Source organism: Vipera berus (genome assembly GCF_964194415.1).
Source record: "Vipera berus genome assembly, chromosome: Z".
Lineage (NCBI taxonomy): Eukaryota > Metazoa > Chordata > Lepidosauria > Squamata > Viperidae > Vipera > Vipera berus.
This window is the reverse complement of record NC_138205.1, coordinates 24,489,731-24,561,819: the sequence shown is the minus strand read 5'-3', so window position 1 is coordinate 24,561,819 and position 72,089 is coordinate 24,489,731. Positions and strand designations below refer to the sequence as shown.

Genomic DNA, 72,089 nt, shown 5'->3' with positions numbered 1-72,089 from the left:
CTTCTTTTATTGTTGCACATCTTGCTGTTAGATAAATTCCCAAATATTTAACTTTTTTAACTATTTGAAGATTTGTTTTTTTGTTAGTTGATTTTTTTTGTTTTTCTGTTAAATTCTTTGTTAGCATTTTAGTCTTTTCTCTGTTTATTTTCAGCCCTGCCACCTCTCCAAATTTTTCTATTTTCTCCAGAAGTTTAGTGCTTGTTTCCAATGGATTTTCCAATATGAAAACCAAATCATCTGTAAATGCTTGTAGTTTATATTTTTCATCTTTTATCTCCAGTCCTTTAATTTTTACATCTTGTCTAATGTTTCTATTCAGTACTTCCAATGTTAATATAAATAGTAATGGAGATAGTGGGCATCCCTGTCTTCTACCCTTTTTAATATTGAAGTTTTCTGTAAGATCTCCATTTACAATTATTTTGGCTGTTTGTTTACAATAAATTGTTTTAATTACATTTATAAAGTTTTTTTCCAAAGTCGATTTCTGCAAAATGTATGCTACTAAATGTATTTAGAAACTGTAAGCCAGTCATCTATAATAACAAGCTAATTAACAGAATAATAATAATAAATATATTATATAAAAGTAATAAGAATTGTGAACAATAATAAGAGAAAAGCAAGACTAAAATTCCAAACTGTCTGTTAAGAAACTGTTATTGTAATCAACTCATAGAAAATTTATCATGGCTTCAACCCCAAATCATCCCAAATATTAACCCTATTGGTCCCAGATCAAATATCCACATTTGCTTCTTTATACCGTTTCTTATCAATTGGTGATTGCTTTAATGCAATAAATCCAATCTCCAAAGAAAATCTATCTTCCTCCTTCTCCAGAGAGTTTTCTGCTATTAAAGCATAGTGTTAAGTTTTCTACTTCCAGTTTTGTTATTTCATGCACTGATCAAAAGTATTGCCAAGATTAGGAATCCCCTGTAAAAGTTAAATTTACTGGGAATATTTGAATGAGTCTCAAACTTGCCACTCATACAGGATCGTGGTACTGACAAAAAAAATGGTGGACATGGTATTCATGATCCTTTGTGCTTTGAGAAGAAAAACAATGTAAATCTAGCAAATAAATATAACAATAAATTGCCGTATCTTATAATAATAACAACAATAACAATAACAATAACAATAACAATAATAATAATAATAATAATAATAATAATAATAATAATAATAATAATAATAATAATAAAGTTGGAAGGGACTTTGGAGGTCATATAGTCCAACCCCCTGCTCAGGCAGGAAACCCTATACAATTTTGGACATATGGCTGTCCAGTCTCTTCTTAAAAACTTCCAGCATTGGAGCATTCACTGCTGAAATGTTAAGAATAGACATTGCTTTCTGGTGCAATATGTATCCGTATGTGGAATATTTTTCTCAGATGCCTTACTATCTATTTGGGTTCTTGTAGTAGGCAATGACCAGCCCAAACTGATACAACATGGTTTATTGCAAGAATAACTGAACTGAACTGAACCGGCAGACTGACAGGTATTTGTACATGCTGCCACTGGGCGGCACCAAACAGATTAAAAATTGGTTTTCCTGCTCAAATATGAACTTCAATTTCCCTCCAAAACAGTTGGAGGTATATTTAAACAAAAACACATAAACGGTCAATATCAATACATAACAGTTCCTGACAAATCAGCAGGTAGAAATGAAAACAGCAGGGTCAATAGGCAAGAGTGATTACACTGAAAACATCACTAAAACAGTATTATGATGCAAGCAATACTATTGTTTCATATAGACTAAAATCTCCCATTTATACATGAAAATATTAGAAAATAGCCTTTCATGGCACTGCATGTCTCCTTTCATTGAATGAGTGGATATGGTTTCCTAGAAGTCTTGATGACCTCAAGAGGGTTTCAGTTTTCTAATTCTTTTTGGCTCTGGGCTACCTCATTTATTCCTTGTTGGTATTTTGGAGTGAAGCTTTCATTTGTTTTTAGTTTACCAAACAAGTTTAAAACCACCATGTACAAAATCCATTTCTGGGAGAAAAGATAAAGTCTCATTGAAAGAAACTTTTAAAAACTCTGCATTTTAAGTAGGGTATAATTCTTATTCTTATTTCTTCTGTTGGATTGAAAAGGGTTGAAAGACAGGAATCAGTGGCGTAGCGTGGGTTGTCAGCACCTGGGGCAATTTGCGCCCCCTAACCTGGTGACGTCATGGCACCACCGAAAAGACGCACCCCGCAGCGGCGTAGACTTTCCAAGAAGAGTTGCGCGCATGCGGGATGCTTCCGGGTCCCTCTCGAGGGCGGCTGGGTGGGGCTCTGACCTGCAAGAGCCACTGCATTCAAGCTCGCACGTGAGCCCTGCTAAATAAAGCCACGCATGCGCACGAAGCTAGGCCAGCCGGCCGGCGGGTCCGTCTTCGCTCGGCCAAGCCTGCCGGGGCGCCTGTGGGGCGCTTGCGGTTGGCCTGAGCCTGGGCGGAGAGTTGGGCGCTTCTATTTATTTTATTCAGTTTATGTGGCCGCCCATCTCACCTGCCGGACTCGTTTCGCTTTGCAAGAAAGAGCAGCTCGAGAGCAGAGCCAAGCCGATTCTGTGCAGCCCTTGGGGCTCCCTGAGCAGCTCAGTGCGAGCGCGCCCCCCCACGCTACGCCACTGACAGGAATATAACATAGATAACACTAAAACTAAATAGGTTGCGGTGCTAGAGGGAGGTCCCAGATGTGCAAACAAGCCAGTTTAAGCAATAGTTAAACTACTATAAGATAAGGAACTGAGGCCCATGAAGGATGGGGGAAAGTTCCCTTGGGGAAAGTTGCTGTACCTTTATTATATCCATTTTCATGTTTTTCCTTAGCAAATGTTTCTTTTATTTTTATTCAGAAATATGTGAATATAGATGACTTTTCCTTGCCCAATCAAAATTTTCTTTTATACATTTTATCATGCAATCGTAAAATGGAAGGTATTATTTCTGTATCATGTGATCAGCTTTCACAATCTTCTGACAAGGAAAGTCAATGGGAAACCAGATTCACTTAGACTGCAATGAATCATCATCACCACCATCATCACCATCATCATCATCATCATCATCATCATCATCATCATCATCATCATCATCATCCACGAAATCACATCAGGTTGTACCTGCCAAGAAGATAGAGGGCATAGGGCTACTGCAAATCCACCAAGCTGTAGAAGAAGAAAAATGAAGTTTGAATGACTATGTAAATCAAAGTACAGAAAAATTGCTGCAGGCTATAAAAACAGAGAGCATTATAAAAATAACAGAAACAAAGGCAGAATATAAGGAAAAATAGCTGGATGACAGTTTAAATAGATGGAAAACCAAAGCTTTGCATGGACAGCATTTGAAAAATATTGAAGGAAAATGTGGTAACAACCTGACATGGGCATGGCTTAAGATGGGAACCATCAAGAAAGAAACAGAAGGCTTAATACTGGCTGCTCAAGAACAAGCACTACAAACTAATGCCATGAAAGCAAAGATACAAAAATCTACTGACAATCCATATTGCCGACTTTGCAACGACAAAGTTGAAACTGTTAGACATGACTGAGTTGCTAAACTAATCCACTGGGCATTGTGTAAAAAATATAACTTGCCTGTGTCCAAAAAGTTGTGGGAACATAGGGCGGAAAAATTTGTCGAGAATGAGAGGGTGAAGATCTTGTGGGACTTCCGAATACAGACAGATCACCATTTGGAACACAACACGTGAGATATCACAGTCATAAAGAACCAAAGAGTACAATTGAGATCACAGAGTCAAAGAAAAAGAACTGAAAAAAATTATGAAATACTGCGACCTGGCCATCAAAACTGCGCGATTATGGATGAAACCCATTGTCATCGGGGCACTGGGAACTATGTCCCAAAACTCTGCAAAATACTGTACATCAAGAAATTGCAGCTTCCTGCAATAACTCCAGCAAAGCTACAAAAAACTGTGCTACTCAGAACATCTTACATTTTAAGAAGATACCTGGTTGATACCTAAGATGCTGGCAACCTTTAGTGCCAGTCAATTTGAGTTGACTGAGTTTCATGTTTTATGAACAAAAGTTTAATAATAATAATAATAATAATAATAATAATAATAATAATAATAATAATAATAATAATAATAATAATAATAATAATAATAATAATAATAATAAGAAGAAGAAGAAGAAGAAGAAGAAGAAGAAGAAGAAGAAGAAGAAGAAGAAGAAGAAGAAGAAGAAGAAGAAGAAGAAGAAGAAGAAGAAGAAGAAGTTGGAAGGGACCCTGAAGGTCAGCTAGCCCAACCCCCTGCTCAGGCAGGAAACCCTATAACATTTCAGACAAATGGCTGTCCAGTCTTTTCTTAAAAACTTCCAGTGTTGGAGTATTCACGACTTCTGGAGGCAGGTTGTTCCATTGGTTAATTGTTCTAACTGTCAGGAAGTTTCTCCTTAGTTCTAGGTTGCTTCTATCCTTGATTAGTTTCCATCTGTTGCTTCTTGTCCTGCCTTCAGGTGTTTTGGAGAATAGTTTGAGTCCCTCTTCTTTGTGGCAGCCACTGAGATATTGGAGCACTGCTATTGTAATGTATTGACATTACATGTTAATTAACTTGCTTTATGTCTAACTGTTAATGTCTGACCTACTTTCTATGTGCATTATATAAGGGTTGCTGGGCTGAGCTACACTTGTTGTCTCCAGTCTGTTAGTAGGTTTGGGGCGGGAAACTGCTACTTTAAACCGTATAAATAGCTGCGCAGCAGTTAGTAGTTTGCTTCTGTTATGTTCTGACTGAGAATAAACCTGTTGCTGTTTGAACACTTCATCTCACTTAATGGCTTCAAGAACCAAAAACACAACACTGGTGACTAAGGTGGGATGTGCTGCTTCATTGTAAGAGCACACAGCCTGGCAGGAACTACATTCCCCCCCCCTCGGTCTGCCTAGCAAGCCACAATGGAAACCACCACTCCCTGAGGATCTGTCCCTGGTCCTCCACAGAAGCCAGCAACACAAGGCAATGCGAGAAACAGGAAAGGAAGGCTACTGATCATGGCGAAAGTCAGGAAGCTCGAAGAGTTTGACATTACTCAACTGGAGAGATGGGCATCTAATATTTCCTGCCAACTACCTCTGCACCAACCAAGTCAGAAAATACGGGCTGAAGGCTGTGACTCTCCTCTGTGTGTGCGGCCCATCCACTTTCGATATCGCCAAGAACTTGGTCGCTCCTGCACCATTAGAGTCCGTAAGCTACATGGATTTGAAAAAGAAGCTCCGAGACCACTTCGAGCTGAAGTTATCCATGATCGCATGGAGGCATGCCTTCATGCAACATGAACAACAAACAGGCAAGTCAGGAATGGAGTTCATTGCAGCTCTTCAGCAGGCATCTTGACTATGTAATTTTGCCAATTTAGAAGAAAGACTGTTTAGTCTGTAGACTCAGGAAAAGAGAACTCCAACAAAAACGTTTCACTAAGGAGACTCTCTCACTAAAGGAAGCATTGAAAGAGATTATGGTGGACAAAGCTGCCGGAGGGGCTGTTAAGGTGCTGTGGCCCTCCAAAAGCACACCAAACACTGAAGCCATCCACAATGAGGATTCCGAGCAGATGGAAGGCACTGACTACAACTACGAAGTCGATGTTACAGAGGCATCAGGAGAAGGGACCGAGGCCATCTGACAAGGCAGTTCCATTCCCTAGATGCATGGGCTGCGGAGGCTGCCATCAACGTGTGGAATGCCATTTCTGGACAGCAACATGCCAGGCGTGTGGTAAACCAGGCCACATCGCTGCCATCTGCCAAGATTGCTAGCGGGACTGTCACCAGGATGAATCATTCAGAAGAGGTACCCCGAGTAGGGTTAGGTATGAATATGTGTTGACTATAAGTGCACCATTAACCGGGCACTTCTATAGCACACGTATCCAGTGCCGGTTGTCAGCCACATTTTGGTGTCCTTGCAGGGTGGCAGCATGTTCGCTAAATTAGATTTAGCACAGGCCTATCAGCAGCTGCCGGTGGATGAGGCCACAGCAGCCACCCAAACCATTGTTACACATAGGGGGGCCTTCAAGGTTAAGCACCTACAATTTGGGATTTTCCAGGGATTTTCCAGGGAGTGATGGAGCATACGCTCAAGGGTATTCTGGGGGTCTGCCCCTACTTCAATGATGTACTCATCCTAGCTGAATGACTTAGGGCCATCCTTCAGCAGTTCTGTGCAGTGGGACTTAAACTAAAAAAAAGAGAAATGCAAGATTGGGGTAAATTCAGCTGAATTCCTGGGATTCCGCATCAATGCCGATGGCATCCATCCTGTGGAGTCAAAGCTGAAAGTGATTCAGCAGGCACTGAGCCCTAAGTCCAAAGGAGAGCTTTAAGCCTTCTTGGGCCTTCTTAATTTTTATCATGCTTTTCTCCCCAATACTGTAAGTCCACAGTGGCAGAGCCATTACACCAGCTCTTAGACAAAAACACTCCGTGGAAGTGGATAAGGGTCCAAGAAAGGAGTTTTCAGGCAGTAAAGTCCTTGTTGTCCCCAAACTCGGTGATTACACACTTTAATGAAAATCTGCCAGTTTGCATCACATGTGATGCATCTCTGTATGAGGTTGGGGCTGTATTGAGCCATTTGTGGGCTGATGGAACACAGGCGCCCATCACCTATTATTTGAGGACTCTGCGGCTGAGCGTAATTATGCACAGATTGACAAGGAGGCCTTGGACATTGTGGCCGGGGTTAACAAATTCCGTGACTATTTGTATGGCTGCCAATTCATGGTCTTCACTGACCACAAGCCTTTGTTAGGATTATTCACTACAGACAGGCAGATATCTCAGATTCTGTCTCCCAGAATGCTGATGTGGTCTATATTTCTTTCAACCTACAGCTACAGGCTGGTTCACAAACCGGGAAAAGAAATGGGCCACACAGATGGCCTTAGCAGATTGCCCTTGCTGCAAGTGAAGCCAGATCTGGCTCCAGCTGCATGCATTTTAGCAATACAGGATTTGCCTCAGTTCCCTCTCCATTTTGGAGACATAGCTGTGAAGACAGCAGCTGACAAAATCCTTAGTCGAATATTGACTTGGGTTCATACAGGATGGCTGGAAAATAGCTGGGGCCAGAGTTCCAAATTTTTTTATGCGAAGAAATGAGATGTCAGCTCATAAAGGGTGTGCCCTTTATGATTAGGAGTTATCATTCCTAGTTCACTCCAGCCCAGGGTCCTTGAGTCTCTGCACGAAGGCCATCCAGGAATAGTCCAGATGAAGGTGCTGGTGAGGAGCTACCTCTGGTGGCCAGGGCTAGTTAAAGCTATCGAGGCCCAAGTACACAGGTGTTACACATGTCAACAGTCCAGGCCGGAGATGCCACAGGCCCCTGTCCACCAATGGAAGGAAACACACACACCGTGGTCAAGAATCCATGTAGATTTTGCCGGGCCCTTTCAGGGACAACTGTTTTTATAGTGGTTGATAGCCACTCTAAATGGTTGGAGGTGGTTCCAATCTCCAATATGATTACTGCTAGGACCATCCAGGTGCTGCAGAAACTATTTGCAACACATGGGCTTCTGGACATCTTAGTCTCCAACAATGGGGGCCAGTTCACCATGTTAGAATTCCAGGTTTTCCTCACAGCCAACCTCATAAGGCACCCCATGTCAGCTCCCTTTTACCCATCATCGAACAGTCATGCTGAACACATGGTCCATACAACCAAGGAATCCCTGACACGAATTGTCTCAGGGGATTGGCATCACAGGCTGACCGATTTTTTACTTTGCCAGCACACGACTCCCTTCACAGCTGCCGGCAAAAGCCCAGTTGAGCTGCGTTGGGGCAGAAAGTTGATCACTAAACTGGACAGACTGCACCCCAACAGTCACAGTTGACACTTCACATCCCAAGGTATCACAAAACTTACAAGTGAGTGACTGGGTGTGGGCCTGGAATTACGGACCAGGGTTTTTGTGCATGGCCACAAAGATTGTTAAGGTGTCAGGACCAGTCTCCTACAAGGTAGTCCTGGAAGACGGGCACATCATTCACTGGCATATTGATCAGCTTTGTCAGTGGTTAGCAGATCAGCCGCTGGCTCAGGGGTTACACGAGGGAGAGACTCAGAGTCCGCAGGACAGCAGGCCACAACAAGAGCAATTTGTGTGCTCTGAAAGAACTCTTGTTAATAATGATGAGGAGTTGGCCATAGAAGACCACCTTTCGAACATGGAAACTGTACCCCCTGGCCAGGAAGTACAACAGAAACTAAGGGAAAGCCCTGCACAATTGGACTTTGGTTTGGGCCGAATGGGACTGGCCAGCCAAAGGGACTCAAGTAACAGTGACTCCACTGAGCCTCAAAGCCTCGGTCGACCCAGCCTGGCAGGCAAGCAGGTAGACCAGGAAATCCCTGTAAACCCGAGGCATTCTGAATGGTCGCAAATGCTGCCCAAGTACTTGTAAGATTTTGTAAGCAAATGAGAGTTGTGCTATCTAGGGGGAAGGGGTGTAATGTATTGGCATTACATGTTAATTAACTTGCTTTATGTCTAACTGTTTATTAACATTTGACCTACTTTCTATGTGCATTATATAATGGTTGCTGGGATGACTAGACTTGTTGTCTCCAAACGGTTAGTAGGTTTGCGGCGGGAAACTGCTACTTTAAATATATTGGTCACCGCTTAGAGGCCAACCGTATAAATAGCTGTGCAGCACTTAGTAGTTTGCTTCTGTTATGTTCTGACTGAGAATAAATCTGTTCCTGTTTCAACACTTTGTCTCGCTTAATGCCTTCAAGAACTGAAAACATAACAGGTTTCATGTTCCCTCCTCATCCTTCTCTTCATTAAACTAGACATACCCAACTCCAGCAGCTGTTCCTTATATGTTTTAGTCTCCAGTCCCCTAATCATCTTTGTTGCTCTTCTCTGTACTCTTTCTAGAGTCTCAACATCTTTTTTACATCGTGGTGACCAACACTGGATGCAATATTCCACGTGTGGCCTTACCAAGGCATTGGAAAGTGGTATTAATACTTCATGTGATATTTATTTATTTATTTATTTAATTAAATTTTTATACCGCCCTATTCCCGAAGGACTCAGGGCGGTTTACAGGGCAGCATAAAATATAATATAAAAATAGTATAAATTAAAATAGATTAAATTACATAAGCCCAACAATTAAAACAATATTAAAAGCTAAAACCCCTTCAGTCCAGGCCTGATAGATCAAAAAACCAGGTTTTCAGATCCCGGCGATATGAACGCAGATCGGGGGCGGTCCGAAGTTCCACCGGTAAATCATTCCAAAGGGCAGGCGCGCCCACAGAGAATGCCCTCCCCCTGGGGATCACCTGCCGGCACTCCTTAACCGCCGGCACCCTGAGAAGGCCCTCCCTGTGGGAGTGCACAGGACGATGGGAAGTTGATGCTGGCAGCAGGTGTTCCCTTAGATAATCCGGACCCAAGCCATTTAGAGCTTTATAGGTCATTACCAGCACCTTGAATCTCACCCGGAGGGCAACCGGAAGCCAATGCAGCTCACGGAGAAGAGGTGTTACACGGGAGTATTGGGAAACTCCCATAACAACTCGCGCGGCTGCATTCTGCACCAGTTGAAGCCTCCGCGTGGTCCTCAAGGGCAGCCCCATGTAGAGAGCATTGCAGTAGTCTAGCCGGGAGGTCACGAGCGCATGGGTGACTGTGCGTAGGGCATCTCGGTCCAGATAGGGCCACAACTGGCGCACCAGACGAAGCTGGGCAAAAGCCCCCCTGGTCACGGCTCCTATATGGTCTTCAAAATTGAGCCGTGAATCCAAGAGGACGCCCAAGTTGCGAGCCCTATCGATGGGGGGGTAACACCTCACCCCCCATCATTAGTGATGGAACAACCTGGTTAACCCGAGATGCCGGTATGTACAGCCACTCAGTCTTGGCAGGATTGAGACGAAGCCTGTTTCTCCCCATCCAAACCCGGACCGCCTCCAGGCAATGGGACATCACATCGAGTGCATCACTGGGTTGGTTCGGGGTGGAAAGAAAAAGTTGGGTATCATCAGTGTACTGATGATACCCCACCCCGAAACCATGAATGAGCTCGCCCAGCGGTTTCATATAGATGTTGAACAGGAGGGGAGAGAGGACCGACCCCTGAGGGACTCCGCAAACGAGAGATCTCAGGGCGGACCTCTGCCCTCCCATCAACACCGACTGCAAGCAGCCCAGGAGGTAGGAGGAGAACCACTGCAAAACAGTGCCTCCCACTCCCAACCCCCTGAGACGCCGCAGTAGGATACCATGGTCGATGGTATCGAAAGCCGCTGAGAGATCTAAAAGGACTAGGACAGAGGAACATCCCCTGTCCCGAGCCTGCCAGAGATCATTCACCAGCACGACCAATGCTGTCTCCGTGCTGTACCTGGGCCTGAAACCCGATTGGTACGGGTCAAGATAATCTGTTTCCTCCAGGAACAGAGGAAGCTGATGCGCCACCACACTCTCAACAACCTTCACCAGAAAGCGGAGGTTGGAGACCGGATGGTAGTTATTTAAAACAGCCGGGTCCAGGGCAGGCTTCTTGAGGAGGGGTCTCACCACCGCCTCCTTCAAGGTGGCAGGGAAGATACCCTCCTTCAAGGAAGCAGTTATTACTGCCTGGAACCAGCCTCGTGTCTCCTCCTGAGCCGCATAGACCAGCCAGGAGGGGCACGGGTCCAGTAAACAAGTGGTGGAGCTCAGCCTTCTCATGATCCTGTCCACGTCATCGGGGGAAACAGGATCGAACTCAGTCCAGATAACATGCTCAGGACCGCTTGATTCCTCCATGCCTGACTCTGCCCAGTCAGAGTCCAAACCAGTCCAGATCTGAGCGATTTTGTCCGCCAGATGATGACTAAACTCCTCAGCCCGTCCCTGTAAGGGATCCTCCCTCATCTCCCGATTAAGGAGAGAGCGAGTCACCCTAAACAGGGCGGCTGGGCGATTATCTGCGGACGCGATGAGGGCAGCGAATATATTGATTCTATCCCTCTGTTAATGCAGCCTAGCACTGTGTTGGCTTTTTTGTCAGCTGCAGCACACTGCTGGCTCATATTTAAGTGACTGTCCACTAGGTCTCTGAGATCCCTCTCACTGTTGCTATTGTTGAGCAAGGTACCCCCTGTACTATATCTGTACATTTGGTTTTTCTTGCCTAAATGTAGAACCTTACTTTTTTCACCATCAAATTTCATTTTGTTAGATAGCACCCAGTGTTCAAGTCTATCCAGATCCTCCTATATCTTAAGCCTATCTTCCTGAGTGTTGGCTATTCCTGTCAGCTTGGTATCATCTTCAAATTTGTTGAGTTCCCCATCTATCCCCTCATCCAAATCATTGATGAAGATGTTGAAGAGCACTGGGCCCAGAACACAGCCCTGGGGCACCCCACTATACACTTCCCTCTATGTAGATGCGGTTCCATTGATGACCACATAATGAGTACAGCTGGTCAGCCATCTACGAATCCATCTGGTCGTGATGCTGTCTAACCCACATTTTTCTATCTTATCAAGTAGTAGGTTGTGATCTACTTTATCAAATGCCTTACTGAAGTTCAAGTAAATTATATCCACAGCATTCCTCTGATCCACTAATTTGTCACATGGTCAAAGAATGCAATAAGATTTGTCTGGCTTGATCTGTTTTTGACAAACAAATATTGGCTTGTAGTAATGACTTTGTTTGCTCGCTGATTTATTGTTTGATTATCTTTTCCAGACTCTTCCCAGGTATTGAGGTCAGGCTGATAGGTCTGTAATTTCCTGGATCCATGTTTTTTTTTTCCTTTTTTGAAGATGGGAACTACATCATCTCTTCTCTAGCCCTCTGGTGCTAGAGTGCTCCAGGATCTTTGAAAAATATAGTTCAGTGGTTCTGAGATCACATCTGCCAGTTCCTTGAGAACCATCTGGTCCTGGGGATTTGAACTCATTTAGGCTGGACAGGTGCTCACTTATCATTTTCTTGCCTGTCTTAACTTGTGTTTCTATTTTGTTTTTTATGGCACTATTTTTGATAGGTTGTTCTGTTTTTTCCCTTTGTGTAAAGACAGATGCAAAAAATGAGTTAAATAGTTCTGCTTTCTCCCTGTTGCTTGTCACCTTCTTGCCACTTTCCCCCACTAATGGACCAATCATTTTCTTCACTTTTTTTTTTGTTTTTTACATGTTGAAAGAAGTTTTTTTTGTTATTTTTGACTTTGTTCGCAAGCCTTAGTTCATTTTGAGCCTTAGCTTTCCTCAATTCATCTTTGCAGGGTCAGACTATTTGCTGATATTCTGACTTAGTTATGTGCCCCTCTTTCCACTTCCTATACTTGTCCTTTTTATCTTTCAATTTATCAGAGAGTTCTTTATGCAGCCACGCTGGTTTGTTTTGAGGGCTGTTATTTTTCCTCTTTGTTGGTATTGTGCTAGACTGGGCTTTTATTATTTATTATAAATGTGGCAAGAAAAGTCATAAAATGGGGCAAAATTCAACAAATTTCTCACTTAGGCACATAAATCTTGGGGTTCTACATTGAGGATAACCTATATTGGGTAATACAAAAAATAGCCACACTTGGGGTCTCTGTTGTTCTTAATAAGTAGCACCTATGAGCTTACATGAGATTTGGGTATTGTCTTGTTTGGTGTTTATGCTTTTTATCTTATGTTTTAAGATCAGTTTGCTTGGATTAATATTAGAGCTTAATATCTCTTTATTCACTGTGCACTTATTGTCCTTGGATACAGAAAAATCTATTGCCTGTGCATCTTATCACTGCCCTAATATCTCGCAAAAGAGGAGGAAGAAACCAGGACCTGTAAAGGAGACTTAGAATGAGTTGTAAGAACCAATGTAAGAAAGGTGTCACATGCCCATGGAAAAAAATTCTACAGCCTTGAGAAATGCTTGAAACAAAGCTTAGGTTGCATACAGCCAAATTTATCAGAATAAATTCATGGGGTTAGTTAATCATACAAAGTTATTGAAGATATGAGAAGATTTTCTGTTGCAATAGCCAGATATATTGCAAAATCTATAGCTGTTGAGCTTTTGAGAATCCAGTGAGCAGAAAATAAATCACTGGGTTCATATTTCCATGTTTAATTTATAATAAAAATAAATGTTACATCAGTAAATAGCAGAAATGGGAGATCAAATTAAATGCAATTTGGGAAGATATAAGTTAATATTTAATGATCTATTTCTTTTCTCTCTCTTGCTTTCTGTTTTATATTTATATATATTTATATTTTATATTTCAGTTACTTTTTGCAGATTTTTTAACACCTACACATGCACCAACACAGACCCAATGACGAAACTGACCAACAAAATCAATAGAACCTTTAAAAAGCTACAGAAACTAAACTGAGTCACCAAGGAGGAATATAAGAGAATGAAAGCAACTGATTCAAACATAGCATATGTTGTGTACTGGGTTCTTTGTTGCAAGCAGGAGACGAGGTGAGAGAGTTCAGGCAGGAACATGCTTTATTGAATCCAGGAACCGAACTGGTAACCAAGGATTCTATGCAGCTATTTATACTGCTGGCCACAAGGCAGCAGCCAATAGGTTTTAAGGAGCCTATTGCCACCCTAGAGCCAACCAATGGTGGTCCTGGAGACTTCTTGTCTGAGAGCCAGTGACCGTTACCCAACTTCCTGATTAAACAATCTCAAACAGCATTCAAAGACATATAGTACAGTTCAAATAAAACAGGCCCAATACATTACAGCATAGTTCAATGGTCTCCCAAAAGTGCACAAAGAAAACACCCCGCACAGACCAATCATCTCACTCCCTGGCACATCCACTTATAACCTCATGAAAGAAATGTGGAAATGCCTGAAACACCTCATCAGCAATTCCAATATTCCATAAACACCACCTCTCAATTCTTGGACAAACTCAAACCCCTTTACATCGACGAGGATGAAACTATGATATCATGTGATCTTACTGCACTGTTTGCATCAATAGACCTGAAATTAGTAGTTTACCTGATCAGAGTTCTAGTCAGAACACATCCACCAAAAGGACCACTTACAGTACAACAGACAACACATGTGAACTTCTCCAACTTCACCTATTTCACCTTCTTCAAATTTGACAGTGAGGTATATGAACAGCTAAAAGGGTCACCTATGGGATCCCCCATATCTGTCCTGGTCACATAAATCATAATGGAAAAAAAATCAAAGAAATCATCCTCCCACAAATAAACTCTAAACTATGGGTATGTTATGTGGATGACACCTTTGTAATATTCAAGCACAACCAAATCAGCCAAACCTACCAAATAATCAACAACATTTTTACAGATATCTGATTCATGATGGAAACTAAGAACAACAATGAACTGCCTTTCCTGGACTTCCTTGTAACCAGAACCTCCAATGGCCAACCTCTAACATCCATATGCAGAAAGACAACACACAGAGACCAAATCCTCAACTTCCACAGCAACCACCCCAAATGCCATAAACAAAGTTTTGTCAAAACACTTTTCAGAAGAGCAGAATCCCATTGCAATACTACAGAACTGAGATCAGCAGAACTGAGACATTTATACAGAGTCTTTGAGAGAAACAGATACCCACAAAACTTCATCTGAAGATCTTGATACACAAACAATAAAAACACCCAAAACAACACAAGAACTACAACAGGAATAGCAACAACCAAACAAACCATAATTACTTACATACAGAACATTTCAGAGATGACAGCAAGGAACAGAACAACAGGAATTGTCAGCCTGTGAAATGCCAGAGCTGCCAAACATCTATATTTAGCAAGTATGTTGACAGTAATCAGGGATGCAGACCAAAAAATATGGACTGCTAGATTCTTCTGGTTTGAGAGGCTGGATTTGCTACATTCCCCCCCCCCACCATATCCTTTTCTAACACATTCTTTTATTCACAAAAGTAAAAGAAAAGACAGGGAAAAACTATGGGGAAGAGAATATACAAATACTGTATTAAAAGGATTTATCAAAACCGCCACAGTTGAGAAAGGACACATTTGATATTCTTATTTCTCATGCTATAGATGATTGGATTGAATAGGGGTGGAAGGAGGGAATACAAAACAGTCAAACCAAAATCTAAGTAAGATGGAGTATTAGAGGCAGGTCTGAGATAGGCAATGCATGCAGTTAATATTAGCATAGATACTACTGTGAGGTGGGGAATACAGGTGGATAAGGCTTTTTGCTTTCCTTTTTCAAAAGGGATTCTTAACACTGCCTTGAAGATCACTGTGTAAGATACAATTATAAAAGTAAAACAACCTACTCCAGTAATGATACCAAATATAACAATTCCAACCTCAAGTAGATTTAACCCAGAGCAGGACAATTTTAGCAGTTGTGGAATTTCACAAAAAAATTGATTAACAACATTAGAACAAAACAGGATGGAAAAAGTGCCAGTGGTATGCAACATTCCATAGAGGAGACCTGTAACCCACACTAGAATTATGATATCAGTGCAGGCTTTCCAATTCATCACCATCTCGTAGTGTAGTGGATGGCAAATGGCAACATACCGATCATATGCCATGACTGTCAGGAGGAAAAAGTCACAAGCTCCAAAGGAGATAAAAAGGAAGACTTGAGCAACACAACCAATGTAAGAGATGTGTCTGGTATCCAAGAGAGAATTTATCATTGATTTGGGGACAATGACTGAAACAATGCCCAGGTCTTGCAGAGCTAAATTCATAAGAAAGAAGTACATGGGGCTATGCAGTCGATGGTCAAAAGCAACTGCAGAGATGATGAGAAGATTTGTTGTGACAGTTGCCATATATAACACAAAGAAGAAGAAGAAATGCAAAAACTGCAGATTCCGGCTTTTTGAGAATTCCAGGAGCAGAAAATAAGGCACTGTGGTTTGATTCTCCATGTTTTCTTTATGACAAAGGTGGAATAACTGCAAGGAAAGAAAGGAGGGAAAATCAGCTAGATAAAATGTTGTAGTTGGCATTTCTATATGTGATGAAAATAGAAAATATCAAGAAATGTCAAGGATGGACAGAATGAACAGAGAGTCACAGTATGGAAAACAGATTTGTAGGATAAGGATATTAGAGCACACTCTTTCCCCTTTTTACCCATCTGTACCAAAGAACCAACTGCCAACTTAACACTTTTTGTATAGTGATCAAAAGCATTGGCTAGGAGTAGAACAAAGTTGGTTCAGGTCGATTTTCATAAATGAAAGATTACTTGGAATAATTGGACCCATCATGATGGGTCTGCACTCCTACAATTTTGTGGTAGTGTTGGAAAATTGGAGAATTCCAATGTCTGGTGCTTTGTGCTTCTAGAAAAAAAACCAATATAAATCTAGACAATAAATGTACTATATCTATTACCTGGAAATCTTGAGAATAGACATCTCTTTGTATAATTTATCTCTGAATGTGTGTATTTATGTAAGTGATGGCAATGGTGTTTTTTTTCTCAATTTCCCTAATAGATATTAGGCTAAAGTGACAGCATAAAAAACCTTTAAACTAATACATAAATACAAGATTGTTAAACATGTATTTAATGGCATATGGTTAAATAGAAAAAGATACAATAGAATTTAAAATACAACATAACTGCTATTTTGATATTCACTTGGTGATAAAGACACAATTATACCACTGTTAAATACATTTAATCAAAGGACCTCGAATATTAGCAGAATAATTAATAAATCCCCTTATCCAACAATCAGAAGGAAATGAAAACTCATTTTGAAAATGCAGTCTCCCCCTTAATAAAAACCAATAATGTCTGTAGTAGAGCTTGGACAGAAAATGAGACACTACCTATTGTACCTTTGAACTCTGACATCTCACCATTTTTCTTCAACGATCTCAAATGCCATGTAAGGACATTTTCAACAATAATATTCAACTTGTTTAAAAATAGAGAAATAAAAAGAATTTTAGGAATCTAACCATGCATTTTTTATTCATATACAGATCTTTGCCTGTTCTAATTAAGTTCATGCATGAAGATATGGTCCAAATTTCTCCATATTATAACTGTTCTCTATTTTTTATAATTATATTGTTAAATACAAATTGATAGAACTTAAGTTACAATATAACTGCTATTTTGATATTAACTTGGTAATAAAGACACAATTATACCACTGTGAAAAACATTTAATCAAAGGGGATCAACTATCGCCAGAATAAATTAATAAATCCCCCAATCCAACAATCAGAAGGAAATGAAAACTCAGTTTGAAAAAGCAGTCATCCATCCAATAAAAGCCAATATTGTCTGTAGTAAAGTTTGGACAGAAAATGAAACACAACATATTATAGCTATCAACTATGACATCTCAGTATTTTTTTTCCAACAATGTGCAATGCAAAGTAAGCACCTTTTCAACTTCAATACTTAAATGTGTAAAAACAAAGAAATAAAAAACCACTAAGAAATCTTACCACCCATTGCTTTTATTCATATCGATAAAGATTATGAAATTACTAGCTGATGCAAATTTACATAATAGTTATCAGTTTATTGATGAAAGTTTGGTGCAAATTTCTGCTAATTATTTTTTATAAATGTCTTGTGGAAAAGGTACCAACATATTTAATTAATTCATTGTTTACTATCTATATAGAACTTATTCAAATTGTCTTCTGTTTCATAATGTCTTTAAATTTACTGTCTGAGGTGCAATTCCTTAAAAATTATATTAAAACCATTTGTTTTCATTCCCAAAACAGCCTAACTTCTCACTCCATTATACCAGAAAGCTAACTTATGAAATTATTCACTTAAACTCTCTTCTGCAAAAAATTATGTTATAAAGCCAATCCTGCGACACAATACATATTGAAATAAATACCAGTTTGCTCCATAAAAGAGGAAAATAACTTTTCTGTTAAAAAATTTTCTATGTTTTAAAGAGTGTTAAATATCTTACCACTGTCAGTGCTGTTCCACTAATTATCTTGAAGTGAAACATCTATCTGCAGCCATAGAGATTTCTATTCTGAATGTTTATTACTCTTTGTTTTGTTTCTCTCAAGAGACTTGTACACCAAATGAAATGGACTTATTTGTGATTATTAACTCAGCGTGTGGTCCTCAATGGAACCGCATCTACATGGAAGGAAGTGTGTAGTGGGATGCCCCAGGGCTCTGTTCTGGGCCCAGTGCTCTTCAATATCTTCATTAATGATTTGGATGAGAGGATAGATGGGGAACTCATCAAATTTGCAGATGACACCAAGCTGGCAGGAATAGCCAATACTCCAGAAGATAGGCTTAAGATACAGAAGGATCTGGACAGACTCGAACACTGGGCACTATCTAACAAAATGAAATTCAATGGTGAAAAAAGTAAGGTTCTACATTTAGGCAGGAAAAATCAAATGCATAGGTATAGTATAGGTGGTACCTTGCTCAATAGTAGTAACTGTGAGAGGGATCTCGGAGTCTTAGTAGACAATCACTTCAATATGAGCCAGCAGTGTGCTGCAGCTGCCAAAAAAGCCAACACAGTGCTAGGCTGCATTAACAGAGGGATAGAATCAAGATCAAGTGAAGTACTAATACCACTTTACAATGCTTTGGTAAGGCCACACCTGGAATACTGCATCCAGTTTTGGTCACCACGATGTAAAAAAGATGTCGAGACTCTAGAAAGGGTACAGAGAAGAGCAACAAAGATGATTAGGAGGCTGGAGGCTAAAATATATAGGGAACGGTTGCTGGAATTGGGTATGTGTAGTTTAATGAAGAGAAGGGTGAGGGGTGACATGATAGCAGTGTTCCAATATCTCAGGGGCTACCACAAAGAAGAGGGAGTCAAGCTATTCTCCAAAGCACCTGAAAGCAGGACAAGAAGCAACGGATGGAAACTAGTCAAGGAGAGAAGCAACCTAGAACTAAGGAGAAACTTCCTGAGAGTTAGAACAATTAACCAGTGGAACAACCTGCCTCCAGAGGTGGTGAATGCTCCAACACTGGAGGTTTTTAAGAAGAGACTGGACAGACATTTGCCTGAAATTATATAAGGTTTCCTGCCTGAGCAGGGGGTTGGACTAGATGACCTCCAAGGTCCCTTCCAACATTATTATTATTATTATTATTATTATTATTATTATTATTATTATTATTATTATTATTATTATTATTATTATTATTATTATTATTATTAATAATAATAATAATATAGTTAGCAAACATAAATAAAACTGACTTGTGTGCTTATTAACAAAATTGGCTGTTAAGAACACAATAGCTACCTCCAGGACCAGTTATCATATTCCCTAGAATAATATTTCAGATTGTTAACAGAATGGGGGGGGGGCGTAGTGTGAATTGTGAGAGGTAAAACATGAATCAAGTGAGAAGACCTCCCTGAAGCATATTCCATTGGGGGAAGACCCCCCCACACAGTGAATGAAATATTTTTGGGAATATTAAAACAAGCAGAAAATTATATTTCCCTTAAAAGAGAAGAGGAGAAACATCTTCTTAAAGGCAAAAAGCACCCTCAGTCTTCCTGCCTCAAGCAGAAAACTGAGGCTAGTCTTTGGGAATGGAGATTTTGCAAACCATTCATAAAGATTGGGCCATACTATTCATAAACAAAGAACAGCTAGAAACCCTAAATAAGCAGCAGAATAGGCAAGGCCAAACTGACAAGTTTAACTCAGGAAACCTAGTGTTTTCATTTCCCTCCTTACCTGTAGAGCCAGCCATGGGGGGGGGGGGGAAATGACATTGCCATATGTGTATACTATAGGCCACCAAACCAAACAGAGGAAATAGATGAACTTTTTGCTGGTCAGCTAACTAAGGTATGTAGGAAGCACATCACAATAGTAATGGGGGACTTTAACTACCCTGACATCAACTGGGAGACAAACTCTGCACCAGATAGAAGATCAAACAGATTCCTGACAAAGCTAGCAGACAACTTTGTCTCCCAAAAAGTAGAAAAGGGAACTAGGGGATTAGCCATTTTGGATCTAATTCTCACTTGGTAAATTTTGAAAAGTGAGATAATAAAAGTCCAGTCTAGCACAATACCAACAAAGAGGAAAAATAACAGCCCTCAAAACAAACCAGCATGGCTGCATAAAGAAATCACTTATAAATTGAAAGATAAAAAGGACAAGTATAGAAAGTGGAAAGAGGGGCACATAACTAAGTTGGAATATCGGCAAATAGCCCGAGCCTGCAAAGATGAAGTGAGGAAAGCTAAGGCTCAAAATGAAATAAGGCTTACGACCAAAGTCAAAAATAACAAAAAAGCTTCTTTCAATATGTAAAAAACAAGAAAAAAGTGAAGGAAATGATTGGTCCATTAGTGGGGGAAAGTGGCAAGAAGGTGACAAGCAACGGGGACAAAGAATAACTATTTAACTCATTTTTGCATCTGTTTTTACACAAAGGGAAAAAATAGAGCAACTTATCAAAAATAGTGCCATAAAAAACAGAATAGAAACACAAGTTAAGACAGGCAAGAAAATGGTAAGTGAGCACCTGTCCAGCCTAAATGAGTTCAAATCACCAGGGCCAGATGGATTATACCCCAAGGTTCTCAAGGAACTGGCAGATGTGATCTCAGAACCACTGAACCGTTAGCTGCTCCAGCTTACCAAGTGGTGTTACCATAGAGCCCAATCCCTAACACCCCTCCCCATCTCTTTCTATGGGGGGTGAGCTCTTACCCCCCGTGGATAGGGCTCGCAACTTGGGAGTCCTCCTAGATTCACGGCTTACCCTGGAAGATCATATAGTGGCCGTGACTAGGGGGGCTTTCGCCCAGGTTCGCCTGGTGCGCCAGTTGCGGCCCTATTTGGACCGGGATGCCCTGTGCACGGTCACTCATGCGCTCGTGGCCTCTCACCTTGACTACTGTAATGCTCTCTACATGGGGCTTCCCTTGAAGACCACTCGGAGGCTCCAACTGGTACAGAATGCGGCCGCGAGAGTTGTCTTGGGAGTTTCCCGGTACTCCCATGTTACACCTTTGCTCCGCGAGCTGCATTGGTTACCAGTTGTCTTCCGGGTGAGGTTCAAGGTCTTAGTTATGATCTTTAAGTCCTTACATGGCATGGGTCCGGGTTACCTCGGGGACCACCTGCTGCCGGCGTCAACTCCCCTCCGCCCTGTGCGTTCCCACAGAGAGGGCCTCCTCAGGGTGCCTCCAGTCAGGGAATGCCGACTGGCGGCCCCCAGGAGGAGAGCCTTCTCTGTGGGTGCCCCGGCTTTGTGGAACCAACTGCCGGTGGAGCTCTGGATGGCATCAGACCTCAGAACTTTCCATCGTGGCCTGAAGACCCATTTATTTGAATTAGCTGGTCTGGCCTGACGGGGGATTTGGGTTTTAAATTGTTGTTTTAGAATTGTATTACTGTTTTTAACTGGGCATTGATTTAATCTTTTTTAACTTTTGTATTGTATTGTATTGTTATTTATATATGCCCTGTGAACCGCCCTGAGTCCCTAGGGAGAAGGGCGGTATACAAATCAAATAAAACTAAACTAAACTAAAACTAAACTCTTAGATCAGACAACATCATATCAATAATTGGCAAACAGTACAAGTTACATTAGAGTATCAGTTAGCCAGAATGAATAGACTTCCATTATAGTACACAAAACATTTAACATCATAGCTCCAATATTGTTTCAGTACAGTGACAAGTTTCAGTACAGACAACTTATAGTTCCTTTATTTTACAACATAATCAGCTAGATAAGAAGGAGGTTGCGTGCCCTTGTGGAACGCCTTGGGGTTCCAGTCACTTTCTGGTCTACCACCTTACCCATCGGGCCAGGTAGACCAATGTCCCTTGATGCACTTGAGTCAAAGGAATTAGATGCTCTCTGGCTGGCCTCTCCAGGTTGGCCCACCCTAGAGTCATACTGATCAGCAGAGTTGGCACATCAGTTGTTAAAGTCTGGTTAGCTTGCTCCTTCAGGGGATCCATGTTGCACTGCTGGCCTCCCCTCCTCTATGCCCAGTTCCTCATTGCTTAAGAAGGAAGAGTCTTGAGAGTCCATGTATGGGCTGGCTTGGCTGTAAGTTTGGGGGACTTTGGGAGGGATTTACAACACAGTCCTCGCTTAGTGGCCATTCTGGAAACCGTTTCCTGAGTTGATCAATGTGGCGTCTGATGACTCGCCCTCCCTCCAGCCCCACTTCACAAGAAAGGGGACCAGATGATTTCGTAATTTTACCAGGGACCCACAGATTTCCATGTCCATAGTTACTTGCCCAAACCCAATCGCCCACTTGTAGCCCCCTCGGGGGTTGTGGTCAAGAGACTTCTGCTGCCACTCTATCTGGATGCATCCGGTCCAGTTTAGTGATCAGACACCTCCCCCAACAAAGTTCTGCAAGACTTTTGCCTGTAGCAGTGCAGGGCGTAGAATGCTGACAGAGTAAAAAATCTGCCAGTCTGTGATGCCAGTCACCTGTTACAATGCGTTTAAGTGATTCCTTCATGGCCCTCACCATACGTTCAGCTTGACCATTAGAAGATGGGTAAAAGGGGGAAGACGTTGCATGTCTGATAAGATTTGCTCTTAGGAAGGTCTAAAATTCACCAGCAGTGAATTGATCCCCATTGTCTGAAACTAAGACATCTGGCTACCCATGTGTTGCAAAGAGTTTTCTCAGCACCTGGATGGTCCTAGCAGTAGTCATGTTTGCAACTGGAATTACTTCCAGCCATTTGGAGTGACTGTCCACCACTATGAGGAAGAGCTGTCCCTGAAAGGGCCCAGCATAGTCTATGTGAATTCTAGACCAGGGAGTATGTATTTACTCCCACCTGTGAACTGGGGCATGTGGCATCTCAGGCCTAGATTGCTGGCATGTATAACAACCATGTACTTGTGCTTCAATGTCCTTGTCAAGGCCAGGCCACCATAGGTAGTTTCTTGCTAAGGCTTTCATTCTGACAATGCCTGGATGGCCCTCATGTAATGACTGTAAGACCCTATCTCTTAGTGATGAGGGGATTATGACTCTGTTTCCCCAAAGGATGCACCCCTTGTGGGCTGATAGCTCGTGTCTTCTGACAAAGTAACTCTGAAACTCAGAGCCTGGGCTTTAATCCAACCACCCCGTGTGTACCCATGAGAGCACTCTACTCAGTGTTCTTTCTGTAGCTGTTTCTGCAACTATGTCCCCAGCATGGAGGGGAAATTCTGGCAGGTCCTGAATGGACAGAATTCTGGCTGTAGGGACCAGGCCTGGTTCTGTTAGTGGCAGTGGGAGTCTGCTGAGGCCATCAGCATGGCCCATTTCTTTACCAGGTTTGTGAATCAATTTAAATGTGTATGCAGATAAGAAAATAGACCATCTCAACAGTGGTTTATGGTTTGTAAATACCGTGAAGTCTCTGCCATATAAATAGTCATGGAATATTTTTATTCCAGCTATAATGGCTAGGGCCTCTTTGACAATTTGAGCATAGTTACGCTCAGCAGAGGACAGTGTCCTTGAATAAAATGCAATGGGGACTTGTGTTCCATTATTTTCTAAATGACTCAAGACTGCCCCCACCCCATAAGGAGATGCATCACATGCCAAACAGACTGGTTTAGACTCCTTAAAATGAGTTATAGTGGATTTGGCTGACAACAGTGCTTTTAAGTCCTGGAAACTTTTTCTCGTGAGTGCCCATCCATTCCTATGGAGCTGTTTTATCTAAGAGCCTGTGAAGAGGCTCTGACAATGCAGCTTTGTTAGGCAGGAAAGCATGGTAGAAATTGAGGAGGCCCAAAAATGCCTGTAGCTCTCCTTTGGATTTAGGGCTAGGAGCCAATTAAATGGCCTTCACTTTGGAATCAGCAGAGTGAATACCGTTAGCATCAATTCAAAATCCCAGAAATTCTTTTGAAGGGACCGTAATACTACATTTACTCTTCTTTAATTTCAGGCCTGCTTCTTGAAGCCTCTGTAAAACAGCCCTGAGCCTGCTGACTAACACTTCTGTGGATTCCCCAGCAATCAGTACATCATCAAAATAAGGGCAAACACCCTGAATGCCTTTAAGTGTGCATTCCATGATCCCCTGGAAAATGCCTGGGGCAACGCTAACTCCAAATTGTAAATGATTTACCTTGAAAGCCCCCCTGTGAGTCACGATCATCTGAGCTGCAGCTGTGGCCTCATCAACCAGCAGTTGCTGATAGGCCTGTGCTAAATCTAATTTAGCAAAAATGGTTCCTCCTTGCAAAGAGGCTAAAATGTGGTTCACCACTGGGACAGGGTAATCATGTTGCTTAAGGGCTTTATTCACTGTGCATTTATAGTCTGCACATATCCTAATTTCTCCGTTGGCCTTACGTGGCATGACTATAGGAGTTTCCCACTCCCCACCATCAACTGGTTGTAAAATGCCCTGTTCTACAAGCTTGTCTAATTCTAAATCAATGTTATGCTTTAGGGCAAAAGGGACCCTTCTAGCCTTAACCCTAATGGGGACTACATTGGGATCTAGCTTGAATGAGATAGGCAGGCCTGTGTATGTTCCTAGGGCTGAATCAAAAACGTCTGCAAAGTCCTCGCAGACTGACAAAAGGTTTGCAGCATGTGTCCGGTTGATACCAGTTATTTGAATGCCTAAAGCATCAAACCAATCAAGTCCTATGAGACTCATTCTCAGGCCCCCTACTACTTTGACATCCAGGTACCCATAAAACCCCTTAAATTTTATGGCCAAGGTGGCTTCTCCCTTAACTTTGACTTGAGCATATTGAAAGTCAGTTAAAATTATGTTGGAGGGCCTTAGCTTGGCCCATTGCCTACTGTGACTGCACTTGAAATTGAAGGTGTCCTAGGAGATAATGGAGACAGCAGAGCCAGAGTCCAACTCCATTTTACAAGGGACTCCTTGCAGCTCCACCTGCTGTTTGAGTTTAGGTTTGAGGGGGCATCGGGCCCCGGTGCAGCATACACTTCTACAGCTTCTACAAAACCCTACACTAAATGGGCCCTGGGCCCCAGTACCTCTCCTGGTCGGATCTTCCGACTGGTGTTTGGGTGGCCGGTCCCTCTGGCGAGCTCTGCAAACTGTTGTGATGTGGCCTGTTTTGCCACAGGACCTGCACGTGGCTGACTGGAATCTGCAGTCAGTGCATTGATGGTTGCTGCCGCAGCCCTTATATCTAGGTAAGATAACTGCCTTATAAGTGTTTTCTTGCTGTTTGCTGCTGTGGTGCTATGCGTCGGGTTGTTTGTGAAGCTTGTTGACTTCAGGATCTTCTTCCTCCGATGATTCCTCTGAGCATTTGGCATCCTCATGGTGGACTGTTTCTTTGTGCTTCGTTGTTTTGGTGGGCTGTACTGTTTGGACTGCACCCCTGGCGGCTTTGTCTGCCATTACTTCATCTTGGGCTTCGATGAATGTTAAATTCAGTCTGGCAAAAAGTCTTTGCTGGAGCATTCGATTCCATAGGCCACAGACGAGCCGATCTCGCAGTCACTCCTCCATGTCAGAAAATTTACCGAGGCGTGCGGCCTGCCTTAAGGCCGTGATGTATTCAGATGCTGTTTCGCCAGGCTGCTGCAATCGCTTTTCAAACTTGAAACACCAAGCAATTACTGACATCTTTGGCTGGAAATGCTCTCCCAGTTTCTTCTTGAGGTCAGCGTAGGAAACTCACTCTATTGGCATCGGTGCGAAGAGATTTTCAGCCAGGTCGAATGTGGCCAGGCCGCACACGCAGAGCAGCGTGGTGGCCTTTAGCCCATCTCCTGTGACTTGGTTTGCCCGGAGGTAGCTCTCTACCTGGGACAAGTAGGAAGACCATCCCTCTGGATTCTTGACATCGAATTTGCGAAGTCTTCCGACCTTTGGCATGCTGTCTTCGGCTGGTTCCTGCGGTTTCCGATCCTGCTTCTCCAAGGGACTGAATCCGCTGAGTACGAGGTCACTAGCATGGCTTGGTAGCCGACTGAAGTGGGAGAAAAATGCCTTTTCCCTCCAGGCATGAGCTGCCTCTCCCCTAGTGAACTTCAGCTCTTCTGGAGAAGCAGGATCCCATCCTCGTCGCCAGTGTTGTGTAGTGAGTTCTTCGCACAGGAAAGAAGACGAGGCGAGTGAGTTTAACAAAGCTCATGGTTTATTGCTTGCAGGATCTGAACTGAGAATTGGGCTGCAGCTTGCAGCAATTTATAGCCTGGCCCCTAGGTGGCAGCCAATAGGTTTAAAGCAACCATTTGCCGCCTAGGGGCAGCCAATAGCAGCACTGGAGACCTGAAGTCTGGTTTGCTGGAGAGCTGTTAGCTGCTCCAGCTTACCACGTGGTGTTACCATTGAGCCCAATACATAACAGACAGCATCACCACCAGATGGATTCGTAGCTGGCTGACCGGCTATACTCAGTGTGTGGGCCTCAATGAAACTGCATCTACATGGAGGGAAGTGAGTAGTGGGGTGCCCCAAGAATCTCTTCTGGACCCAGTGCTCTTCAACATCTTCATCAATGATTTGGATGAGGGGATAGATGGGGAAGTCATCAAATTTGCAAACGACACCAAGCTGGCAGGAATAGCCAACACTCCAGAAGGCAGGCTTAAGAAACAGGAGGATCTGGACAGATTTGAACATTGGGCACTATCTTACAAAATGAAATTTGATGGTGAAAAAAGTAAGGTTCTACATTTAGGCAAGAAAAACCAAAGGTTCAGGTATATATAGGGGGTACCTTGCTCAATAGTAGTAACTGTGAGAGGGATCTCGGTGTCCTAGTGGACAATCACTTAAGTATGAGCCAGCAGTGTGTGGCAGCTGCCAAAAAAGCCAATACAGTGCTAGGCTGCATTAACAGAGGGATACAATCAAGATCACTTGAAGTATATTGGGCATGATATTTAATTGTTTTTTAACTTTTATATTTTGTTTTTTAATATTTATTGCCCTGTACACCGCCCTGAGTCCTTCGGGAGAAGAGCGGTATAAAAATTTAATAAATAAATAAATAAATAAATAAATAAATAAATAAATAAATAAATAAATAAATAAAGTATTAGTACCACTTTACAATGCCTTGGTAAGGCCACACTTGGAATACTGCAACCAGTTTTGGTCACCACAATGTAAAAAAGATGTTGAGACTCTAGAAAGACTACAGAGAATAGCAACAAAGATAATTAGGAGACTGGAGGCTAAAACATATAAGAAATGATTGCTGGAATTGGGTATGTCTAGTTTAATGAAGAGAAGGATGAGGGGGGACATGAATGGCATGGGTCCGGATTACTTACGGGAGCACCTGCTGCTGGCATCAACTTCCCTTTGTCCAATGCGCTCCCACAGAGAGGGCCTCCTTAGGGTGCCGTTGGTCAAAGAGTGTCGACTGGCAACCCCCAGGGGGAGGGCATTCTCTGTGGGCGCACCAGACCTTTGGAACCATTTACCGGTTGAGCTCCGGATGGCTCCCGACCTTCGCTCCTTCCGCCGTGACCTAAAAACATACTTATTTGAACAAGCCAGCCTGGTCTGATGGGATTGGGGTATTTTAATATTAATTATTTTAATATTAATTGTATTAATTTTTATTTTAATTGGGCTTTATTATTTAATTCTTTCTTAACTTTTGTATACTGTATTTTTATTGTATTTGCCCTGTACACCACCCTGAGTCCTTCGGGAGAAGGGCGGTATAGAAATTAAATTATGATGATGATGATGATGATGATGATGATGATGATGATGATGATGATAGCAGTGTTCCAATATCTCAGGGGCTGCCACCAAGAAGAGGAAGTCAAGCTATTCTCCAAAGCACCTGAAAGCAGGACAAGAAGCAATGGATGGAAACTAATGAAGGAGAGAAGCAACCTGGAACTAAGGAGAAACTTCCTGACAGTTAGAACAATTAACCAGTCAAACCACATGCCTCCAGAAGTGGTGAATGCTCCAACAGTGGAAGTTTTTAAGAGGAGATTGGACAGCCAATTGTCCGAAATGTTACAGGATTTCCTGCCTGAGCAGGACTAGATGAGCTCAAAGGTCCCTTCCAACTTTATTATTATTATGACCCCATAAGAATCTGGCAACAGCCATTAAAATATTAAAGGACACATTCTTACATAGGAATGTATAATCACAAAGCCCAAAAGAATGTATAAAAACCCATGTACTCTCCACTGCATTTTGACAGCCACCCCAGAAACATGCTACTGTCGCTTTAGTTTCTGGCTTTCAAATAAACAAGAGACCTTCTTTCCTAGCCACCTCCATTTTATGTTCAGCATCTTTCTTTTGGCTTGGAACTGGACTTGATTTTTTTCTTCCTACACAATCATTAGTGATTTTCTTTCATCCCCAGCTTTTAAAATATCCCAACCGTTGTTCTGCATGCCACAGGGAGTCCAAAAAGGGTGTATATGGCTCCATGATAAGATTGGAAATACACACTTAATATAAGAAACGAGAGGGGAAAAACTCTTGAGCTAAAATAAATGGAAACCTTTTTCTTGTGGTGCTTAAGGTTCCATACTAGAAACCAGGTGATAATGATGTCTACTCCCATTGTAGGAATGAAACCAGATCAGTGTGACACTCAGTCTCTCAGCCCTCGGAAGGAGGTAATGGCAAACCCCCTTCTAAAAAACTTTGTCAAGAAAAATGCAGTGATTCTTCCAGGCAGTTTGAAGGTGCAATGATCTGAAAGCATACTAGGGGAAGCCATTTTATACAGAAAGCTTAGGGGAAAATAGGTCACATAATTTAAACATCGCAATTACACTTCTTTTTCTTTTTCTTTTGAACAATTGCACTAAATCCTGGTACTCTCTTCACCAAAAATCAAAGTGGTCATAAGAGGTGATGTAACAAGCCAGAAGCTGCCAGACACCCAAATTTAGCATCTTTAAAGTGCATTAACAATAATTAGGGATGCAGAATGTTTGCTGATTAACTTCTTGAGTTCTACAATTCTTCTGGATTGAAAGATTGAATATGCCTGCATTCCAACTACTGTATGTCTCTCTTTTTAACTTATTTAACTTATAAGTAAAGGAATAGCCTGGAAAATGCAAAATTGTGATGATCATAATATAGGTAAAGATTCCCCCACACTTGCGTACTAGTCGTTTCCAACTCTAGGGGTCGGTGCTCATCTCCGTTTCAAAGTCGAGGAGCCAGCGCTTGTCTGAGGACGTCAACGTGGTCACATGGCCGGCATGACTAGATACCAAAGGCGCATGGAACACTGTTACCTTCCCACCGTAGTGGTCCCTATTTTTCTACTAGCATTTTTACATGCTTTCAAACTGCTAGGTTGGCAGAAGCTGGGATGAGTAACAGGCGCTCACTCTGTTACGCGGCACTCAGGATTTGACCCGCCAAACTGCCGACCTTCTGATCGACAAGCTCAGTGTCCTAACCCACTGAGCCACCACGTCCCTGATCATAATATAAACAACATTAAAAGAATGTCCACAGTTTAGAAAGGACATATTTTATATTCCTATTTTCATACTATGAATGATTACATTCAAAAGGGGTGGAAGGAGAGAATACAGAACAGTCACCCCAAAATCTAAGTAAATCCCTTTTCCAACAATCAGAGGGAAAGAGATAGCAAAATTTGAAGAAACAGACTCCCACCAAGTAGAAACCTTTAGTCTCTCATTGATATTTTGGGCATAAAATGAGATGCAGCTTACTATAACTATGAAATTTGACATTTCTGTATATCTTTCATCAATATGGACACAGATTTTAAAAAATAATACTTCAGTGTATAACAATAAAAGATATTTAGAAATATTAACATCATTTGAAATGATTTTGCTGATGCTAATTTTCCTACTATTGATCAATTTTCATTTAGTGAAACAGCATAAAGCATAAAACGGCCTAATCCTGCAGCAGCTCCAATTTCAGCCAATTGAGTCTAGAATAGTAACTTTTTAGTAACTGTTTAGTGAAAGCAGAAAGCAAAAGTTAGAGAGAAAGAGGGAAGGAATTGATCACAGGGTACAATTTACATTTTGGTGTCTATATGTATATTAAAGAAAGTACCAATTTCCAACCATTTTTTTTCAATCCACAAAGTCTCAGTGTGTTACTATACTATATAGTTGCAGAAATGTTTGCCTACTACTCAGTAAATCCTCCTAAGGCATATCAACAGCCAAATGTGATCATTCATGTGAGATTTCCAGGGTACTTCCAAGTTTTCCAAAGTTAAAATAGATTATTCAATTATTTGGAAAATGTGTACAATCAAATACCCCAACTAATATTCTCCAAATAAAAGAATAATTTATCTTTCTCATTTTTGGCAAACATTTTGCCCCCATTCATCAATGCATTACAAATGTAGTACAGAAGTAACAGTGCAAAAGACTTTTCTACTGAAACTTTATATAAATATGGAAAAATAATGGGGACTTGGGGTATTATATGAGTTATTACATCCTTATTTTCACAACTTTCTAAATTATATTGTTTCTTGATTTTTTGGGGAGAAGGGCAGTTTGTTTGCTGTTGTGAATGTAGTTAATAGCTTTTATAATAGTGATTTAGTTTATTTTGAGCTTCCAGCAAATTGTAGTTTCTTCCACAATAAAACCATTAATCATAATGTAGTGTGACATAGCAAACCATCTGTGATAATAAAAAGCCCAAGCAATTTCTCCTGTTAGATCTTTTAACACTTGAGTAATCTAGTGAAGGCATGAGGAAAAAGCTCATAAACATATTTGCAAAAATCTAATATTTGCTTTATCTTTATCCTTGATAGAATGCTAACTTCTTTCATCAAACCAAAGGCTGATATGGATGTCTCCATATGGAACTGGAATTGGAAAGATTCTTAAAGAAGAATAGGCTCATTCTTTTTGTCACACAAGATGTGAAGAGGAGGCTCATTGATTGGAATGAAACACACACACACAAAAAAAAACCCCCTAAAGCTTCAGTTTATGCAGCAAAGCAAAGCAAAAACACAAGTTTAACAGTTAAGTATAATGTAGACAAGGAATAAGAAAAGAAAACTGGAAAACTCACAGCAGTATTATTGTATGAGAAAATTTCTATGTCCCTTTAGCTCAAAGTCCCTCATCCTCCTCAAAGCAAGCTACTGGTGCCACCTAAGTGATTCAATAATTAAATGGTAAACCCAAGTACACTTATAATGAGCCTCAAAATACATGGTGAATTTTACATTTTGTGTACATTTACAAAAGTATTGTGAAGGTGGTGGGAGAGATATCACAAAATAATGATATGGGTTTTGGTATATGTTATCAACATTAAACTTATTATTTCTCAAAGACATTAAAATAAGATATTCTTGGTGTAGATCTGTCTTCCCTTCTCAAGATATTGGATATGGGAACATGCCTTATCTCTTCCATTTTGTATTAAGTTGTAAAACGTTTGAAAGCTTATTTGAAGTTCTAGTTCAATTATGCATCATCTTAATATGTTTAATTTTTCTTTTAACTTTTGTACTTTTTTGTATTTTTATATGTTTGCCCTGTTCACTGCCCTGAGTCCTTCAGGAGAAGGGCGGTATATAAATAAAATTATTATTATTATTATTATTAATTTAATTTCTTGCTTTTTTATCTCATTTGGTTATTAAAAGGTTACATGAGTTAGTATCAGTTCACACAGTTTGCACACCCCTGCCAGATGTTTGGTCCTACCAAAGCATTTCTAAAGAAAAGAAATATTCAGAGCTAAAGAATCTAAAAACCAATATGATATAGAAGTTAAGGCATCAGGCTAGAAAGCAGAAGACTGGAACTTCTATTCCACCTTAGGAATGTTGCCAGCTGTATGACTTTGGGTCAGTCTCTTTCTCTCAGCCCTTGAATGGAGGCAATGGCAAACCCTTCTGAAAAAATATATATATTGCCAGGTAAAAATATAGGGACAAAGTTACCAGGACGTGACCCTCACTGAAAGGAGCAAAATATCAAAGTTTGTGAGGAAATAACCATTTCACGAGGGAAGTGTTATATAAGCCTATATACTTTGCAAAGTTTGAAGCTTTAGCTGGCCATATTATGGACCAATCAATCTATCAGAACAGAACTGGAAGGGAACTTGGAGCTCTTCTAGTCCAACCCCCTGTTCAAGCAGAAATCCAGCCTCTTCTTAAAGTCTTAGAAGTTCCAGTATTAGAGGGGCAGCATTAGGGGAAATATATTTCATACAGAAAGCACAGGGAAAAATAAAACACATTTAAACCTCCTCTGCATTTCAGGTGTTTCCCCCAATCACATTACACCCTGATACTCACTTCACTAAAGATAAGGAATTGTTAGCATGTAGGATGCTAGCACTGCCAAACATCTGTTTGGTATCTGTAAAATGTGTGGACAGTATTAGAGATGCGGGACATTGGCTAAGCAATATATGGAGTGATAGGTGTAATAGGTTGGATTTGCCTCCATCCCAACTATCCCTTTCTACCATATTCCTGTATTCATAGAAGTAAAGGAGAAGACAGGAAAATAAAATAAAAATATTGGCTAAATAGAATAAAAGAATTTCTCACAATCCCCACAGCTGAAAAATTACAAATTTGATATTCTTGTTTCTCATGCTATAGATGATTGGATTGAACAGAGGTGGAAGGAGGGCATACAGAACAGTCAACCCAAAATCTATATAAGATGGAGTGTTAGATGCAGGTCTCAGATAGGCAAAGCATCCACTTAATAATAACATAGATACTACTGTAAGATGGGGAATACACGTGGATAAGGCTTTTTGCCTACCTTGTTCAGAAGGGATTCTTAACACTGTCCTAAAGATCACTGCATAAGATACAACTATAAAAGTAAAACAACCTAGTCCAACAATGATACCGGACACAAGAATACCAACCTCAAATAGATTTAATCCAGAACAGGATAGTTTTAGCAATTGTGGAATTTCACAGAAGAATTGGTTGACCATATTAGAACAAAAAAGGATGGAAAAAGTGCCAATGGCATGCAACATTCCATAGAGGAGACCTGTAACCCACACTATAATTATTATTTCAGAACAATATTTCCAATTCATCACCATCTCGTAGTGCAATGGATGACAAATGGCAACATATCGATCATATGCCATGACTGTCAGGAGGGATAAATCAGACGCTTCAAAAGAAACAAAGAGGAAGACTTGAGCGACACAACCTACATAAGAGATGCATCTGTTGTCCAGGAGAGAATTTATCATGGATTTGGGGACAATGACTGAAGCAATGCTCACATCCTGCAAACCCAAATTCATGAGAAAGAAGTACATGGGGCTGTGCAGTCTACGATCAAAAGCAACTGCAGATATGATGAGAAAATTTGTTGTTATGGTAGCAAGATATAACACAAATAATAAGAAGAAATGCAAAAGCTGCAGATGCCGATTTTTTGAAAATTCTAGCAGCAGAAAATAAGGCACTGTGGTTTGATTCTCCATGTTCATTTATGATAAAGCTGGCATAACTGCAAGGAAAGAAAGGAGGGAAATTCAGTTAGATAAAATTTTGGAGGTGGCATTTTGATATATGGAGAGAATAGAAAACATCAAGAAATGTAAATCATGGACAGAATGAACAGAGGATCAGAGCATGGAAAACAAAATTGTAGGATGGGGATATTAGAGCACACTCTTCCATTTTTACCCATTTCTAGTAAAGGACCAATGACCAATGAGAGTTTGGCCACAGAATGATAAACAGCCTATTACACCTCAGTATTTTTTTTAAAATTGTGAACCCATGTTTTCATCAATAATACTAAAATGTTTTAAAAGAAACAAATAAAAATAAAATAAATAAAATAAAATCAATTTCATTTCAAAATTCATTTATATGCATGAAAGTGTCATCTATTTTTTTCAAATTATACAGTAAAAGATACCATTAATATCAACATAAAAATCTCTTCAGATTTGATTCTGATTCCTAAGAACTTTAGAATTTCTGTATGAGGTCCATATTTTTAACAAATAATGTTAAAAAAATTGTCTCTCCTAAAAGCATCTAGCTTCTCTACTATATTGGAACACTACCTTATGCAATCATTTGATTCAATTCTTTTCCTAGTGGAAGAATTATAAAGCTAACCCTGAGTTATAACACATGAAATATATTGAAATAAATACCAATTTGCATCTTTTGTTAAACTTTCAAGTATAAATGTATAGATTGTATATTCTATGTTTTAATGAGTGTTACATGTCTTACCATTAAGTCAATGCCGTCCCACTAATTTTCATGTAGTAGAACACCTATCTGCAGTGATAGAGATTTCTATTCTGAATGTTTATTAATAGCTGTTTTGTTTTCCTCAAGAGATTTGTACATTAAAATGAAACTGTCTTATATAATAAGCAATATTATAACTGTTCCTGGAACATTTGGAGGTATGTATTGTGTTCCTAAGAGATAATTACATTAATAAGTCCAGAAAAATCAGTTTTATTTTTGTTTGCTAACATTAGCAAAGAAAAATAAAAGTGATTTCTCTGTGCTTATTAAGGTAATTGTCCATTGAGAACACAATAATAGATGCCTCCAAATGCTCCAGGACCAGTTATAATATTACATAATAGTATCTGAGCTTGTTAACAGAATTGGAGCCGCAGTCATTCAGCAATGCAAATTGTGAGAGGCAAAACATGAACCAGATGAGAAGAGGTCTTTGAACCATGTTTCATAACTTCTGATTCTCTTTCACCTCCAGCAGCTTTTAAAACAATGTGGCCTCTATTCTCCATGCCACCAATAGGGGAAAAGATTGAACTGGGGTTAGGTAAGCCCACATCATTAATGCAGGGATGAAAAATTTAAGCCTTTCTGCAAACCAAAAAAGGGAAAAGGCAGAAAAGAGGTTTCAGGAAACCCACAGAAACCCAGTGGAACACCAGTAAAACCAAAGAAACCAGTGACATCTGTCTGAGTGTCTAAAAAAGCAAGACAATTATTGCACTGTTGTATTCCAAACCACATTTCTCTGAAGGGTGCATTGGACTGCCTGATCAGACTGCAGATACATACCTAAAACAAGTTTCATAGATTGAGATGCAATATAAGTCCACAGATTCTTATAAAATAACTATAATAGAATATAGATAATATAGTAAATACATAAAATTTGGTAAAAAGAACTCACAGAACAAGATACAAAGCAAATAAGTTTTAAAAAGAGAATTATACAAATACTTGAATTAGAAAGTAAGTGTTTGTCCAGAAGTCTGTGTAAAGGCTCTGCAATGGTTGCCTTGTGTGGTAAAAATGTGTGATAAAAGTTTAAAAGACCAAGAAATGCCTGCAGTTCCGCTTTGTTTTTGGGAATTGGAGCTTCCTTAATTGCCCTGACCTTAGAAGCGGATGGATGGATGCCTTGGGCATCTATCCTGAACCCCAGGAACTCCGTTTCTGTTACCCCAATTTTGCACTTGTCTCTTTTCAACCTTAAACCAACATCCCTAAACCGACCAAGTACCGCTTTTAGTCGTGATGCCAGGACGTCCTCTGAGCTGGCTGCTATGAGGACGTCGTCGAAATATGGGCAAACCCTGGGAATCCCCTTGAGCGTCTTTTCCATGACTTCCTGGAAAATCCCCGGAGCTACGCTGACTCCGAAGTGCAGCCGGTTTACCCGGAACGCCCCCTTATGGGTGATGATCATTTGAGCCCTTGCTGCCTCTGGGTCTACCGGCAATTGCTGGTAAGCCTGGGCAAGATCTAATTTAGCGAACACTGCCCCGCCTTGCAGGGACGCCAGGATGCTGCTTACGGCAGGGACTGGGTAAGAATGCGCGCTTAAAGCCCGGTTGATTGTCCCTTTATAGTCTGCACAGATCCTAATGTCGCCGTTTGCCTTTAACGGTGTGACTATGGGGGTTTCCCATTCCACCCCGTCTACCGGCATCAACACCCCCTGTTCCACCAATTTATCCAGTTCCTGCTCAATTTTATGCTTGAGCGCGAATGGAACTCTCCTCGCCTTCATCCTAACCAGCTGGACTAGGGGATTTAGTTTTAAGGAAATTGGGGTCCCAGTGTACTTGCCCAGCCATTCGTCGAAAACATCCGTGAATTCCCTGCAGATGCCCTCCAACGAGAGGTGGCTCTGCGTCTGGTGGATCCCCATGATCCCAATGCCCAGCGCCCTGAACCAACCTAGCCCCACAAGGCTGGTCCACTGGCCCTCAACAACCAGCACGCTTAAGTTCCCCTTGAACCCTTTGTAATGGACCATCACCGACGCCTCCCCCCTGACGTTAATTGGAGAGTTCTGGAAGTCCGAGAGGGTCAGTCTGGATGGCCTCAAGGGAACCCGCTGGCCGCTCTGCTTGCAGATTTCGTTGAATGTCCGTGCAGAAATTATGGATACGGCCGACCCAGAGTCAAGCTCCATTACGCAGGGGACCCCTTGAAGCTTAACCCTCAGTTTGATTTTCGGTGTTAGGGGCGGATGCCTTCCTGTTACACAAACAGCCGACTGTCCCGCTGTGTGGCTAACTGTTAGCCTCAGCATCCACTCCCCAGTACCTGTGGCCAGCTGGAAGTCCGCCTCCACCTCTTGTAGACTGTCCCTCTGCCGGCTCCGACACACCACCGCAATGTGGCCGGTCTTCCCGCACGCTCTGCACTTGGCCGATTTGAAGCGGCAGGTAGACCGGGGATGCTGTCCTCCGCAGCTGGCGCAACGGGTAGATCGGGGGGAATTTCCTGATCCACAGCTGGTGCACTGGGTAGACCGGGGTTGTCCGAGAACACCGGGCTGGGTAGACCTGGGGCCGCAGCCGCAATGCTAGGTAGATCGGGGGCGATTGGCGCCGCAGCCAGGAAGCTGGGTAGACCGGGGTCCGCTCGTTCCGCACCCGCACTCCTGGTACCATTGATCGGCCGCTGCTGGTCGTTGCTCCCTCATGCGGTCCCTGGAGAAGGCATTCGATCGCTGCTGGCAGTGAATGGCATCCACCTCGAACTCTGCCCCTTCCGCGTCGCTGTGACCGGACAACTGATGGATGGCCCCGCTCTCCCTCGCTTCGGATTCCTCTGCAATGTCCCACGCTAAGAACTCCTCCTGGACGTCCCGTAAGGTCAGCTTCTGCTTGGCAAACATTTTCTGCCGCAGTTTGCGATCCCTTAGCCCGCAGACGATCTGGTCTCGCAAACGGACCTCTAGGTTTTCGAAGTTGCAGAGTCGAGCTGCTTGTCATAGGGCAGCCATATACTGCTTGGCGGTCTCACCTGGTCGCTGGTCCCGCTTCTCGAACCGGTACCGCCATGCTATTTCTGAGTTCTCGGGCTTAAAATGCTCTGTCAATTTGGTTATTAGTTCGCTGTATCCGACGGCGTAAATGTCGTCGGGCGCACAAAGACCGACCGCCAGCTGGTACGTTTCCATGCCACAGCTGCAGAGTAGCGCCGCCGCTCTCTGTCGGTCATCCTTGACCCCGTTTGCCTGTAGGTAGCACTCGAGCTGACCTACGAACGCCTCCCACTCCTCAGGGCGGTTGCTGTGGAAGATGGGGTATTGACCCAGTTGTGCCATTACCGTGGTCTCGATCGTCCTGCGTCGGTTTCCGAGCTGCCGATTGGAATTCGTCCACAGCTAGCGTTGTCCGGTGCAGGATCCCACCTTCATCGCCAGTGTAAAGTCGTGTGCTTCACAGAGAGACGGACACAGAGCTGGGTAACGATGCGTTTATTCAGGAACAGAACGAATCTGGGCAAAAGGGGATACCTGGCGTCTATTTGTACCTGCCCAGGTGAATCACATCCAATCAATTCAAACCTGGGCTTCTCTCCAGTGCAGGTGGCCAATGGGTTTAAATCCTGGCTTCCCACCAGGGCTGACCATGCCTGGGGCTGTCAACAGCTTGAGCCATTCAGGCTTTTCCCGCATAAACGGTTATAGCCCGGAGCTGTCCAGCCTCCTGCTGTGCTGCTCTTCAGTCTCCTGCTGTGCTGTTCATTGTGTATGCTGAGTGGCATACACTGCAGATATTGAGGTCCAAGTACATAGATGCCATGTTTGCCAGCAATCCAGACCTGAGATGCCTCAAGCCCCAGTACATTGCTGGGAAACCACACAAACTCCATGGTCTAGAATCCACATAGACTATGAGTGACCGTTTCAGGGATAACTGTTCCTCATTGACATGGACAGTCACTTCAAGTGGTTAGAGGTCGCATCTGTCCCTACTATGACTACTGCCAGGACCATCCAGGAACTGCGCAGAATCTTTGCCAAACATAGACTACCAGATGTAATAGTATCTGACAACGGAGCACAATTTACTGCTGTGGAATTTCAGTCCTTTTTGAGGGCTGATTTTTGTTGCAAGTCTTTATTTATTCTGAACCTTTGCTTTCCTGATTTCATCTGACTATCTGCTGATATTCTGCCTTAGTTATTTTTTTATACTTGTCCTTTTTGTCTTTCAGTTTATCAGAGAGATTTTTGTACAACCATTCTGGTTTTATATTGTGATATTAAGATTGCATTTTTGCAGAGTTTCCCATGCTTCCCAAGTTGTTTTCCCCTTTAGGATGTTCATCCATGTAATCTTTCCTAGGCTATCTCTGAGTTTGTGAAAATCAGGTCTTTTAAAGTTTAAGACACTGGTTGGATTATGTTCTATTGCTTGTGTTTACATTATATTGAATTCCAGTATGACAGGCTCAGTTTCACTCAAGATTCCAGCAACTTCAACTTCCTCTATCACTTCTTCTCTATTAGTAAGAATTAGGTCCAGTATAGTTTTTCTTCTAGTTTCCTCCTCTACCTTTTGGATAATAAAGTTGTCAGTTTGGTTGGTTAGGAATCTACTTGATCTCCCACTTGCTGCAGAGTTTGTCTTCCAGTTGATATCTGGGTAACTAAAGTCTCCCATTACTACCGTACTATGCTTCCTATATACATTTCTTATCTGGTTGGCAAAAAGTTCATCTATTTCTTCTGATTGATTAACTAACTGGGTATAACTAACTGGGTTAGTTAAGCCGAGATCATTAATATAAAGTGGAAAAGTCAAAATTTTCACTAAGTAAAAAGGGAATAGGAAGAAAAGTGTTAGAATTTTTTTAATATATGTATAGAACTACAGAGCAAACAAAGAGTATAATCACCAAGTGCTTTACTGTTAAATTCTTTAACTCTAAGAGAACATCTACTTAGAACAAAAGAGCACAGAGAAACTCTATTTAGAACAAAAGAGCATACACAAAAGGGGTTTCAGAAATGACAGATAGAATTATCCAACCCCTAGGAATAGCAAACACACAGTCACACTCCACCAGGAATTATCAAGAACCAAAGGCAGGATACAGAAGGATGAAAGAAACAATATAATCTACTAAGTCAATTGTAACAATTCAACCAATTCTACATGGGACAAACATCACATCAATTAAAAACCAGGATCCAGTAACACCAGCTGTCTGTCAAACACCATGATCTTGAATCCTTAATTTCTACCCACAGTGAGACAAAACAGCACCAGTTCAATTGGAGCAACAAAATATCATTGGCCACACTACCACCTGCCACACTCGTGAGTTCATCAAAGCCTGGCACTCTACAAGCAATTCCATCAACAGATACATTGACCTACAACCAGCCTCCACATAATAAAGTCAGTTGGGTGACTATGGAACACACTCTCTCTGTCTCCCTCCTTCCCTCCCTCCCTCTTTCTGTCTCTTCTCCTAGGAAAGAGAAAATGACAAATCACTTCTGAAAAAAATAAACAACAAATATGCAGGACTTTTCCAGTTAAGACTGTCTTAACAGTGTAAAGTATCAAAATCTGTGATTTTGATGACCAATTAAGGAAAAAGGATTATAGAGACCTTCATAATGTTGCAAAGAATAAAGATTTAACATGTCATATTATGGGCCACCATTAAAGGGGAAACCAGGGGAAACCATTCTATACCCTGATCATCACTTCAGTTTCTGGCAAGCCACAGCTGTCCAACATTCACATTTAGCATCTGTGAACTGTATTAGCTCTAATGAGGGATGCAAAATTCTACTATTCTTCTGGTTTGTGAGGTTGGATTTATCTCTATTTCAGCTATGTCTCCCTTTCTAACTTATTCCCTTCTACAGAGAAGTGAAAGAAAAGAGAATGTAAAATGTGGTGAATAGAATATATATAAAAAATCATTAAAATATTTTTTTCATAATCTCCAAAGTTTAGAAAGAACAAATCTGATATTCTTATTTCTCATGCTATACATGATTGGATTGAACAGAGGTGGAATAATGGAATACATAAGAGTCAATCCAAAATTTAAGTAAGATGGGGTGTCAGACGTAGGTCTCAGATTGGCAAAACATCCAGTTAAAAAAAACATAAACACCACTGTAAGGTGGGGGATACATGTAGATAAGGCTTTTTGCCTTCCTTGTTCAGAAGGGATTCTTAGCACTGCCTTGAAAATCATGGCATAAGATACAATAATAAAAGTACAACAGCCTAGTGCTGCTGCAGCACTAATGACAAGAACTCCAATTTCAAGTAGATTGAAGCCAGTGCAGGTTAATTTTAGCAAGTGTGGAATTTCACAGAAGAATTGGTTGACAATATTGGAACAGAAAGGAATGGAAAAAGTGCCAGTGGTATGCAACGTTCCATAGAGAAGACCTGCAAACCAAACCAGAATCATCATTTCAGTGCAGGCTTTCCCATTCATCATCATCTCATAGTGCAGTGGATGGCAAATGGCAACATACCGATCATATGCCATGACTGTCAGGAGGGATAAATTAGAACCCAGAAAGGACACAAAGAGAAAAACCTGAATGATACAGCCAAAGTAAGAGATGTGCCTGTTGTTCATGAGGGAATTTATCATGGATTTGGGGACAATGACAGAAACAGACCCTACATCTTGCAGAGCTAAATTCATCAGAAAGAAGTACATGGGTCTGTGCAGTTGCTGATCAAAAGTTATAGCAGCAATAATGAGAAGATTTGCTGTTGTAATTGCCAGGTATATCACAAAGAAGAAGAAGGAATGTAGCAACTGCATTTGCCGAGTAGTTGAGAATTCCAGGAGCAAAAAGTAAGGCATTGTAGTTTGGTTATCCATCTTTCGTTTATCACAAAAGCTGCATATCATAACTGCAAGGAAGCAGAGGAAGAAGCAGTTAGATAAAATTTTGGGAAGTGAGAGTTTGAAATATTTTGAGAACAAAAAACAAAATGAAAAGTAAAGCACGGATGAATAAATGTAGAATTAGATCATGGTGAGGGGAAAAACTGTGCTAAAGATTAAAGGAAAAAAAACAGAAAACGCTTAAACCTCACATTTTTCCTTCTTTCGTCTTTCCAGTTCTATCAATTCTTATGCTGATCAACAGAATTACCTAGGATTCATAAAACCCTGCTGAAGTCCATTTTCAACCATGAAATATTTGGAACAGTCACAATCTCTCACCACTTGTAAAGAATTGTGATAGTGTTGGAAAATTGGAGGATGTGCTTTGTATGGTGCCCTATGTTTCTAGATGAAAGACAATGTAAATCTAGCAAAACAATACAAAAATAAATTGCTGTATCCTTTACTCAAAAATCCTGAGAGCAAAACTTATATATTTGCAAATGTGTCTGTGTGTATTTGTTTACTTACGTAAATGCATAAATGAAACAACAAGAAAACATTTAGAAATGTTACCCTCTATTTCCTTCATCCATTCCAGAGAGTTTTGTTCATGCTAATTAGTGATTTCTTCAACCATTCAATTAATTTTATTTCAAAATTCATTTACATGCATAGAGGTTTGATCTAATTTTTTGCAAATTATAACTGAAAAATTACCATTAATATCTACATTGAAATTTCTCCAAATTAGATACTGACTGATATTTACATTTAAATACACTAAGGTCATATTTTGTAAAAATTGTCTTTAAAAAACCATGTCTCTTCCAAAAGAATCTAGCTTCCTATTCCATTATATCAGAACACTACCTTATGCAATCGTTTTATTTAATTCTCTTCACAGAAGCCTGAGTTATAACAAATCAGATATATTTCAATAAACACCAATTTACTCTAGAAAAGAGGAAAATGCCTTTTCTGTTGTTTTCAATTGTAAATGACTTACTATTTATCTCCATAGATTGAGTTTTCTATTATATGCTTTCAAGAGAATTAAATAAATTAAATATTAAATAAACACTTTTCCCATAATTTTCATGTACTGAAATAACTATCTGCACTTACTTCACTGTTCCTACTCTGAATGTATATTAATATTTGTTTTGTTTCTCTCAAGAGTCTTGTAAAATAACATCAAAACAAAATCCATTTCTGAGTGTTTATTAGCATAATTGACTATTAGCAAAACTATAGCCTAATAACAAGACATTACATAATAATGTCTCAGAATGTTGATAAGAGAATTGGGACTGCAATCATATCAGCAATGCAAACTGTGAGAGGTGAAACTTGTATCAAATGAGAAGATCTCCCTGAAACAAGTTGCATCACTTGGGATACTACCTCTGACTTTTAAATAATCCCACTCTCTATTCTTCATGCCAGGGCTGGAGGAAGACTTTGAACTGGGCTAGGTAAGAACACAACATTAGTGCAAGGGTGGAAAATTAAGCCTTTCTGCAAATTAAAAAGGGGAAAGGCAAAAAAGAAGTATCACTAAACCCATAGAAACCTAATGGAATGCCGATAGAATAAAGTGCACAATAAAACCATACAAACCATATTTGTAGTGGGAGTGCAAATGAACAAAATGATAGTTCATTATTGTATACCAAGAAACACCCCCTTTGTAGGGTGCATTTGGATGCCTGAGAAAACTGCAAATACAAACCTAACCAATGCTCATAGATTGAGATATAATGTAAGCGCATAGAGGCCTATAAAATATTTAGAATAAGCAGTGCTTTTTTTGTAAAAGAAAAAGGTGGTGGAACTCACATGTCATACAACCCGCCTTGCAAGGTTTCATCCAAAAAAGGTGCCGGAACTCCGTTCTGAGCGTTCTATGAGAAAAAAAAGCCCTGAGAATAAGTAATAAAGTAAATCCATAGAAATCAATAAGAAAATACCCAGAAGAAATATAGCAAATAAGATTAGGAAAAGAGTCATATGGATACATGTTTTAAAGAAGAAGTGTGCATGTCTTCAATTTTATTGGGAAATAATCTGTTTCCTGTAATAAATTGTTCCCTGCAGCTAGGTAATAGTAAATTACCTGCAGGAAATTTCTGCAGCTGTACCACTTCCCCATGTGGCAAAACATAAAGGAATAGATTTCAATTGTTTTCATATATCAGCATCTTTCACTCAAGTGAAGAATATTTGCAATGATTACAAATTTAAGCCTAAAACCTTTTTAAAATATATCCAAAAAATACAATAATGATAAAATTCCTAGTGGCAGACTGTAGGATGACCAACCCTTATTCTGGCAGTTTCACAGCTTTGACTGCAATGAAGAGGGGGAAAATTGGAAATTGAAGAAAAATCTGAACATCCCATTCAGGAAGGCAGAGCATCTATAAGGAGGTATAGGAGACATACACACTACTAAACAGATGAGAAAAAAGGCAGCAGTTTCCATATGTAGAGGCAAGGGTAGTCATATTGTCAAAGCATTATAGCAGAATTGTAATCAAGTGCCAGCTGTGCTATACATGCCCTAAAGTCTCACATTTAATGAAGAAAAATCTGAACATCCCATTTGGGAAGGCAGAGCATCTATAAGGAGGTATAGGAGACCTAGGTAAAGGAAAAGGTTCCCCCGCACACACGTGCTAGTCATTTCTGACTCTAGGGGCCGGTGCTCATCTCCGTTTCAAAGCCGGAGAGCCAGCGCTTGTCTGAGGACATCTCCATGGTCATGTGGCCGGCATGACTAGACGCCAAAGGCGCACGGAACACTGTTATCTTCCCACTGTAGTGGTCCCTATTTTTCTACTTGCATTTTTACGTGCTTTCGAACTGCTAGGTGAGCAGAAGCTGGGATGAGTAACAGGCGCTCACTCTGCTACGTGGCACTCGGGATTTGACCCACCAAACTGCCGACCTTCTGATCGACAAGCTCAGTGTCCTAACCCACTAAGCCACCGCGTCCCTTTTATAGGAGACATACACACTACTAAACAGATGAGAAAAAAGGCAGCAGTGTCCATATGTAGAGGCAAGGGTAGCCATATTGTCAAAGCATTATAGCAGAATTGTAATTCAAGTGCCAGCTGTGCTATACATGCCCTAAAGTCTCACATTTATATGTGAAAGCAATATGGAAAACAGCCTTTCATGGCATTTGAAGTCTCCTTTAATAGGTTGGCTAAATTTTGTCTCCTAAACTCTTGATGATCTCAAGATGGTTTCAGCTCCTTAGTTCTTATTGGTTCTGGTCAACCTGATTTCTTTGTTAATATTTGCCTTTCTTTTGGCAAAAACAAACAACTTCCATACAAATCTCTCAGTAGACAATTCCAGACTTTTTGTTTAAGGTATTAATTCAGTAATTGAATTGATTCTGGTTTTATGAATGTGAAAAGTTGAGTCATTATTTTAGGTAAAGGTAAAGGTAAAGGTTCCCCCGCACATGCGTGCTAGTCGTTTCCGACTCTAGGGGCCGGTGCTCATCTCCGTTTCAAAGCCGAAGAGCCAGCGCTTGTCCGAGGACGTCTCCGTGGTCATGTGGCCGGCATGACTAGACACCAAAGGCGCACGGAACGCTGTTACCTTCCCACCGTAGTGGTCCCTATTTGTCTACTTGCATTTTTACGTGCTTTCGAACTGCTAGGTGGGCAGAAGCTGGGACGAGTAACAGGCGCTCACTCTGTTACGCGGCACTCGGGATTTGACCCGCCAAACTGCCGACCTTCCGATCGACAAGTTCAGCATCCTAACCCACTGAGCCACCGCGGATTATTTATTATCGTGGATTATTTATTATCATTATTTTGGGATACTCCAAATGATGTTAAATCTCTAGCATCTTCAAGAAGCATGGCTTATAAAAGAGTGTACTGAGGAGCTAAACCTGCATCTTAGCTACGATGCCCTTTGCAGCCATTTACTCTTCTTCAGATGAATTGAGCAAAGAGAGAAGAACAAAATCCTTTTTTGAGAGAAAAAAGAAAAAGCCTCACTGGAAAAAATGGTTTAAAACGCCACATTCTAGATAGGGTATAGTTAATCTTTTTATTTCTCATATTATAGAGGATTGGATTGAAGAGTGATGGAATACTGGAATTTTGGATATATAATGCTAAATCTGAATAAGTTGAGATACCAGAGAGAGGACTTAGATATGCAAGCAAACCAGTTTACAGAAATATGTACTGTAAGGAAGGGAACACAAAGGGAGAAGGCCTTCGGCCTTCCTTCCATAGAAAGGATTCTTCTTAGTGTTTTGAGATTTATCACTTAAGATATGATATAAAGCAGTCTAATCCTGCAATACCAGCTGAAACAACTCCAATTTCAACCAGCTGAGTCTAAAGCAGGATATTTTTAGTAACTGGAATTTCACACAAACAAACAAACTTGGTTAAAATCATTGGAACAGAAAGGGATTCAGAAAGTGCTGCTGGTAAGCAACATTCCATGGCAAAGACTGGTGATCCAAACTGGTATCATGATTTCAGTACTGGATTTCCAACTGATTAATATCTCAAATTATAGAGGCTTCCGGGTGGCAAGGCTTCGCCGCAGGCAGCCATTCTGGCTGTCAGCCCCGTCGTCTCCGTGGAGCCGCCGAAAACAGCACCGATCAGCTCTTTTGACGGCTCGGAAGCCTGCTCCTTGGGAGAAGAGGAGGGGGTGAGCCCTCAGGTAGGGGTAGAGCTCTCTGGGGCCGCTAGAGCTAAAATTCTGGCGGCTGAAGGATTGAGCCCCCCCAAAGCCTGAGCTTGCTCCCGACTGCGGGGCGCCTCTGCTCCGGGTTTTTGGAGCAGAGCAGGGCATCAGCAACCATCCCTGCCAGCAAGAGAGAACTTTAGAGAACTTGGATGCAGGCAGAGCGATACAGGAGAATCAGGTGAAAGTGAATTTATGATCTTTAACTCGGTGGATTTTGTGGAGTTTGATGAAAGTGAAAGTGCGTAGCAGGCAATAGTGGGTAAAAATGGCTGCCAAATCTTCAAAAGTCCCTAGAAGTACGGGGGCTTCTCCAGTGCAGCAATCTTCATTACAAGCTTTAATGCCCCCCCCTCTGCACCTGCACCTGCACCTGTACCAACTTTTACAGTTAAAGACTTGCAGGATGTTTTGCAAGAGGCTATGAAAAAGCAATCTCAACAATTAGTTGAACGTATGGATGAGAAGCTTACAGAACTTATGGATGAGAAGTTAACAGAAATAAGGGCAGACATCTTACTTGCATTTCAAGGCATGGCTGTATGCATAGAACGCTTGGACGAGAGAGTGGAAGATCTCAGCCAAAATAATATCAGATTAGATGCAAAAATGACAGAGACTGAAAATGTGGTGGATAAAATTGACGATGATTTGACCTTGGTACAGTACCACGAGATGGAGTTCGCTGTGAGGCTTAAAAGAGGATCCTAAAGAAAATTTGAAAAAAATAGTTTCCGAGGCTTTGGAAGGTGTTTTGGGGCGACCAGCAGACACAATTATGGAGGACATAGACAAAATTTTCCGTGGTAACTCGTGGATTGCAAGACAAAGGAAATTACCCAGAGATGTGGTGGTTTATTTTACAAAGAGAGTAATAAGAAATGAAGTTATTCAAGCCTTTTACAATAATAAATTTGCAATTGCTGAACAAGAAGTTTTGATTTTAAAAGAGATCCCTCCAAGAATCCTAAGGAGAAGGAAGGAATTTGCCTTTTTGGCACAAGAATTAAGACGACGTGATATTAAGTTTAGATGGGAGATACCAGTGGGTATGGTGGTGATGCATGAAGGCACGAGACATCGTCTTATTACAGTGCTGCAGGCACGTGATTTTTATAGTAATGTTTTAAAAGCAGTCCCCATACCACTTTTGGAATCTACAAACAAGAATGGTCAGGGAGAGTCTCAATCACGTAGTGAGAATTTACAAGGTGCTGAAGGAACAATGCAGATGAAAGAGAAAGCTACAGGAGTGGATCAAATTTCAGTATCATCGGAGGAGGTTAGAGATCAGAGAATGACACGTGCTGCTTCGAGACGAATGAGACGAGAGCAAGAACAAGAACAGCAGAAAGTCATGATGGCACCTCCAAAACTTACTTATAGTGAAGCTGTGGGAGGAGCGTGACCTAAGAGAGTGCAGGTGATTTTGGAAGAAGCGCTCCAAAAGCTTCAGGTCGCGAAAGATGGCGACAAAGTTTCTAACCTGGAATGTTAATGGCTTAAATTCACCACAGAAGAGAAAGAAAGTTTTTCAATATTTAAAACAATTTAAGAATGATGTTATTTGTTTACAAGAAACACATATTAGAGTTATGGACCAAAAGTATTTGTTAAACTCAAGACTGGGTACACAATTTATTGCTTCCGCAATGGATAAGAAAAATGGAGTGGTTGTTTATGTTAAGAATACCTTGACAGCGGCGTTAATTGAAGCAGATAAACAAGGAAGATATGTTATAATTGAACTGTTAATAGAAGGCAAGAAAACGCTTTTGGTTGGATTATATGCCCCTAATCAACAACAAGCAGACTTTTATAGTTTATTACACAGCAAGATTACTCAGTGGGATTATAAATCTTGTATTTTTATGGGGGACTGGAATGGCGTTTTGGATGTACAAATGGACAAAGGTTTTTTTTAAAAAAGTACTCCAAGTCATGCTAAACTGCCTAAATCTTTTTTTGAAATGAAGGATGATTTGGAACTGTGAGATATTTGGAGAGAAAAAAATTTGCAAGAAAAGGATTATACTTTTTTTCTGATAGACATCAATCTTTTTCTAGGATTGACTTTATATTAATTACTAATGATTTCTTTTCTAGGATTAAGAAGATTAAGATTTGTCCAAGAACTATGTCTGATCATAGTCCAGTCTGGTTAGAGATAGAAAAAGATAATAGGGATAGGCGCTCCTCGCGCTTAAATGAGAATTTGTTTAGAAATCAGGAAAATGTGGAAGAGTGTAAAAAACAGATGAAGGATTTTTTTAAAATTAATATGCATAAAGGTACTTCTATTGAAATGGTTTGGGATGCTAGTAAAGCTTATATGAGAGGTGTATTAATATATTTGAACAACAAATATAGACGCAATTTGGAATTTAGGAGGAAAGAATTAGAGAATGAAATTAGGGAAAAAGAAAAGGCTTTAATTTTGAATCCATCGAATGTGAAGACTAAAGAGGTAATTAATTTATTAAGGGGACAGTTTGACAAGTTGATGGCTGATCAAGTGGCAACTAACTTACGGTATGTTAGACATAATATTTTTTGCAATGCTAATAAACCAGGTAGATGGTTAGCTTATTTGTTAAGGAAGAAGCAAAGGGTTTCTAATATAGATAGAATAGAACATAAGGGCAAGGTAGTGTACCAGCAGAGCCTTATCAAAAAGACTTTTGTTGATTTTTATTCTAAGTTGTACGCTAGAGATAAGATTAGCGAGGCAGATATTGATGATTATTTGATGGAAGCTAATATTCCTGTTCTCACACAAGAACAAAAGGAAGAGATGAACCAATTGATAACTGAGGAAGAAATTTTTTCAGCAATTAAACAATTGAAAGTGGGTAAAGCGCCAGGTACGGATGGATTGACTGCTGTGTATTATAAAAATTTACAGTTAGAGATGGCAAAGCCATTAAGGGAATTGTTTCAGACAATTCAAATGGGAGGAGGGGTGCCTCCATCTTGGAAAACTGCTTTTATTTCTTTGATTCCGAAGGAAGACCAGGATGTCACCCAAGCAAAAAATTATAGGCCAATATCACTTTTGAACACGGACTACAAGATATTTGCTAAGGTTTTAGCTAACAGATTAATGAGGGTATTGCAACAAGTAATTCATGGTGATCAAACTGGGTTTATAAGTGGTAGACAAATGAAGAACAATGTGAGGCATATAGTTAATTTGTTGGAATTTTTGGAAAGAAACAATCAGATCCCTGCAGCGTTGATCTTCTTGGATGCTGAAAAAGCCTTTGACCAATTGGATTGGCAATTCTTGTTGAAAGTATTAGATAAAATGAAATTTGGGGATACATTTTTACAACCAATTAGAGCATTATATCAAAAGCAAACAGCCCGCATAATAGTTAATAATAGTTTGACGGAAGTATGTAACATTGAAAAGGGCACAAAGCAGGGGTGCCCATTGTCACCCTTATTATTTGTTTTAACATTGGAGATATTATTGATTAAAATACGGGGTTTGGACAAAATTAAGGGAATTCAAATTAGAGATCAGGATTATAGATTGAGGGCGTTTGCAGACAATCTGGTTGTTACAGTGACTCAGCCTGAAGACTCAGTTGTAGAACTGATGGAGATAATAATGCAATATGAGAAAGTTTCTGGATTTAAGGTTAACATACAAAAAACTAAAATGTTGTCTAAGAATATGACAGTATCACGAAAGGCTGATTTAGAAGAGCTAACGGGATTTGAAATAGTTAAAAGGGTTAAATATTTGGGGATATATTTGTCACCCTCAAATGTAAAGCTATATAAAAATAATTATGAAAAGTTATGGGGAAAAGTTCAAAAAGAATTGGATAGCTGGAAAAAAACTACAATTATCTTTACTGGGAAGAATTGCAGCTGTGAAAATGAATGTTTTGCCAAAATTTTTATTTTTATTTCAAATGATACCTATACTTAAAAAGGATTCAAACTTGGAGGAATGGCAGAAAGGTATTAATAAATTTGTTTGGGCAGGGAAAAGGCCACGAGTTAAATTTAAGATTATACAGGATACACGTGAAAGAGGTGGTCTTAAAATGCCTAATTTTAAACTATATTATGAAGCTGCTGCTTTGTCAGCGATAAGTGATTGGTTTAATTTAACACAAGTGAGATTATTAAATCTTGAAGGCCATGATTTGTTATTTGGTTGGCATGCATATTTATTGTATGATAAGAAGGTGGATAATGTGTTTAAGGTACATATTTCAAGGCATGCTCTGTTGCGAGTTTGGAAAAAGTATAGACACAAGTTGAATTATAAGATACCTATATGGGCAATACCGAAACACGCAATAGAAAATATAAGTGTTGGGTTTAAACATGATGTGACTACATATAAGGAAATTTTAAGTTTGGAAAGGAATGTATGGCAATTAAAGCCATATAATATTTTAAGAGAAGAAAAAATTGTACAAACTTGGTTTCAGTATGGGTAATTACAGGCCAGTGGAAGGAGGACTAGAAAATTGGTTTTTCAACGATTGATGAAAATTTGGTAAAGCAAATTAGAGATCAAGGTCAAGCACATATTAAAAGGATATATCTTGCATTGATAGAAATTGATTCAGAGACAGAACTTGTTAAAGACTGTATGATAAAGTGGGCTCAGAATTTTCAAGAAGTCATTACAATGGATACTTGGGAAAAGATTTGGGTGAGAAATGTAAAGTTTACCCAGGCTCAGAACTTAAGAGAGAACTTTTATAAAATGTTTTATAGGTGGCATTTAGATCCTAAAAAATTAGCAAGTATGTATCCGAACTGCCAGCCCAAATGTTGGAGGTGTGGCGGCGAAGATGCAACGTATTTTCATATATGGTGGACCTGTAAAAAGGTTAAAGCTTTTTGGATTAAAATTTGGTGGAACATGCAAAAGATATTTAAAAAAAGGATAAAGTTTTGTCCGCAATTGTTTTTACTGGGCATTATTACTGATACTACTGTTGTGGACACTAAGCTGATGTTGAACTTAATTACGGCAGCGAGACTTTTAGTAGCGCAATATTGGAAGAAGGAAGAACTGCCGACTATAGAAGAATGGACTTTAAAAGTTTCCAACCTGGCGGAAATGGCAAAGATCTCAGCGTATTTGAAAGACCAGTCACAACAGAGATATATTGTGGAGTGGAGAAGATGGATTGATTATATCCAGAATAAATATGGGACTAAAAAGTTTCATTTAGCATTTGAATAAGTATTGATGTGATATTTAAATTGCTTGTAGTTAGTTTATAAGAGTTAAAGTGTGATAGATTTAGTATTTTATTGTTGTTTGCATAAGGTAGACTATGATTGTTTGTATATTTATACCCTGTATTGAGCTCTGGGAAGTCAGGGAGGGGGGAGGGGGAGGGGAGGGAGGTGTTGGGGAGGGTTGAGGAGAGGGGAGGGGGTTGGGAGGGGTTTTTTCTTTTTAAAAAATGTATTGTAAAACTTTTCAATAAAAAAAATAAATATCTCAAATTATACTGGGTTTCATATGACAACATGCCAATCATATGCCATGACTGTCAGGAAGTGTAGTGGTAATGCAGAAGACCATGGTATTTTAAGGAGTCTAGTGACATGTTTTGATTTCTCTGTCATATTTTAAAAAGTATAAAACTTTCTAACCCATTCTGAGCTAGCTTTTTGGTAGCTTTTTACTCTTGCATGCTGAATAAATAACTCTGTGTGTGTGTGTGTGTATCTGTGTGTGTCTCTCTCTCTTTGTGTGTAGGGGGTAAATCTTGCAATAATTGTGTAGCTTTTTTCATCTCTGAATTTCTCAGACTTTCAATTCTCATCCCAGATTCATGTGCCACCTGTGTGTGTGTGTGTCTGTGTCTGTGTCTGTGTCTGTGTCTGTGTCTCTCTCTTTGTGTGTAGGGGTAAATCTTGCAATAATTGTGTAGCTTTTTTCATCTCCAAATTTCTCAGACTTTCAATTCTCATCCCAGATTCATGTGCCACCTGTCTTGGCACATGATGTCTTGTAGTCTCATGACCCTAGAAAGAGAAATATGAAGTCAGGTTTTAATAAAAACCCTAATACTGCTCTTCAAGCTGGGTTCTTCTGCAGAGAACCTACTATAGGGTAATATAGAAATTGCCCACACTTGCTTTATTTCTGCTGCTGTTATTAAGGAACTCCTGATAGCTTATAAGAAGCAGTTCCCCAATGTTTCTGGCTTTGCAAACCAGCAGGGGCAGGAGTGGGGATGCTTCTGCATGAGTGACTGGCAAACGTGCATGCACATGTGCAGTTCCATTTGCATGAGCGGTATGCACGTGCTCCTGCCACTTACTTAAATGGAGTGCACATGGTTTCACCCCTTGCTCATGAGTGAGGATGCACACCAACCATTTCTTAAAACTTCTCATGGCCCGCTAGTGGGCCATGGCCCCCAGGTTAGGGAACCCTGTTATATGCTTTTTCATGAAGGTAAATATGTGTGTCCCAGGATGATGTTGCATAATCTAATCCAAGTCAATCATCAAGACCAAAGGTTTATTCTTCCAAGCTTTCAAGCTTATGCTGAAGCTCATCATAAGTAAATTCTCTCTCTAGAATACATGCATTGGGCTGTTGTAGTATCTATATGGTTCCTGGAAGTGGGTAGCCTTAAGTTGTTAACTGGGGTCGATGGCTGGCTAAGGAGACAAGGGCAAGGTGACATAAGGGAAAAAACAACTAACAACTTAATAGTCTGCCATGAAAACCAGGAATCCTATAAAGCTACACAAAACTAGGAATCCTATAAATATAATGCATGGAACAGCCCAGCGCACCTGTTCTGGAGAGAGAAAAGTTCATTGAAGACAGGCTCCATCATGAGCCCAAATGTTTGAAAGAATAAACCTTTGGTGCCAGTGACCAACTCAGATTGGATTCTTTGTGCTTTTTATTTTATACTTTTAAATCAGTTTACATGCATTATTAATAAAAGTTAACATCTCTTTATTCATCTCCTTATTCCCTATAGATCTGTATCCAAAAGAAACAATTGTCTGGTAATCGGACCACAATTTCAAAATTGGAAAAAGTTTGCCTTCATACATCAAAATGAATGCATAAAAATCTAGTATAGAAGTAACACTGCCAAGTACCTTTCTGCTGAAACTTCTTTTTAAAGATAAATATGAAAAAATAATGGTGATTTGGAAGTTATTACTTACATACACAACTTGCTAAATCATATTGTTTCATGATTTTGGTATTAGTATGATATTGTTGATCTAGTTAATATCTTTTATAATTGTGATTTATGGCTTAGTTTGCTTTGACATTGCAGCAAATTGTGGATTATTCAATAATAAAACCACTACTCACCATTTAGTGTGATATATGACACTGTCTGTGCTAATAAAATATCCCAGTCTGGTTAGGTCTTTCAAGAATTAAACAGTCCAGTAAATGCATGAGGAAAAGTGTTCATTAACAGATTTGCAGAAATCAAATACCTGCTTTATCTTTATGCTTCATAGACTGTTGACATCTTTCATCAAATTAAGGGCTCAGATGGACATCTCCAGATAGAACTGGAATTAGAAATACTCTTAAAGAAATAGGGGCTCATTCCTTTTTGCCACATAAGATATGAATAAGAGGTTCATGGTTTAGAAACAACCATCTACAAAAAAAATCTCTAAAGGTTGAAAGAGTTTATTGAGCAAAACAGAGAAAAATAATCACTTTAACAGTAAAGTATAATATAGACAAGAAATATCCACAGAGGAAGCAATAAAACAAGACTGCAGAATTCAATAGGTAAAGGTAAAGGTTTCCCTGCACATGTGTGCTAGTCATTTCCAACTCTAGGAGCCAGTGCTCATCTCCGTTTCAAAGCCGAAGAGCCAGCACTTGTCTGAGGACGTCTCCGTGGCCATGTGGCCGGCATGACTAGACGCCAAAGGCGCACGGAACGCTGTTACCTTCCCACCGGAGTGGTCCCTATTTTTCTACTTGCATTTTTATGTGCTTTCGGACTGCTAGGTTGGCAGAAGCTGGGATGAGTAACAGGTGCTCACTCTGTTACATGGCACTCGGGATTCGACCCACCAAACTGCCAACCGTCTGATCGACAAGCTCAGCATCCTAACCCACTGAGCCACTGCGTCCCTACAAAATTCAATAGAGGATTATAAATATAGGACAAAATTTCCTATCCCGATAGCTGAAAGCCCCATACTCTCATCCAAGAAGTTACTGATGTTGCTTGGAGCTTCAAAAAGTATATGGCTCTTTTCCAAGTGCAATTATGCTGAGCCCCAAATTACATTGTGAATCTTTCATTTGTATACATTTTTAAAAGTATTATGTGGGTGGTTGAAGAGATATTATAAAACAGTAAGATGATTTTTTTCCCTTCTCCAGATATTAGATTAGGGAACACGTGTTATCTCTTTCAATTTGTATCAAGTTCTAAGAGTTTTGAAAGCTTTTATTAAAATTGTGCGTTATCCTAATTTAATTTCTTGCTTCTTCCATTCTTGTAGTTATCAAAAGGTTATGTGAGACAGTATCAGTTCACATATCTTTTCTACCGTGCCAGGTATCCTATCTTGCCAAAGCACTTGTAAGGGAAAGAAATAATAGTCTGAGTTAAAGGATGTGAAAATTGATTTGATTGAGGTTAAGACAGGCTAGAAAACAGGAGTCAGGAATTTCTACTGAGCCTAAGAAATGTAACCAAGTGGGTGACTTTAGGCCTCTCTCTCACACTCAGCAAGGTAGGAAGCAGTGGTAACACATTCTGAAAATGTTGTCAAAACAGAGCTGTCAAACATCCAGATTTACTATCTATAAAGTGCATTTACAATAAATAGGGATGCAGGAAGATTGGTGAGCAACATCTGGAGCTCTAGTATTCTCCTGTTTTGAGGTTGGATTGGCCTCCATCTCAACTATCCCTTTCTACCATATTCCTTTATTCAAAAAAGGCCAGGAAAATGCATGACTGTGATGGGCAGAATAAAAGCATTAAAATATTTTTTTCCAGAACCTCCACAACTGAGAAAGAACATATTTTATATTCTGATTTCTCATGCTATAGATGATTGGATTGAACAGGGGTGGGAGAAGAGAATAGAGAATAGTTGACCCAAAATCTAAGTCAGATGAACTGTTAGAGGGAGGTCTTAGATAGGCAAAGCATGCACTTAATACAAACACTGACACTACTATAAGGTGGGGAATACAAGTGGATAAAGCTTTTTGTCTTCCTTGTTCAGAAGGGATTCTCAACACTGTCTTGAAGATAACTGCATAAGATATGAAAATAAAAGTAAAACAGCCCAGTGCACCAATGATGTTGACCACAACAATTCCAACCTCAACTAGATTGAATCCAGAACAGGATAGTTTTATCAAATGTGGAATTTCACAAAAAATTGGTTGACAACATTAGAACAAAAAAGTATTGAAAAAGTGCCAATTGTATGTAGGATTCCACAGAGAAGACCTGAAACCCACACTAGAATGATTATTTCAGTGCAGGCTTTCCAATTCATCACCATCTCATAGTGCAGTGGGTGGCAAATGGCAACATACCGATCATATGCCATGACCGTCAGGAGGGATACATCAGAGGCTTCAAAGGATAGAAAGAAAAAGACTTGAGCAACACAACCAAAGTAAGAGATGCGTCTAGTGTCCATGAGAGAATTCATCATGGATTTGGGGACAGTGACTGAAACAATACCCAAATCCTGCAGAGCCAAATTCATTAGAAAGAAGTACATGGGGCTATGAAGTCGATGGTCAAAAGCTACTGCACAGATGATGAGAAGATTTGCTGTTACAGTTGCCATATATAACACAAAGAAGAAAAAGAAATGCAAAAGCTGCAGATGACGATTTTTTGATAATTCCAGGAGCAGAAAATAAGGCACTGCAGTTTGATTATCCATGCTGGCATAACTGCAAGAAAACAGAGGAGGGAGATAAAAGTAAATAAATTTTTGGAAGTAATATTTTGATGTGTAATAAGAATAGAAAACATAAAGAAAGATAAAGGATGGAAAGAATGAATAGAGGATCACAACATGGTAAACATAGATGAGGTATGGGGATATTAGAGCATGCTTGTCAATTTCTATCTGTCTGTACACCAACCACCAGCTTCACATTTTTTGTTTGTTTGTTTCCTCCTTTCAGGTCTGTTACTTCATTTAGCATTCCTCTGAGTAGAACGTTCCATGCCATTTTCACCAATGCAAGATTGCTGGAAATAATTTGACCCACCATAATGTCTAACCCCACAAACAAGATAGTGTTGGGAAATTAGAGAATGTTTAATGGTGCTTCGTCCTTGTAGAAGAAAAGCAAAGTAAATCTAGCCAATAAATATACAAATATTGTAATTTGCTGAATTGTTTTACAGGGAAATATTGAGAGCCAAAATTTCTTTGTGGCTTTGTGTGTGTGTGTGTGTGTGTGTGTGTGTGTGTGTGTGTGTGTGTTAGAGAGAGAGAGAGAGAGAGAGAGAGACAGAGACAGAGACAGAGACAGAGACAGAGACACAGATTTTTCTCAATTTCTACAGCAGCTGTTAGGCTAAAAAAACAGCATAAAAGCCCTTAAATTAATACATAAATACTTGATTCTTAAATATGTATTTAATGATATGTTATTAAATAAAGATAGAATTTTACTTATAACCTAACCGCTCTTTTTATATTCACTTTATGGTATTATACATAATTATCTCACTGTAAAATATATTTAATCAAAAGAAATAAAAGTTTGGTAGAATGAATTAATAAATCCCCTTGTCAAATAATGAAAAGGAAAGTGATACCTTAATTTGAAAATGCAGTCTCCTATCCAGTACAAACCAATATTACCTGTAGTAAGATTTGGACAGAAAATGAGGCACAACCTATTACAAGTATGAACTCTGACTTCTCAGCGTTTGTTTTTTTTTTTCCCCAACAATGTGGAATGCTATGTAAGCACAAAATAAGTTTAAATCTACGGTCTGAAGTCCAATTTCTAAAAAAAAATTCTAAAAAACCTTCCCATTTGTTCTCTTCCCCAAGATAGCATACCTTCTTATTTCATTAAATCAGAAGATTATGTTATGCAATTATTTGCCAAGATTCTTTTCTAGTAAAACAACTTTGAGATATAATGCATATTTGAATAAAGACCAGATTTATAACTGACTTTTTTTCTCCATGGATCTTGTGTTGTGTTATATGCTTTTAAGTATTAAGTATTTACAAAATAAATACTGTCCCATTAATTTTCATTAAGTGGAATAGCTGTCTGTCATTCAAGAGCTTCCTATTCTGAATGTAGTGATATATGTTTTGTTTCCCTCAGGAATATTCTACACTAAAATAAAACTGCTTAATGTGGGTTCATTAATATAATTAGTAAAACAAAACAAAACTTACTTCTGTGAGCTTATTAACATATTTAGGAAACCAACATAAACTCAGTTCTCTGTGCTTGTTAACATAATTGGCCATTAATAACTGTACAGCTACAGGACCACTTAATAATACTATCTCACAATGTTCTTAAGGAAATTGGGGGTACAATCATACCAGCAGTGCAAATTGTGAGAGATGAAACATAAATCAAGTGAAAACCACCTCCCTGAACCATATCTCACCACTTCACATTCTCTTTTAAAAACTAGCTTTTAAGAAATTCCATCCTCTATTCCAGGGCATTTCAACCTTTTCAGAGATTGTACCACTTTTAGGACATGACAATATTCGAGTACCACCGATGCTTAGCAAGGTGTCAAAAACGTGATGACTAAAAAAGGGGGGGGAATTTTGGGTTTTACTGATTAGATTCATTTGTTGTTATAGAAATGGCTAGTTTATAATATTATCGAAAATTAAACAGTTGAGGTTCAATATTAATGCTTTCTTCTACTGCAACAGAGAATGTTGGAAGTCAATGCCTTTTCTTTTTCCCTTCTCCCCCTCACTTTTTTCCTTTTTTAAACTCTTTTCTTGCAAAAGCCCCTTACGGTCTCTCACACATTCTCCCAGAAAGCCTTTTCTCTGACTCTCTCACAGACTTCTCCCAGAAAGCCTTTCCTCCATCTCTCTCACACATTTCTCCCAGAAAGTGTTTCCTCCGTCTTTCTCACACACTTCTCCCAGAAAGTGTTCCCCCCCTCTCTTTCTTCTCACCACTTCTCTGACAAAAGCCTTTTCTCTTATGTCTCTTTCTCTGGAGTCTTTTTTTCCCCTCCCTCTCCAGCCAAAACTGCCTCCTTTTGTAGCATCTCTACCCCACCCACCCCATCCTCCTCTTTTCTCTTCCGGGTGAGCCAGAAGTGCCAATCCTGGGGCCTTTGACTCAGCCCAGCAGCCCTGCAGCTCCTGCACTGCACTGCTTTAGCTCATTCCCTTGCCCACTACTCTTATCTAGGCTAGGGAGGGCCATGTACCATCTGCCAGGTACCAATGTACCACCAGTGGTACATGTACCAATGGTTGAAAAGCCCTGCTCTATTCTACCTGCCACAACTGGGGCAAAAGCTCAAACTGGATTAGTTAAGCCCACATGATTAACACAGAGGTGGAAAATACCCTATGGTATTTTCTAGAATCTAGGATTTCTTTTATTTCAAAGTGTTGTTCTCCTTCAACCATGATTGGAGGTGGTGGTGGGGATTTTTGGCTGTAAGGGTGACTGTTGTTCTCGTTTCAGCAGGCTGCAGTGAAAGATTGGGTGTATTTGTCTCAGGTTCTTTGGTAATTCTAATTCTACTGTTACTGGGTTTATGATTCTTTTAACTGAACAAGGTCCTATATTTTGGACCAAGTTTTTAGAGGGTTGTAAGGATTTTAGGCATTTTGTAGACAAATATGCCATTTCTCCTACATTGAATGGTTTAGGTTTGACTCTTTTTTTATCTGCTTGTGTTTTGTGTGTTTGTCTAGCTTCATCTAAGGCTTTCCTAACCACTGGCCAGGTGTTTTGTAATTAGGATATCCGCTCTTTCAGTGATGAAATTGCCAGTTCATTTGGGGTAAGTTCTGGCATAGGGTTAAAACTTTGGCTGGTGGCTACTTGAAAGGGAGTGTAGCCTGTACTGGAGTGGACTGCATTGTTGTAGGCAACCTCTGCGAAAGGAAGTAGGTCCATCCAATTCATTTGCTGGAAATTAATAAAGCACCTTAAATATTGCTCAAGTACTGAGTTCGAATGTTCAATTGATCCATTAGTCTGAGGATGATGACTAGATGACAGTCTTTGGGTGGTTTCTAAGAGGGAAAGAGATACTTTCCAAAACTCTGATGTGAATTGCACACCGCCTATCTGATATGATGCATTGGGGTGCCCCGTGCAGTCTGTAGATGTGCTGCACAAATAGTTTCACTAAGGCTTTTGCAGTGGGATTTTTTTTGGCAAGGAATAAAGTGCACTTGTTTTGAAAACAGGTTTGTAACCACCCGGATGACAGTGTTTCCATTGCTTTCTGGTAACTCCACTATAAAATCAATGGATATTTCTTTCCATGGGGCTGAGGGATTCACCACTGGTTGTAGCAGTCCGGGCAATTTCCCTTGCAACCTGTTAGCATCTGTGCAAGTTGGGCAGCTGGCCACATAGCTTTCTTTATCCTTTTTCATGGATGGCCACCAAAATTGTCTTTTGATTAAATGTAGTGGTTTTACAAATCCAAAGTGCCCTGCTGATTTTGTATCATGGCACAGTTGCAAGAAAGTGACTCTCTGGGTGTTTGGTATATATAACCTCTCCCCCACCCATGGCAGTCCATCTTTAATTGTGCACACATGTCTATTCTTCTGGAACCCGTATCTGTTTCTAAAGTTTTCCGAAATTCAATTCTGGTTTGGCTACCCAGTTGCGGCTTTATCTTAGCTTGGGCCCTGGTGGTTACCAGTGCTGCTAATTGAGGTTTGGGCATGAGTGGTTTAGAATTGGTGGCTTGCATGCTGTTATATTGGGGCATGTGTGACAGGGCATCTGGGCTAATGAGGCAGTGGGTACAGCCAGAGTCTATTAGGGCTTTCACTTTGATAGCTTCGGGCATGGAGGGGGCTAATATAGTCACTGTCATGAGGATGGGTGTGATGAGCCCACTTACCAGGGGTTCACCGCCTGAGTTGTCCAAGGAACCCATCACCCCTGTGGTATAGGCTGGAGTTTCCTGCCCACATTCTGCAGAGGGTGGAGACTCTACAGCCTCTGTTGCCTTCATGTCAGGTTTAATTTAATTTAATTTAATAATTTGATTTCTATACCGCCCTTCTCCCGAAGGACTCAGGGCGGTGAACAGGGCAATACACAATAAAAATCAAGTACAAAAATTAAAAAACCATTAAACATCATGCCCATAAAATCAATACATATTAAGTTAAAAACTAATTTTAAAAACCCAACCCCATCCCGTCAGACCAGGCCAGCTTGTTCGAAAAAGAATGTTTTTAGATCTCGCCGGAAGGAGCGAAGGTCGGGGGCCGTCCGGAGCTCAACTGGTAAGCGGTTCCAGAGGTCTGGCACGCCCACAGAGAACGCTCTCCCCCTGGGGGTCACCAATCGGCATTCTTTGATCGGCGGCACCCTGAGGAGGCCCTCTCTGTGGGAGCGCACTGGACGGAGGGAAGTTGACGCCGGTCGGAGGTGTTGCCGTAGGTAATCCGGACCCATGCCATGAAGGGCTTTGTAAGTCATAACTAACACCTTGAACCTCACCCGGAGAGCAACCGGTAGCCAATGCAGCTCGCGGAGCAAAGGTGTAACATGGGAGTATCGGGAAACTCCCAAGACAACTCGCGCGGCTGCATTCTGCACCAGCTGGAGTCTCCGGGTGGACCTCAAGGGCATCCCCATGTAGAGAGCATTACAGTAGTCTAGACGAGAGGTCCCGAGCGCATGAGTGACTGTGCGCAAGGCATCCCGGTCTAGATAGGGCCGCAACTGGCGCACCAGGCGAACCTGGGCAAAGGCCCCCCTAGTCACAGCTCCAATATGCTCTTCCAAAGAGAGCTGTGAGTCTAGAAGGACCCCCAAGTTGCGGGCCCTATCTACAGGGGGTAATAGCTCACCCCCCATGGCCAATGATGGAATAATCGGAATTTCCCGGGATGCCGGCACGAACAGCCACTCAGTCTTGTCAGGGTTGAGTCGAAGCCTGTTCCTCCCCATCCAGACCCGGACCGCCTCCAGGCAACGGGACATCACGTCGAGGGCATCACTGGGGTGGTTTGGGGTCGAAATAAAAAGCTGGGTATCATCAGCATATTGGTGATACCCAACTCCAAAACCACGAATGATCTCACCCAGCGGTTTCATATAGATGTTGAACAGGAGAGGCGAGAGAACCGATCCCTGAGGAACTCCACAAATGAGAGGTCTCAGGGTCGATCTCTGCCCCCCTGCTAACACCGACTGTGAACGTCCCAGGAGGTAAGAGGAGAACCACTGGAGAACTGTGCCTCCCACTCCTAACCCCCTGAGACGTCGCAGCAGGATACCATGGTCAATGGTATCAAAAGCCGCTGAGAGGTCTAAAAGGACTAGGACAGAGGAACAACCCCTGTCCCGAGCCCGCCAGAGATCATTCACCAGCGCGACCAATGCCGTCTCCGTGCTGTACCCGGGCCTGAAACCCGATTGGTACGGGTCTAGGTAGTCAGCTTCCTCCAAGAACAAAGGGAGCTGATGCGCCACCACGCTCTCAACAACCTTCACCAAAAAGCGAAGGTTGGAGACCGGACGATAGTTGTTTAAAATTGCTGGGTCCAAGGCAGGCTTCTTGAGGAGGGGTCTCACCACCGCCTCCTTCAAGGCGGCGGGAAAACTACCCTGACTCAACGAAGCAGTAATCACTGCCTGGAGCCAGCCTTGTGTCCCGTCCTGGGCTGCATAAGTCAGCCAGGAGGGGCACGGGTCCAACAAACACGTGGTGGAGCTCAGCTTCCCCATGATCTTGTCCACTTCTTCAGGGGTCACAGGATCGAACTCTTCCCAGATTAAATCGACAAGACCGCCCGTATCCTCTTCGTCAGACTCTGCCCAGTCGGAGTCCAAACCGGTCCGGATCCGAGCGATTTTGTCCGACAGAAATCGACTAAACTCCTCGGCTCGACCCTGCAAGGGTTCCTCCCTCACCTCCTGATTAAGGAGAGAGCGAGTTACCCTAAACAGGGCGGCCGGGCGATTATCTGCGGACGCAATGAGGGTGGCAAAGTGGTTAGACCTAGCCACCCTCAATGCTGCGAGATAAATTCTCGTAAACGACCTTAGTCGTAACCGGTCGGATTCGGATCGGCTGGACCTCCAACAGCTCTCTAGGCCCCGTCTCCGACGCTTCATCTCGCGGAGCTCCATGGAGAACCATGGGGCCCGTTGGGATCTGCGTCGGGTCAAGGGCCGCATGGGTACAACTTGGTCGAGTGCCTCTGTGGCTGCCCTTTCCCAGGCTTCCACCAGGGCATCGACTGAGCTGTGAGCAAAGGAGGCAGGTGGGGGCCCAAGCGCCGTTTGGAACCGCTCAGGGTCCATAAGGCGCCTAGGGCGGAACCATCTTGTTGGCTCAGCAACCCCACGACAGGGAGTGGCAAAACGGAAGACCATCCGCAGGAGATGATGATCGGTCCATGACAGGGGTGAATTAATTGGAGAAAACCCCCCAAGATCATCTAACCACCGTCCGGATAGAAAAACCAGATCGAGCGTGTGACCCCCCCCCCCGTGAGTTGGGTCCAGAATAACCTGCTTCAGGTCCATGGCCGTCATGGAAGCCATGAACTCCCGAGCTAACTCAGATGATCCCCCCAGGGATGGTAGGTTGAAGTCACCCAGAACTATAAGTTTGGGGAACTCAACCACCAACCCTGAGAGGATATCGAGAAGCTCAGGCAGGGCTGCTGCCACGTGTCTAGGTGAAATATACACCAGCAGCAAGCCCAACTGAGCTCTGGGACCACATCTCAGGAGGAGGGACTCACACCCGGCTATCTGGACCAAGGTGGCCTCTTGAAGACAGCGGGGACGCACCCCCAGGTATTGATGTGGCCCTCTGTTCCTACACCTGCGGCCATTCCCAACCGCCGTGGGAATAGATAAACCCACACCCCGCCCCGGGGCCCCGTAATCCCCCAGCCCAGCCCCTACCACGGCGCGATCAGTCCCTGACCTGGTCTGAGAAATGGTTGGTGGAACCCCCCTAGTTTCCAACCGAGCCGATAAGCCCACCCCCCTCCCTAACCCCTCAAAACATTTAGCTAAAAAACACACCAGGGGCCTCTTATTAAATTTGAGAGAGAGGCTCCTGTCCCTGCCCAGCCATCTCTCGGGGTCCCAATAATTGGGTCCGTCATCAAGAGGCACGATGGAAAGGCAGGCGGGTCACACCCAGGAGAGGGGGGCACCCCTGAGCGCCAATAAGGCTGTGCTGGAGTAAGATAAAACCATTAGTCGGGAGAGTCCAGTCAGGCAGTCCATCAGTCAAAAGTTGGAAAGCTGAAAAGCTGGAAGGTCAAAAGTGTTCTCATGGGTTGGCTGGGAACCTCCCTGCCTTTCTGGCTGGTGATCGATCTGGGTTGTGTTGAGGGGCTTTTGAGTGGCACTCTAAGGCGTGATGCCCCTCTCTCCTCTATTTGAAACAGCCTGTTGACTTCTTGGCCATGGCCAGTGGTTTTGCTGGTTCGCGCGATGGTTCAGGGAGTGAGCGGCCCCACAGTTTTCCTCAGCGGTGCCTCTTCAGCAGGTCAATATCTGCTTCTTCAGCCAGGACGTACCATTTGTCTAGTCACCGTGGGTCCCCTTGGGGTAGGCAAGCATCATACAGGTCATAGTTTAGGCCACCCTTGAAGTGGCTAAGGAGGATGCATCATTTTGCTGGCGATGGCCCGGAATCCTTGCATATATTCAGCTACCTGGCATCTAAATATATAAATCTAAATAAATAAATAAATCTGCCTTGCTTCACTGTTTTGATCTTCTCATGGGCTTTTCAGCCAACCAAGGGGTCTTCGAATTGCCTTCTCAGTGATGACATGAAGTGGTTGAAGTTGTGAATCTCTGAGGCATTGGAATCATGCAGGTCCACCATCCAGTCTGCAGCCACCCCATCGAGAGTGGATTGCACAATACGGATACAGGCTTTGTCATTGGGGATGTCTCGTCTGTATTCTTTCATGTAGCTGATGACTTGGGTTAGGAAGAACCCCAAACATCACGATTCTCCCCCGAATTTCACGTCCAGTGGTGGGAATCATTGGATGGATTGGTGCCTTTATTGTCATCGGTGATGTCTCTCATCTCGATCACTAGCTGGGCCTGAGTAAATTTTACATTTCTAACCCAAATTACCTCCCATATATCCAATGGGATTGGTTCTTGAATTTTTGGGCCCACTTTACCATGCAATCTTTAACTAATTCCGTTTCCAAATCCAATTCTATTAAGGCATTATAAATTCTCTTTATATGCGCTCAATTTTGATCTTTAATATGTTTTACCAATTTTTCATCTATTAGTGTAATACCAACCTTTTGATCTAACTTCCACCTAGCTTGCAATTGAGCGTACTGAAACCAGGACTGTACAATATTTTCTTGTTTTAACTCAGCTAACGAATTTAATTGCCAATCATTCCCTACCAATCTAAGTAATTCCTTATAAGAAATCATATCCAAATTCACACCCATAGATACACTCTCTATCGCGTGTCCAGGAATCCCCCAGATTGGTATTTTATAATTTAACTTATAATAATACTTTTTCCAAACACGCAATAAAGCACTTCTTAAAATATGAGATTTAAAAGCCTTGTCAACTTTTTTATCATAAATTAAATATGCATGCCACCCATATAATAAGTCCCATCACTCAAGATAAAGTATACTTTTGGACTTCCGGGTGGCAAGGCGTCGCTCGAGGCAGCCATTCTTAGGCTGTCAGCCCCGTGGCTCCATAGAGCCACCGAAAACAGCGTCGATCAGCTGTTTCGGTGGCTTGGAAGCCCCCTCCTCAGGAGAAGAGGAGGGGGTGAGCGCCCAGGTAGGGGTAGAGCTCTCCGGGGCCGCCAGAGCGAATAGTTTTGGCGGCTGAAGGATTGAGCCCCCCGAAGCCTGGGTATGCTCCGGACTGCGGGGCGCCTCTGCTCCGGGCTTTTTGGAGCAGAGCAGGGCGTCAGCAACCATCCCTGCCAGCAAGAGAGAACCTTTGAGAACTGGGATGCAGGCAGAGCGACACAGGAGATTTAGGTGAAAGGGAATTTATGATCTTTAACTCAATGGACTTTGTGGAGTTTGAAAGTGAAAGTGCGTAGCAGGCAATAGTGGGTGAAAATGGCTACCAAATCCTCTAAAGCTCTTAGAAGCACGGGGGCTTCTCCGGTGCAGCAGTTTTCGTTACAAGCTTTATTGCCCCCTCCTCCTGCATCTGTACCTGTACTTGCATCAACTTTTACAGTTAAAGACTTACAGAATGTGTTGCAAGAGGCTATGGAAAAGCAATCGCAACAATTAGTTGAGCTTATGGATAAGAAGTTAACAGAAGTAAGGGCAGACATCTTATCTGCATTTCAAGGCATGGCTATATGTATTGAGCGTTTGGACGAAAGAGTGGAAGATCTCAGCCAAAATAATATCAGATTAGATGTAAAAATGACAGAAACTGAAAATGTTGTGGAGAAAATTGATATTGATTTGACCTTGGTACAGTATCATGAGATGGAGTTTGCTGTGAGAATTAGAGGCTTAAAAGAGGATCCTAAAGAAAATTTGAAGAAAATAGTTTCTGAGGCTCTGGAAGGGGTGCTGGGGTGACTAGCAGATGAAATTATGGAAGATATAGACAAAAATTTCCGTGTTAATTCGTGGATTGCAAGACAAAGGAAATTACCCAGAGATGTGGTGGCTTACTTTACAAAGAGAACGATTAGAAATGAGGTTATTCAAGCCTCTTACAATACTAAATTTGTAATTGCTGAGCAAGAAGTCTTGATTTTAAAAGAGATCCCTCCAAGAATCTTGAGAAGGAAGGAATTTGCTTTTTTGGCGCAAGAATTAAGACAACGTGATATTAAGTTCAGATGGGAGATACCAGTGGGTATGGTGGTGATGTATGAAGGAATGAGACATCGTCTTACTACAGTGTTGCAGGCACGTGATTTTTATAGTAATGTTTTAAAAGCAGCCTCCATACCACTTTTGGAATCTACAAAGAAGAATGGTGAGGGAGAGTCTCAATGACGCAGAGAGAATTTACAAGGTGCTGAAGGAACAATGCAGATAGATGAGAAAGTTACAGGAGTGGGTCAAATTTCAGTATCATCGGAGGAGGCTAGAAACCAGAGGATGACGCGCGCTGCTTCTAGACGAATGAGACGAGCCTGAAGATTTAGTTGTAGAACTGAAGGAGATAATAATGCAATAAGGGAAAGTTTCTGGATTTAAGGTTAACATACAAAAAACTAAAATGTTTAAGAATATGATAGTATCATAAAAGGTTGTTCTATAAGAGCTAATGGGATTTGAAGTTGTTAAAAGGGTTAAATATTTGGGGATATATTTGTCACCCTTAAATGTAAAGTTATATAAAAATAATTATGTTTTGTAATACTTTATGTTGCTTTAATTTAAAAATAATTATGAAAAGTTAACTGGGTAGAATTGTAGTAGTGAAAATGAATGTTTTGCTGAAATTTTGAAGGTCATGATTTGTTATCTGGTTGGTATGTATATTTATTGTGTGATAAGAAGGTGGATAATGTGTCTAAGGTATATATTTTAAGACATGCTCTGTTGCAAGTTTGGAAATAGTATAGACGTAAGTTAACTTGTAAGATGCTTATATGGGCAATAATGAAACACGCAATAGAAAATATAAACATGATGTGATTACATATACAGTAAGGAAATTTTAAGTTTGGAAAGGAATGGATGGCATTTAAAGTTGTATAATATCTTCAGAGAAGGAAAGATTGTATAAACTTGGTTCTAGTATGGAAAATTACAGGCCAGGTGGTAAGAAGATCAGAAAATTGGTTTTTTAATGACTGATGTAAATTTGGTAAAGTAAATTAGAGATCGTTTTGTCTGTAATTGTTTTTATTGGGCATTATTATTGACATTACTGTTGTGGACATTAAGCTGTTGTTGAATTTAATTACGGCAGCAAAACTTTTAGTAGGGCAATATGGGAAGAAGGAAGAACTGCCGACTATAGAAGAATGGACTGTAAAAGTTTCCAACCTGGCGGAAATGGCAAAGATCTCAGCGTACTTGAAAGACTATTTGCAACAGAGATATATTGTGGAGTAAATATGGGACTGAAAAGTTTCATCTAGCATTTGAACAATTACTGATGTGATATTTATACTACTTGTAGTTATTTTATAAGAGTTAAAGTGCGATAGATTTAATAGTTTATGGTTGTTTGCATAAGGTAGATTATGATTGTTTGTATTTTTATACCCTGTATCTAGCTCTGGGAAGTCGGGGAGGGGGGAGGGGGAAGGGAGGGAGGTGTGGGGGAGGGTTGGGAGGGGTTGGGTTTTGTTAAAAATAAAATGTATTGTAAAACTTTTCAATAATAAAAAAGATAAAGTATACTTTTATTTCTTAAATTAAGCCAATCACTAACCAGTGTTAAAACCACCGCATCATAGTATAATTTCAAATTAGGTAGCTTAAGTCCTCCTCTTTCCTGTGCGTCTTGTAAAATCTTAAGTTTAACTCTTGGTTTTTTCCCTGCCCAGATAAATTTATTAATACCCTTCTGCCAATCCTCCAAATTAGCATCTTTTTTCAAAATAGGTATAATTTGAAACAAGAAGAGAAACTTTGGTAAAACATTCATTTTAACAGCTGCAATTTCCCCAGCAAAGATAATTGTAATTTTTTCCAAATATTTAAATCCTTTTGTACTTTTAACCATAATGTCTCATAATTATTCTTATATAATTTCACATTAGAGGCTGTAATATATACTCCCAGATATTTAACCTTTTTCACTATTTCATAACCTGTCAATTTAACTAACATTTCCTTTTCCTTCATAGTCATGTTTTTAGATAATATTTAGTCTTATTATTATTTACCTTAAAACCAGAAACCTTCCAATATTGAGTTATAATTTCCATCAAATCTATAACCGATTGAATCGGTTGAGATAATGTCACAACCAAATCATCCGCAAAGGCTCTTAACCTATAATCATTCTGTTTTATTTTTATTCCCTTTATTATAGTTGATTCATGAATTTTAATCAGTAAAATCTCCAATGTTAAAAGAAACAACAATGGTGATAGTGGACATCCCTGTCTTGTGCCTTTTTCAATTTTAAATGTCTCTGCTAATCCCCCATTAATTATAATTTGTGCCGATTGTTGTTGATATATAGCCCTAAGAGAATGTAAAAATTTATCCCCAAAATTCATTTTATCAACAACTTTCAGTAAAAATTGCCAATTCAACTGATCAAAAGCTTTTTCAGCATCCAAAAATATCAATGCCGCAGGGACTTGGTTGTTCTTATCCAAATACTCAATTAAATTAACAATTTGTCTTACATTATATTTCATATATCTTCCAGTTATAAACCCAGACTGATCACTATGAATCAATTGCTTCAAAACTTGCATTAATCTATTTGTCAATATTTTTGAGAAAATCTTATAATCTGTATTCAAAAGCGATATAGGTCTATAATTCTTAGGCTGGGTAAGGTCTTTGTCCTCCTTTGGAATCAGCAATATAAAAGCCCTTCTCCAAGACGGAGGCACTTCTCCTCCAATCTGGATATTATTAAAGAGTTCCTTTAATGGTTCTATCATCTCTGCAGATAATATTTTATAATAAATTGCTGATAATCCATCTGTACCAGGAGCCTTACCCACTTTTAACTGTTTAATTGCTAAAATAATTTCCTCAGAAGTAATTAAACAATTCATCTCCTTTCGTTGTTCATTTGAAAGTCTAGGGAAATGTGCTGCCTATAGGTATTTATTTATATCTAAGACTTGTATATTTTCACTAGCATATAATTTTGTATAAAAATCTAAAAAACTCTTTTTAATCAACTTTTGTTGATATACCTCTTTACCTTTATATTCTATTTTCTCTATAATACATGATTTCTGTTTCTTCCTTAATTGATAAGCCAACCACCTACCAGGCTTATTAGCATTACAAAACGTATTATGTTTTGCATATCGCAAATTAGTTGCGATCAGCCATTAACATATTAAATTGCTCTTTCAGCCATTAACATATTAAATTGCTCTTTCAACAAATTTATGGAAACCCTTAATCTATTATCTGATGGGTTCAAAATAAAAGCTTTCTCCTTCAATTTAATCTCTTCTTCAAGCTCTTTACATTTTTGCATCTGCTTACACCTATATCCATTATTCATATGAATCAAAACCCCTCTCATGTAAGCTTTACTAGCATCCCAAACCATTGTCATCGATGTGCCTTTATGCATATTCAAAGCAAAAAAATTCTTTCAAATGTTCTCTACATTTCTGCGAAAGCACCTCATATCTAAATAAATTTTCGTTCAATCTCCAAGATCTTCTGTTCCCATCTTCAGCAAATAACTCCAACCATACAGGGCTATGATCTGACAATGTTCTAGGAAAGATCTTAACATTCTTGACCCTGGAGAAAAGATGAGTAGTAATTAAAAAAATCAATTCTGGAAAACGATTGGTGCCTATCCGAAATAAAAGTAAAGTCTCTATCTTCCACATTCCATTCCCACCATATCTCTTAATTCCAAGTGATCTTTCAAATAAAAAAAAAAAGCTTTAGGCAATTTAGAATGATTAGAAGAATTTTTGAAAGATCCCTTTTTGTCTTTGCTTGAGTCCAAAACACCATTCCAGTCACCCATCATAATAACAGATTTATAATCCAATGATGTAAAAACTTGTAAAAATTTTGCTGCTGATTAGGAGCATATAATCCAATAATGAGAACTTTCTTGCCTTGAGCACTAATTCAATAATAACATATCTTCCTTGTATATCAGATTCAATTAATCTAGCCGATAAATCTCTTCTTACATAAATAACCACTCCCCCCTTTTTATCTGGGGCAGAATCTATAAAATGTGATCCCAACTGAGAACTAATCAAATACTTTTGATCTTTTGCAGCAATATGAGTCTCCTGTAAGCAAACAATGTCATTTTTATGTTGTTTCAGGTAGTGAAATACTTTCTTTTCTGTGGTGAATTCAGGCCATTAACATTCCATGTCAGAAGCTTTGCCATCCTTAGTGGCCTGGAGCCTCTGGAACACTGCCTGAAGATCAGCCATTGGTCTCTTTGGTTGTGCCCCTCCCACAGGCTCTGTAGTAATTGGGCCTTGTGTTATTGGTCCAGAATTAGCCTTCTGCTTCTGCTCCTTTTCTTTACATCTATATGCAGCCCGAGTCATCCTCTGGATCATCCTTTAATTCCAAACTTTGTTCAATAGGCTCAGTAAATCTCCAAAAGCCAGTGACATTGCACCTTCAACTGGTTGTTTATCTTCCAGCCTTTCTTCTATTCTCTTAAGTTGTGGAGATGGTGGTGAACCTGCTTTCAGGACATAAGTATAAAAATCTTTTGCCTTTGAAATTGTATTAAGTCTATATCGTGTCCCTGCATAATTCACCACTATTCCAATAGGTTGTTGTTGTTAGTTGCGAAGTCGTGTCTGACCCATCGCGACCCTATGGACAACGTTCCTCCAGGCTTTCCTGTCCTCTACCATCTTCTGGAGTCCATTTAAGCTCACGCCTACTGCTTCAGTAACTCCATCCAGCCACCTCATTCTCTGTCGTCCCCTTCTTCTATTGCCCTCAATCTTTCCCAGCATTAGGCTCTTCTCCAGTGAGTCCTTCCTCCTCATTAGGTGGCCAAAGTATTTGAGTTTTAGCTTCAGGATCTGGCCTTCTAAAGAGCAGTCAGGATTGATCTCCTCTAGGACTGACCGGTTTGATCGCCTTGCAGTCCAAGGGACTCGCAGGAGTCTTCTCCAGCACCAGAGTTCAAAGGCCTCAATTCTTTTGCGCTCAGCCTTTCTTATGGTCCAACTTTCACTGCCATACATTGCAAATTCCAATAGGTATCTCCCATCTAAACTGGACCTGTCGATTTTTAAGCTCCTCAGATAGAAAGGCAAAATCTTTTCTTTTTCTAAGAATTTTTGGAGGTATTTCTTTTAAGATTATAATGTTTTGATCTGCAATTTGAAATTTCTGTTTCTAAAAAGCCTGAATAATTGCATTTCGAAGTGATCTCCTGGAAAAATAACCACATCTCTGGGTAAATTTTTCTGCCTCACAATCCAGGAATTGACCCTGAATATCTTATCCATCTCTCTTGATAACTCCTCAGGTTCACATCCCAGAATTGGAGCTATAGCTTTTGTCACCTCCTCTTTCAGATCTTCTCGTGGATCCTCCTTTAATCCTCTTATTCGCAATGCAAATTCCATATCTGTATATTGTGAGATGGTCACTTCGTCCTTTGTTGTCTCAATCTTGTTTTCAACTTTGACAACTGTGCTTTCTAATTTTTCAGTATTTTCCACCACTTCATCCACCCGATCATCCAAGCGTTCAATATGTGTAGCTAACCCTTGAAGTGCAAGCAATATGTCTTCCCTCATCTTTCTATTTTTATTCTCAAGAAGGTCAGCCATCTCCTCCTTCATTTTACTGTCAAGGAGATCAGCCATCTCCTCCTTTATTTCTTGTGTTGCTTGCTTAAAAGCATCTTGAATGTCTTTGAGCATAAATTCAGGTGGTGGGGGAGAAGGTGGAGGGGATTTAGGCTTTGATTGCACTGCAGGCTGTGCTACAGGAGAGGAGATTGTACTTTTAGAAACAGCAGAAGTTCCCAAATGCTTTGAAGCCATTTTCCTGCTTATAAAAATCCACTTCTTATAAGTTTTACTTTCCCCTTCAACAAAATCAGCAGTTAAAGGAAAAAAAAGTAAAAAGCAAAATCCCAGAAAAAAGAAAAAAATATTCTGTAAAAATTCTTTCTTTTTAAAAAAGAAAGAAGTTCTAAATACACAAAGTCTAGTATGTTGTTTAAACTTTGTTGCCAAATGTATCTCTTTCTTGACACTGTCCTTTCAAGCAAAAAAACAGCATTCCGGCGCCATTTTTCCCCTTTAAGTCAAATTAAAATATGGAGAAGATTAATTCTCCACGAGTTAAAGTTTCCAGCACTTGCAATTTTTACTCCTCCTGG

The 72,089-nt window shown here is 40.7% G+C and overlaps 3 protein-coding genes across 3 annotated transcripts; all 3 read right to left on the bottom strand.

Annotated features, from left to right (window-relative positions):
• Positions 1–15,047: 15,047 nt before the first annotated feature.
• LOC308677218 (olfactory receptor 14A16-like) lies at positions 15,048–15,962 on the bottom strand (the record flags this gene model as incomplete). The annotated part of the gene is made up of 1 exon (XM_081343434.1): positions 15,048–15,962. The coding sequence occupies one exon, from the start codon at positions 15,960–15,962 to the stop codon at positions 15,048–15,050; it is 915 nt and encodes a 304-aa protein (XP_081199560.1).
• A 16,606-nt stretch (positions 15,963–32,568) lies between these two features.
• LOC308678729 (olfactory receptor 14A16-like) lies at positions 32,569–33,483 on the bottom strand (the record flags this gene model as incomplete). The annotated part of the gene is made up of 1 exon (XM_081345963.1): positions 32,569–33,483. One exon carries the CDS (start codon positions 33,481–33,483, stop codon positions 32,569–32,571), a length of 915 nt encoding a protein of 304 aa, XP_081202089.1.
• Positions 33,484–40,210: 6,727 nt separating this feature from the next.
• LOC308678728 (olfactory receptor 14A16-like) lies at positions 40,211–55,792 on the bottom strand (the record flags this gene model as incomplete). Its single annotated transcript, XM_081345962.1, has 2 exons — positions 40,211–40,831; positions 55,499–55,792. 2 exons carry the CDS (start codon positions 55,790–55,792, stop codon positions 40,211–40,213), a joined length of 915 nt encoding a protein of 304 aa, XP_081202088.1.
• Positions 55,793–72,089: the final 16,297 nt, after the last annotated feature.